General features: G+C 36.3%; 1 protein-coding gene across 1 annotated transcript; it reads left to right on the top strand.

Moving 5' to 3' along the window:
- Window positions 1-9,280: 9,280 nt before the first annotated feature.
- Window positions 9,281-49,422, top strand: CDH7 (cadherin 7, type 2). Its single transcript, XM_010291197.1, has 10 exons — window positions 9,281-9,571; window positions 16,959-17,078; window positions 19,340-19,507; window positions 20,752-20,939; window positions 29,786-30,039; window positions 33,918-34,054; window positions 35,992-36,113; window positions 37,556-37,673; window positions 41,148-41,399; window positions 48,865-49,422. The coding sequence occupies exons 1-10, from the start codon at window positions 9,559-9,561 to the stop codon at window positions 49,356-49,358; spliced, it is 1,866 nt and encodes a 621-aa protein (XP_010289499.1). The 5' UTR covers window positions 9,281-9,558; the 3' UTR covers window positions 49,359-49,422.
- The last annotated feature ends 9,261 nt before the right edge of the window (window positions 49,423-58,683 follow it).

The raw sequence follows: 58,683 nt of genomic DNA, 5'->3' as shown, positions 1-58,683 counted from the left end.
ATAATAGTATAAATATATATATTTATATAAAAAGTGTACACTTTTCCATATAAAGTGTACACAGAGAGAGAGAACACTATAGACATAACTGAGTGTTATTAAGAGAAAAAATGTCATAAAAATGTGACATGGTTGCTCTTATCACATTCAGTTTTCAGTATTTCCTATTAATTATTCAACTCACTAGCCTTTAGATGACAGTATCTCTTATTCCTAGAGGAACTTGTCATCTGAACTTTGTCTTCCACTTAGAAGCCTTGAGGGCTTACTTACATACTAACTGGAATGTTATGAAGTGTAAGTTTTAGAATTTTCGTACTTCTATTTTGAATTTTGTTTGAACAATAGCCTTCAAGGAACTAAAGATGTTTCACTGTTCCCTTTCCCGTTCCACCCCCCTTTTTCAAAAGGTTGGTAAAATTAAATATTCACTTCACTTTATGTAGCTGAGGTTATAAGATGATTATCCTCCTGGAGCACGGATCAGTCACTTTAGAGTGTAAGGGCTATATATTTTTCACTAAACTCTTCCACCAACATTTCTAAACCTTTTACTGGGGAAACAACATGGGAGAAGGAGGGGATAGTAAAGCCTAACTGCTTATTCCAGGTTTGAACATGGGAGAGAATAAGTTTGAGTAAATTAATAAAAACTCTATATTATTTTAATTTCTTAGGCACAGAAACATACATTCTGTAGCAGCAAAAAAAGTTCAGAAACTACATTAATAGGGGAAATAAGGATTTAAAAACAAAAAAGATGTGTAGTTCATTCAGAACATATTGACACTTATGCTACTCTCCCTGCCCATCAGTCATGTTTCTTATGTTTGTTCCTCTGGTTCCAACACTTCAAAATCAATGAAAATATAAATTGCACCCTCTTCCTGCCCCCTTCCAGAGAAGATTTTTTTGGGTGAATTTGGAGTAGTAGTAATACACATCCTTAGTAAAATGACACCTGGCCAGATTCAGGTTATCAGCCTTTTTAATTCATTTAAAAGAACGTAAAAAGAAGATGCTGTAAAGTAATACAGCTTTACTCTCGAATACTGTTCTTGCCTAATACTGATCCATCGCTGAAGATCAGCTCCACTTACTACTTCAGCATTCTGTTTCATTTGAGAACTGAACATTTTCAGAGTACGGTTCCCCATATGAACCCCTGAGGGACACCACTCATCACTGAACTCCATCTGGACACTGAGCCATTGACCACTACCCTCTGGATGTGACCATCCAACCAATTCCTCATCCACACAACAGTCCACCCATCAAATCCATATCCCTCCAATTTAGAGAGAAGGTTATTGTAGGGAACCGTGTCAAAGGCCTTACAAAAGTCCAGACAGATGACATCCATAGCTCTTCTGTTGTCCACTGGTGTTGTCACTCCATCATAGAAGGCCACTAGGTTGGTCAGGCAGGACTTGCCCTTTGTGATGCCATGCTGGCTGTCTTGAATCACCTCCCTGTCCTCCATATGCCTCAGCCTAGCTTCTAGGAGGATCTGCTCCATGATCTTCCCAGGCACAGAGGTGAGTCTGACAGGTCGGTAGTTCCCAGGGTCCTCCTTGCTAACTTTTTTAAAGATCACCAGCGTCTTCACCTGACTGCCATGGCTTTTCAAATATCATGGAGAGTGGCTTGGCAAGTACATCAGCCAATTCCCTCAGGACTCTGGGATGCATCTCATCAGGTCCCATAGACTTGTGCATGTTCAGGTTCCTCATGTGGTCTCAAACCTGATCTTCTCTTACAGTGGGAGGGACTTTGCTCCTCCAGTCCCCGTCTTGCAGTCCCTCCACTTGAGAGGTGTGGGAAGAGAGATTGCCCGTGAAGACTGAGGCAAAGAACTCGTTGAGTCCTCAGCCTTCTCTTCATCCGTTGTTACCAGTTTGCCAGTCTTGCTCATCAAGGGGGATACGCTTTCTTTGACCTTCTTATTTATTTTCTCTCTTATCCTATGCTTTCTTAATCATGCACCTCCATGAATACCTTGACTGTAGATGTAGCTTTGTTCACACTGGCTTTATATACACTGTTGAATATGAAGTCTTGGAGCTCAATACACTAAATCACATACAATTTGCCTGCAGGGGGGCTATTAAGCTGAAGCTACAGGATGACACAGCTGGTAATCCCAAAGGGGTATGCCCTGGTTTTACTCTGAGTGTGACATGTGCTCGTGTGATAGGTAACCTCTCACTATCTCATTGCCTTTGTGGTGATCCTGGGTAGATATATTGGCCTGTGGTCACTCATAAGACTCTAGTACAACCTGTAGCAAGACAAAAGTGGGAAAGAGATAGTCTGAATTCAGGCAGCCTAAAGGACAGTTCTGGATGTGAAGAGATCTCAGGAATATCTTGGACTTTGGTTCTCCCAGCAGCTCTTAGGTCTTTGGTTAGCTCTGAGCACTCTAGACACAATTTTGGGGGTTTAGATCACCACAGAATAGAAATAATGTTTAGCTGACTGTGTTTTGACCAAGCCTGTCACCAGCTGACTGTGTAAGATAAATGTAATGTGCTTGTACTGTGGTCTACAGCATGGGACCTTGTGCTCCCACATGACTATCTCTACACTTGCCTGACAAGGAGAAAGTCTCGAGGCAACAAAACAGTGCATGAAATTGCACATATGTCAAAGTGGTAAATTGTGCCAAAACCAGTTGTCTGTGCTGGTTTCCTACTATACTGACACATTGCTGAGACAAGGAAACTCTGGCAGCATTACAAGCATATTGCTTCTTTTCAAACTCTAATTAAATATCTTAGGGTTTTGGGTATAGCCATTTATATTGACTTGATCTCTTTTCCTCAGTATTATCTGTCATGCTGGAAGCACAGAACATAGACCAGTATATTTCTTTCTGAGCCCAGGCTTGTACTATAGTTTTACATAAATTAATAAAACCAAAAGCAAACAAAAGCCCTCCAGGAGCTCCTTTATCACTTTCTCAACATTTCTTGGAAAAAAAGACTTTTATAAGAAAATCATTACCTGCTGAATAATACTTTCACTAGTGCCTGGGTGTGAAGTCAATTATGTGAATCAAAAGCCTTTGCTGACATCAATAAAATGTTGAGGAATCTGTTTCTGTTCCATATGATTTCTGTAATGAGACTGAAAAGGAAACTAAAAAAGATGACTTAAGATGTTGATATTGAAATGTGGTTACAGTTTACGAGTGAGAGTTTCACAGTTCCCTCTAAACCCAACAATTGTAGTAATACTAATATGTTTGTGAAGCCCTTAAACATTGCAGAAATGTGCTATGTGTGTACAATGGATTTTACTTAAATGTTAACTCCATTTTCTGTGCTGAATTTTAAATATTAGTTATTCGCATTGAAATTGTTCCAAATCGGCAACATTGAACCCTTAGTTATCCTGATAGTTGACAAATGTAGTGTTTTATTTAAGAAAAGAAGAAAAAAATACAAATATCTAATAATCTAATATCTAATAATCTAGTCATCACAATTCAAAACAGTTATTAGCAGTGATAATCTGAAGGGAAATGGGATTTCAAAACCTTCTAGGTGCAACCATAATAAATACCAAATCCAAGAACAGAACTTTTAAGAACCTGGATGTTGTGATGAGCAAGAGTTTGTAGAAATAGCCAAATTAAGTCTTTGTTTCAAATCACCTATTTTCATCTTCTGTCAATTACATGTTTAATCCATATACACCCAACAAATTCCCTTTTTAAGTCTTCCCAGAAAGTGAGGGGGCATGTTGTATATGAAGACAAGAGTGCCTTCCTCCCACAATCATTTCTGAGTTTTGTGATAGTAAGTTGTGGTTATAAAATGTGGCTTGGTGTTCTTTCTTCCTTTTGTCCTTCTTTACTTCCTACTCCCTCCTTGCTTTTAGTGAGATGGCAGGAATAAAGCTGCACTTGTGTCAGTTTTATATCACCGAGAACTATGGATGCCAGCACAGTCTTGAGGAGGCGGTTTTCATTCCTTTCCTCCCTTTCTAGTTACTTTAACAGAGACAAAGGAAAGGGTGCATGCAAGGTAACTCCTCCTTGAGAAAACTTTTCAGCTGTTTTCCAAATGAGTGCACATTTCTTATGTTCTCAGGGAGCTATGGTGTATTGAAGCATCTCTGTTTCTTTCTCACCATTGCCTCTGTGATCCTGCTCGTGCTGAAAACCCGGCAGCTCCTCATGTTCTCCCTGCGCTTTTCTTCTTCACCCAGAATCTGTAAACTCTGCAGTGAAATGTTGCCATGCTGCCACAGGGAGGAACAACTGCAAAGATAGATCTTTTGGGAATCAAAAATGGAGAAGAGAGGCATATGAACATTGCACCTACTTTAAGGGAGCCTGAAGTGAAAATCAGAGAAATAGCAAACCTCTCATTCAGACTTCAAACATATTGGTGGGGGCCAGATAAATTGCTTTTAATGCAGTGCAATATCTCTGCTTACTGATAAAAATAAATGTCCTCTATTGAAAATATTGCACTAGCATACTTTAATGGCAAGTGATGCAAAATGACGTCTTCTTTGGTTATACATATCTGTACCTACAAATAGACAAAATCCAGAAACTATTGAGTATTAGGTATCCTGAAAAAAAAAACATTATTTAGGTTTCCCTAGAATAATGATGGTCCTAAATATATGTATATATATGTATAAATATATATAATATGTCCGCATAAACATAAATGCATTCATTAGGCGAGGCCCTATATTGAGCTATATTGCTTCAGGGCCAAAAAATGTAAGCGAGGACAAAACTGCATTCATTAAAGGAGTTAGGGTAATAGTGCCTTTGCTACAGAGTGAAGCTGACCTCCTCCTTCTCTCAGACATATCCAAGCAAGAATTTTCTAAAACTGAGAGGAATTGTAGGAGTTGGGCCTAAGAAGATATGAGTGCCCTCTCTTTAGGTTGAGTTCAGAGTCAGTAGAGGGCAGTCAGTAAATTATCTTCAAAAAAAAAGTGCATTTCTTATAAGCACTGGCCCTCCTTGCCTCCACAAAGGTTTGTGTGGCTTTTCTAATTAGAGTTGTTCACTCTCTGCTACCTTTCCTAGAACCTCAAAAGTTATCTTCCTGTTAAAAATGCATCATCTCTCTACAGAAGCTTGCCGCTTCCCTTTTCTGTTCTCATGTACTCTTTCTTGTACATGGTATAATGCAGGGAACACCCAACACCAAAACTCTTAAAATCTTCAGGTTAAATGTGTGTGGAATGTAACAAAGATGCAATAGGATCAGCATATAATAACTGGATCATGAATCTCATACTGGAAGTAAGGTTACTTGAAAGCCAAGGCAAACTGGAGAGTGACCATCATGGATATTGCATGGAGGTTGCAATGGAGGAAATTAATCTGAAGCATACAACTATCTTTAACTCTAGCATTTGCCTTTCAGAAAATAGAGGGAGGAATTTTATTTACAATATTTATTGCAAACTAGTTCTGAAAGAAAATCTGTCTGGGATGTTCCAGAACAGGATCAGATGAGATTCACCTAGTGAATCCCAGAATCCTCCACGTCTCTTGAAACAAGAATTTGAAACTGCCTTTGTCTTGATCCTCTCTACTGCTATAGTCATAGTTCCTATATACAGCTACAGACTGAGCTGCAGTTCTGTCTCCTACACGCATGTCTCTGTAGAAAGTGGGAGGAGTGATAGAAAAGCTGGTAGACAGCACCACCATAGATGCTTTCTGGAGCTTTCCTGTAAAGTACAACTGTCCTGAGGACAAATAGAATTCGATGTAATTGTTGCCAAATTAATCACCAGAGCAAATAAAAATCCCAGGTCTCATTCTTAAATATACTTCATAAAAAAGGGATGGGAAAAAACCCAGAAAACAAAAAAACCAAACAAAAACTAAAAGGGAATGTGTAAAGTGTGTTCTAAAGCCATCATTGTAAGGGAAGTATTACTTCTCATTCCCTAGAATGTTAAACTAAATATCTGGAAGTACTGGTGATTTGAAGTCACATTTGGTAATAGCAGGGCTATAAATATGGCACAAGACTGCTACATTAAAAAATGTTGTTCTTAGTTGCAAATGATTGATGCCTCTATATTGATGATTTTGAACATCAGTGTTTGAAAGGATTATATTGGGTGGAACTGGAATAAAGGTGACCTAAAAACTGCACCAAACATACATCTGTATTCATTCTGTCACCCTAGTTTATTTTTGCATTGTTCTCTTGTATTGTACTTCTAAGTTATCTTAGACTGAAACTAAAATACACATTAAAATGTTGAGAAAGATTCTTTAGAGTGATTTATACAGAATTGATTGTACTATAGTGCCAAAGATAAACTAAATCGTGAGCTATAGCACCTTCCTGAGGTTAAGTAGGTAGAGAATGGTGCTTTACTAACTTTAGCAAGGACTAGCATTGTTTTTTAAAGTCTTAGTAGAACAAGGTTTTAATAAATGATACAAATAAGTTTGCTCTCTCAGTGCCTCAACCCTTGGACTAACAAAGGTCATTGCTAATCACTTTACTAATCTGTGTGGTAGCAGTTTTCTACCAAGGCATTGTTCCAAAAAGCGGATTCTGTTCAGCACATCACTCCAGGGCACCGGCCACTGTAGTGTAATCCATGAGGAGATTTATGGACCTCAGAGTGGGACTCCTTAAAAAACATGTTAATCAGCAACCCACTGAGTGAGCAAATGGGAAATGCTGAAGCTACAGAATTTCCTCTGTCTCTGGGATGTGAAAGCCTTACTCAGTGCATTTTTGAGGATTTACACTGCTGGCCTCTCCCCTGAAGGTCTCTTTTCTTTCAAAACACTGCTAGAAAGTTATTCAGGATGGGGCTGGATCTAAACACAAGGTGAAAAGGAGGCTGTGCAGCCCTGCAGCATGAGACCCAGGTGTGATTGCTACACTGGTGTGCCAATGGGCTCGGCTTCACCCCCGTGAGAGAGCGTTATGTTACTCTCAGCAAGCTGAGAAATGGAATCCCTTCCCTTCTCTGCCTGAAGCAATCTACTTGCACATCTCTAACCTTCAGAAAACTGCTCTGCCTGATAAACTGCTGGGTATGCTGGTGTCATCTTCTTTTCTCTCACCCAACATATCCTTAAGTAGGCGACAAAAGGTGGAATAACTTCTACAGGGCGAATGGGAGAATCTCAGCCACCACAGAAAGACCAGTGCTCTGCTATAATATGGGATATGGAGAAAACTCAATCACTTCAGAAAGACAAAGGCATTGAATCTTTGTATCCCGTAACTTCAGTTCTTGGATGATGTGTTGCTCAGCATTTCAGTCTAGACTGTAGGATTCTGGCTCTGAAGGGAAACACACACAATGCCTCTGTAGCACAGAGGAGACTTATGCACCCTGAAGTAGGTCTTAGAAAAATAAAAGAGGAAAAAAAAAGTAAAACAAAATCAAACACAAGCCAGGCAGATTCTTACTTGCACAGGCCACTGCTCCTTTGTAGGGAAGATGGGTACTTCTTCCAGTCAAGTTTGAAACAGCAGCAAGAGCCCCAACTGCCATATTTGTGGGATGAACAGAGGTATCGTTTACTGAATAAACTCCCAGCCATTAGGGCTGAGGAATATGCAGTGCTGTGGATCTTGAAAGATCCTGGATGTGAGGTACATTTTACCTAGATCTGCTCACAGTGTCAGCATTGACAATTACTGAGTGTGCTGAGAAGCAGGACTTTAAATGTTCAGGGAACTCCATCAAAGAAATCTCAGGCTTGTTTAGGTATCTCAGGAGTTAGGTAGCAGCAGAATGAGGATAAGCCATATTTTGAAATAATGTAGATAATCTGATTTAGACGCCCCAGTTCTGTTTTTTGATCCAGTCCAAAGCTCAGACTCAATTTCTGTCTTAAAAGAGAGAGGGAGTGCACTGTAATTGCATAAGTATGAGATATTCAGACAGTGTAAGCGAAATAATGTGTAAGAAATAGACAGCTTTTTATGCAGCTGAAAAATTCAAAACTGATCACGAATGCTTCCCTGCTGAAATAGGAAAAGGTTTTGCAGCTGTGCTAAGTTACGCCTGAGATAGCAATTTTGTGCATGGAAGTGATTACTATCTCAGTGATACCCCCCAGCTGAGACAAAAAAAATGTTAGTAGAGGAAATTATGATGATGATGACAGCAGAGTTACCTCCAAGCTCAACATGACATGGAGTTAGGGCAGCTACAAAGTAGATAAGAATCCAAACTTCTTTAACATCGTCCTCAGCTATTTACCAGTAATCCATTTTTTAACAAGCACGCAAATACTCTGAATTTTGGTGATGTTCTTTTCACTGGTACCATATCAAATATATCATCCTTGTGTGTTACTGTGTGATATCCATATCAATTACATTGTGATACAAGTTTCAAATATATGTAAGAATTGTTTGAATCTGTGTTTTGTAACAGGAAGGTGAGACTCAGTAGACATAAAAGAGCTACAAAACCTGTGGAATCTTGCTCTGTAACTTAAAATAGCTTGCGCGATGAGAAAGAAAGTTTCTGTAAATCTGCTTTGCAATTCTAATGGAAGATACATTCTGAGCTACATTTGTTCGGTGCCTGCTACAAGAAGTCCCAGGGAAACTACACTTCACTTTCGAAGCTGTGTAATTCAGGTGGTGCCAGGATACTTCTTGATCTTAGACTGCATTTTTCTGAAGTTGGGTGATGGAAAACAAGATATGGAAGTGAAGTTACTGGCCCATCAGATAGTAGTGAGCAATCTATCAACCAATCCATTTGATCAACCAACCAATCTATCAACCAACCACATTAATTTGATATGTGTTACAGCTCTACACAGTAAACACTAAGGAAATCAGTATGTCATTTCTCATACGTGCAAGGGAGCAAACACACACTGACATTAAGTTTATAGTGACATTTGTTTGAAGTCTCACCCTTCAGTAGGATAATAAGCTGAAACTATCAATGTAGTTAAATTCAGGTAGGAATAAAGTCATGGTTATAATCATATGTGTGCATGGATGTGTGTGTGTGGCTCTGTAAAACTCTGGTTTGAGAAGACTGCAAGACTATCAAACGCATTTGAAAATGAAATTGTTTGCAGGAAAGTATGGAATTATCTCGCTCAAAAGAGCAAGCTGACAGATTCTAATGGTCCCTCCCATGCTGTGCATGATAAACATTCAGCTTATCTTTCCAAGAGCAATAAAATTTCATGTACTACTGCTTGACATAAGTATTATTTTTACATATCTCCATGCCACTGACTCTCTTGTAAGTTAATCTCATCTCTCATCAATTTTTCACCAGCTTCACTCTGATGTTGATAAAGGAGATGGTTCCATCAAATACATCTTGTCAGGCGAAGGGGCAAGTTCCATTTTCATTATTGATGAGAACACGGGGGATATTCATGCTACAAAGAGGCTGGATCGAGAAGAGCAGGCCTACTACACACTCCGAGCACAAGCACTAGATAGGCTGACTAATAAACCCGTGGAACCAGAATCTGAGTTCGTCATTAAGATTCAGGACATCAATGACAATGAGCCAAAGTTTCTGGATGGTCCTTACACTGCTGGAGTTCCCGAGATGTCTCCTGTGGGTAAGTGCAAAATACACTGTTGGTGTTGTGGGAAATTTGTTCCAATTGCCTTTTTAAAAATTTCATTATTTTTTACTGTATCACACTAAGCTACTTAATTATCTATGAGCCACCTGCAACAGTTAGGTATTTCAAGACTTAACTGGAAATAACATGCTAGATTAAGTATTTACCCTTTCAAAAATGTTGTGAAACTTGAATAGTTTTGTAGGGATTCAGATAAGCATTATATGGTGTATTTTTCATTCCAGTGCCCAGAGGCTTTGTTATATAATTCTCATTAACAATAATAAGTTTCACACCTGTGCTATGGTACTCAGAAGTGATAATACATCGTTTTGTTCAGATCAAGTCCATTCTTAACAAACTCTTCAAATTCCTGTTAGTGCATAGCATAATTTTTTTGTTAAGTGTTGCATATATCAGTAACAGTTCACTGTGTAGCTTTTCTAATACACAAATCCAGCTTCCTGGGAATTATATGCAAATAGCAGGGACTGGGGTACAGCTTGGGATAGTTTCAAAATTCCAGTGGAATCAGAGAAGAATGGCTTTTAGAGGCTTCAGATCCTCTGTTGGAAAAAAAGAAATGCTAATTTTTCCTGAGTTTGAATTAGGGAAGAATTTCAACATCAAATCCACTACCTCTTCATTTTAAAGAGACCAAATGCTCATCTGTTGTCAGGTGCCAATATTCCTTTGAAAACTGGCTGATTCAGACCAAATAGGAGTTTGGCCCAGAGACATTTTGGTAAATTTTACTTCAACGTGAAATTATAAATGCAAGCATAAAGCTAAAAAAAGGAGAAGTAGTTCATCTACTTCATTGGAAATATGTGTATGAGAAAGATAAGAGAGTTATGTGGTGATTGAAATTAGGATTTCTTTGCTTGATGGATTTTAAGCCATATGAAAATTTGATACTCTTATGGTAAGACTGCCCATATAGAATTTGCTATAGTTTCCTCAATACCATTTCCTGTGGTTTTGGAAGTTAAACAATGCCTCTAAATTAGAGCTAGAGAGAAAAAGAATCTTCCCTAAGTGCCCTGCAGCAATCATTAGTCCACACTGCTTTTATATTTGAAACTCAGCTTAGGAGCTAATAGGAGATAAGAAAAACATTGCTAATGAGTTTTCAATGTATTTATTTTACTAAGCAGTGAGCATAGACTCTATTTCTCATTTGATACTTGGCAGTTCTTCATTGTCACTCGAACACTATGTGGATGGCAGAAGAAGCAATAGTAGTCTTGGAAAGAAAGATGGACACCAGAGCTTTTCAGGAGTATCAGAGAGGAAATGAGGTTTTGATACATTGCTGAGAACTTGCAACTGCTGCATGTTGGAAAAACAGAGATAATCAGATAATCTAAGACTGTAAATGCTAAGTATTCAGCACTTCAAAAATGTGTTCTGTAAAAATATATAGATACATTTTTCAAATTGCTGTTTTGTTTTGGAATTGGATTAAGTGAGCTGTAGCATGCAGCAATGATTAGATTTTTACACCTTCATCCTGTGCCCTGAAGAGCAATATCTCCACATTACCGTTTTGCATGAGTTACCTCTGTCTTGTCCTGTACTGGCATATTGACGTATGGACAACTACTACTGATACATGAGGTTTACCTACACATGCAGATCCATGCCTCTACCCCTCACCCATGCTCCATTTGTTCCAAAAATATGTTTGGAATCAATCTGTGGGGAGTGCACAGTATGCAGTGGAGAACATAAGGACTATTTTTCAAAATGAGCTGCTTTTGCATATTTTGTTGAATCTTTACCACATAAATGACTGAAAGAAATTCTCTCCCATATGGACTGCAGCACCAAGTATGTAGCCAACTTAGGTAGAATATTGTGCAAAATTATTAACTGAGACTTGTGCACTCTTTGGGATTTCTGTCAACTAAGGGCAGTTTCAACTTCATGAGCTTCCTGAAACTGTACATTTTAAATGTCTTAATGGTTTGTATCACATAACTACTGAACGCTGCATTGTTACTGAACTGCCTGTGTGACACTTGTGTTACACAGTCACATCAATTCATACTTTATTGATATAACACAATTTTTATTAATCACCTAGAGTATTTATGAAATATTAAGGAGAAACAAAGTATCTCTCTCCTATTTTTTAAAAAATATTTCTATGACAAGGATTTTTAATTGGATATGAAACAAAATGAAAGAGATCATAGGATTATAAACCCAAATTAACTATAAAGTTAGGAGAACCATAACCTTTAACCTAAAGGATGGTTATGCAAGTATAATGATTCTATATTTTATTTGACAATATTCTAGTACATTATGAAAGGTTAATTGAAGTCAATCTTTTGTGTTATTTGAAATTACTCTGGGTCAGGTTCAAATTATATTTGGGTCAAGTCAAATTATATTGATTATCCCGGATGGGGTAAATATCTTGATGGCTTGTGAATCTCTTCATAGCAAAAACCTCAAAGATATGGTTTATCTGAAAATCACAGGGCTTTTTTTTAAAGTATGTCTCTTACTTAAAAAAACTAGCAGCGTTATATCGCAAACAAAAAGATTGTAAATTATAGTTAAAAGAGTATTGAAAGAGTTGTTGACCAAAAAAAATAGCTGATGTGAGATACTGATCTGTTTGGCTTATAGTCAAGGGAACTGGGGATAAAAATTCCAATACCCAACATAATTTTGGTTTCATTTAACCTTTTCTACTCTCCAAACATATCAACAGCTTTGCTTGTTACCCAGCACAACAAGTATCTTTCTTGCCACATTTATTGTTTCTGATTGAGATGGATAGAAACATTTTATTTTTATACCAAGGAAGGAAAAAAAAAGCTTGATATCAATCTTAAATCTTTGGTACAAGTGTGTAGTGGGTTTTGAGAGCCTGAATGAAGGGGGGGTCTCTCTCCAGCCACAAGCCTCCTCTCCTTCTTTTTATCTGACCTTGTTGCTGGGCTGAGACCAATCTTGGACTTTGTCCTCAAGTGAAGGCAATTTAATGAGGCTGTGGGAGGAGAGGGAGGAGGTGAAGGGGGTACAACCTGTCTCTAGGTACTGTCCCTTCTCCTTCATACTCCTGGAGGGGAAAGGTTGTGGAGGCATTGCTATATCAGCTCTGGGCGAAAGCCAGTGGCAGAAGCACAGAAATTCTAGATGGTATGGAGCAGAATCAGGCCAGGCTGTTGCATGTAAGAATTAAGCAGGTATTACGGATAACCTGATAGTAAAGTTGTATAACATTTCTAGTAGCAGCTGATACCATGTAGAAATGTGATACTGTCATGGAATTTTTTTGTATATTACACATTGTTAACCGATATCAGTCAATGCTTTTAATAACTGACTGACTTTAAAGGTCTATTTTTAATTTGTTAGTGTGGGTACAATTCAATTGATAAGAGTTTATGCAGTTTCAAACGTTAAGTATTTGTTAAGTTTGTCTACTTTTAGAAACGTGTTTTCCCTTAAATGATTTCACCAACGCTAAAAATGGAAGTCATACAAGCATTTCTCGTACAAACTCATTTAAAAATTTTGTTAAAAGACCACACAAGTTTCTAGCAAGCTTTCTAAAATGCTTTGGGTGGAGGTTTCTAAAACAATAAGCTTAGATATTTAAAAAGGATCCCTTTCAAGGATCTCCAACTCAAACTAAACTTCAGCAACATTTTATCTGACCCTATAACAGAAACGGTTGATCTCTGCAACATGTTAGAAACATTGCTGAATCTTGACTTGGTTAAATTAAAGTAAGAATAACATTCTAAATTCAAGGTCCTCTCTGCAAATATTCCTTCGTTCCTTTTGCCCTAATATCAGAATTTAAGTAGGTCAAGTTCTCAGATTACTGCGATTCTGTAATATCTACCAATATCTATTAAAGGTTAGATTAAAAATTATGATGTAAGCATTCTGAAAAAACAAAAAACCCAGAAATCTGTGCCACTCACACAAAATCCAATGTGCTATTAGCTAGCTTCCATAAAGAAATATGTGGAACATCCTTTGATTATCAGCATGGATTTTCCCTCAGTATTTGCTACAATTGTTGAAAAAGTTTATGAAGTTGCTGCATGCATAATTGTTTTTAATGAACTGATATTCAAACTTTGTTATGAAGACATAATTGTAGAGGAATACATACATGAGAGGGAAAGATACTTTTTCAGTAAATAGCTCCTATTTATTTTTTCAACCCATGTTAGATACACAAACTGTAAGAAATATTTAAACTTGTAACTGTGAAGCTGCAGGTTATAACAAGTCAGTAATGAAAGGTTGGGGTAGGGCTAGTGTCCTGTTTACACATGTAGTCTAGGGCTCTGAACCATGCTGCCATAAACAAGATTTACTGGGACACTCCTTTTGTTGGATGGAGTGAAGTTGTGGTGTTGTTTGTTGACTGCCCATGTTACCTGTAAGTCCTAATCTTGGATGCATGTATGACAGCTGGCTGTCTGTGTTATGAAGTAGGGGAAAGTGTTCAGGATTAAAAGGAAGACTTAATTTCAATGCATGAACACAAACCCTCCTTTTGTTAGATGATGTATTTGGAACTACGATGCAACTACCCATTTTTCCTCAGCCTACAGATTTATTGACTATCCATGAGTATCTATATAGCTTTATTGGTTAAAGTTTTTCTTAAGGAAAATAAGCATATGAATTTGATATCAATCCTTTGCAAGAAAAAATAGGATAGCTCTGGGTTGCAATGATTGCTGTCTGAAGGAATTCCTGTTCTTCAAGAGAAATCTGCTTCCTCTGGGAAAATCTCTGGAAATTTTCATATACTGATCTTTGCGTGCATTAAGTTTCCTTGGAACTGAGTTCCTACATGTAGGACATTTCACATAGTTAGCACACCTTATGATAGCTTGCATATTCTTTTTAAAAAATATGTTGTGCAGAAATCTGCCTCTCAGCTTGGGACTTCTGGAACCTCGAAGTTTTTGTGTGCAATTGGTAAAAAAATAGTGACAATAGCAGTTGTTCTAAAAGATCTTTCCTACATGAGGTTTGAGAGAAGTTGATTAACATAAAGGGACTAGAAAAGTATCATTGTTTTTTAGTTGCTGATTACACTCAAGTGGGATGAGTGCAGAAAGATTTTGTGTTAGAATTTCTATCTAAAAAAATAAATAACATTTAAAGGATCTATGGTTTGAATGAGCAAATCTTCATTTCAAGAGAGAGCCAATTAGTTTCAGATACTGACTTTATCCATGTCACGGAATGCAGAGGGTTTGTTTGCTACATCAATAGATTTTTACAGCAAACAAACGCTTCTAAGCTTGCAGGATTTCCACAATGTGTGTTGAGGTTGAAGAGCCTGTAATTTCTTTGATCTTGTACTGGTCTGGAGTCCTTGAGAGTGGAAAGAGCAAGGAGCAAAGATGTAAGTGTCTGTGAGGTTTATAAGCAGTTTTGCCAATATTTGCAGACGCTGTAAGTTTCATTGGCAGGGCTTAGGGGCTTCGTAAATGCGGCAAGCCCGGCTTTCACAAAGAACACAGCATGTCAAACGGTCGTCATGAGACCCTTGCACTCAAGAGCTGGAGAGACTCTGGCAAGTTTAAAATAGGTCCCTGTATGAAATGACATTACAGAGTAATCTGTAAAATCAGTTTGACATACTGAATCAAAGCTCCTAGGTACTGGTGAACAGAAAATGGATGTATTTTAAGTTCCATAACTGAAAAATGACTCGATGGATTAACTACCAATTTTCTTTTTAAACTTTCCATCTACTTAATAGTTGTGTGTGAAATTTCAGGTTGAGAATAACCTTTTACCTGTCCAAGATATTAAACAGTCCACAAGAGAGAAAAATTGCATTTAAAATAGAATTGCAATCATAATACTTTGTCATGGATACTTCAGGAAGAGAGATCAGGAAAGCGGGTTAGTAGGCCATAACTTACGTGAGTGAAGTTATCTTATGAATGATCATTTCTGGCCAGGATTCATTCAAGCAGGTCCCATCCTTTGTCATCTGTACCATTTTATGGAGGGCTGCACTTAATCTTCTCTCTCTCCAAATCTTCATCCTGGTTCCAAGGCCCATTTATGATCCTCTGCTCAACTGAGAATTGAAAAGTTGAGGAAAATGAATGGGAGACATACTAAATCAGACATGAAGAATTTTAGAGCTTTCACTCACCTACTTCCTGAAAAAATGCAATAAAACTGACCAAAATACAACTTCTGTTAAATTCACCCTGGACACTCGCTATTGCAGTCTGTTCTTAAAGAGTAACTTCTAGACTTGCTGCGCTCATTTTCAGATGTCAAAAATGTGTTCCTTCGGAAAAAGAATACTCTCTTTAACAAATGGTTTTCTCTAATCTTGTATCTAAATCCAGTTTAGGAAGCAATCTGATCCTTCGTAGAAGTCCTTTACTGGGCATCTGCCAAATCGTTAAAATATTAATTTGTAGCCTAACCTTCAATCTGCCAGTGAGAAAAAATAATCCTTTCTGGCTATCAAAGGGTGGTGACCATAACCAAGGCCCTGGCTCCCAAGTGTTGTTTTATTCTGCTCTCAGCATACATCATGGAAGCTGTTGTACAGAACAAAACAAATGGGAGCTGACACGGAGAACATAATGAATAGGAGCTGGATGCAGAATGAGGTCCTCACAAAATATACCCTTCTTACTAGCCAGTTAGACATTTTGCTTTCTTATTCCTGTCAACATAGAGACATTTCTTGCTCAAGAAATGTTTATGCAGCAGATTATTACCACAACTGATACTGAAGTATTGCAGATTATTCAAGGAAATGAGTACTTCTTAAAGGAATTTAGAGACAGCTTTCGCCAGATTTTCTCTGAGCTGAAACAGAAACTCTTCAGCCATCTCTTTGTAAAAGGGTAAATAATGTTACAGGCTAAAATTAATTTTTATATATAAGTGTACAATTATCAAAATATATAACACTTATATATGTATGTATAAGTCATATAAGTATATGACTCTCCAACTACTCATTAAAATTTTAGCATTCAGACTTCTCTTCAAAGGGAAACTATTACTGTATTTCATACTTAAGCGTAATTCAGGCATCACCATAATTTAAGAAATATCGTTCACATACCCTCCACCAACCAAAGACAGAGACAGAAAGGGGGAGCTACTGAAATGGTTTCTATTGCTGTGAGTCAAAGTCTGAGACTATTTGGGAAGATGGAACTCTGTAAGAGCCAATATTACTGGTTTATAAAGAGGACTTTATACCCTAAGCTGAATCAGTATGGAAATGATGAAAAGTTGTGAAAAAAACACCACACACTATTCCATATATATATTGGCATAGCGTGTTGAATAGCTCTAGTTCAGATTCTTGATCTTTTATAGTCCCTCAAACATTTTGCAGGTACCTCTGTGGTTCAAGTGACAGCCACTGATGCAGATGATCCTACTTACGGCAACAGTGCTCGAGTGGTTTACAGCATATTGCAAGGGCAACCTTACTTTTCTGTGGAGCCAAAAACAGGTAACTTTCCATAAACTCTCTGAAGTAATGCTGAGAAAAAAGAAAATGTGCATTAAAACTTGCTAGGAGCTTATTAAGTAGTTGCTTAGTTAATTGAATACATCTGGGTTTTGTTGACCATTTAATTTCTTATTCTTCAGAATAGCTTATGAAAACCATGCATCCGAGCTATGTGATAAGCAGACATTGCTGGAATGGGAATTTTTATCTTCTTCTCAATCTACCAGTTCCTGGGTCTGCTGCCTGCTGCTGTCTTTCTGATCAATGAAAATTTCAAGATGCTGTAAACAAGTTTTTTGCAGATGTTGGTTTTAGTAATATCTAAATGTCACATAGCCTTAAGATTTCCTTAAGTACAGATTTATGGCACAATTACCTCTCCATTTTACTTTTTAAACTGAAGTTCTGTTGTGGGAAATGTATCTTTTCTTTATTAGTTTGAAGAAGAAAGCACTGTGCTTCTTATCTGATATAACATTTTACTGCCACTTTTGAAACAAATTACTGGTGGAACTTTTTTTTACTATTTTCATGAAATTTTGTGAATATTTTAAGCCACAACAAGATGCAAACTTTAATCCTATGTTGGTTCAATAAACATTACCTGTTCTACTGTATCATTTCATGGAGAGGGAACCTGTTTGGTTCTTGCTCTGCTTAGTCTCATTTGGTGCTCGAGCCTTCACTTACACCAATGTGAAGAAGATTTATAATTTCATATAATTTCAATTGCATCATTTCAGATATGGATAAGTTGAGACAAAAGAGAAACAGACAGTTTACCATGATTATTATAAATAACCTGTGATGTGAATCAGACCTGAATCCCAGTGTTATGACCAAAAGGTCACACTCTGTTTAAGAACACCTACATTTGCAGAAATAAGTGCTCTTATTATCTTCATATTGCAACAAGTCCATCCTCAGTAGCGATCCATAGTACTTTCTTTTCTCCCCCAATGACTATGATTTATACTGGTTTTCTATCTGTCTCTACAGCCCTTGAACAATAATATGGTAGTTTCTGCTAAATCAATCTGCTAAATCTTTAAGGATTCAGACTGAAATGTTTGCATACATTTTCACTTTGATATGATATTCAAATTTCGTGTGTGCGTAATAATTAACTTCCAAATGATTGGTTAACATTGCCTGGTAATTTAACTATGATAGAAAAACAAGCAGGCCAGAAAAAGATACATAGAAACAATAACGTTATGAACTTGTATATTAATTGTATTTTAATATGTCTTGTAAAACAGGTGAAAAAGTACTAGACAGTCTTTTTGTGAAATAAATGTTTCAACCCAGAGATGATTAATGGCAAGTCTTGCATTCATAAGGGAAGAAAGAAAGAAATAAAACTCTTAACTAAGCATTCAACAAATATCAGATGAAGAGATACATGTCCCAGTGTGCCTCCCCTTTATTTAGTTTGTTTATGTTTCCTTTGCTGCTGACATTAAGTGCCGGTGGAGTAAATGGCTGCCTCTCTGGAAATCAGAGTTAGCGGCTGTACTGTGTACTGAGCATGAAATATTCATAAAGTCATCATGTTTTGAGAAGGCATATTTATTTTCTGATCTATATCAGGAGAACTGAAAGGATGAAACATGGAGCTTTCTTCTGGTTTTCGTTTCAGATCAATTAATTACAAATAGTATGCAGATCATCAAATGGACATAACAACTACTTTAGTTATCGCAGTATTTCCATTAATAAATCAAAAATCTCTTAATTATAATAATGCTTTTTATGGTAAAATAATTTCATATATATATGCAGTGTGTCATGATATCAATATTAGTAAGAGTTAATGTGGTGAACGCCTATTCAAGACATTGTGAAATGCATCTTGACCTTGGAATCTTAAAAATGAATACAGAGTATTCTGTTCTTCCTAGCTCTAAAAGAGGAGGAAATCAAACACAGAAGATGACATCTTCCAGAGAAGAGAGTGTTACCCAGGACATTATGAAGTCTATAGTTCAGGGAGCAATTATTCAGAAAACACAGTCATGGATGGCATTCCCAAAGAATCTAGTACTAAATTAAAAATTGTGGGTTTTAGTGAATACTTAAAATAAGCTCATAGCATGCCAGTTCAATTCCTAGCAAAAAACCTGTGGTATTAGTGTTGAAATTAATTCATTCCTCTCTTGCTGCAGTCATTGATCTGCCGCTATCTTTTAAAAGCAAACTCAGCTTTCATGGTAATGTATTTGCTTGTGCAACCGTTGACGTACCTTGTCTTACTGTAGGTGTTATCAAGACTGCCCTTCCGAACATGGATAGAGAAGCCAAGGACCAATACCTACTAGTTATTCAAGCAAAGGACATGGTTGGGCAGAATGGTGGATTATCAGGGACTACATCTGTAACTGTCACTCTGACTGATGTTAATGACAACCCACCCCGGTTTCCAAGACGTAAGTTACTTTGTAAAAATATGACTTGTAATAGTATTTCTAAACGTTGTCATTTTCTTTACATGCTATGCTATTTCTAAACAAAAAGTGCTCAGCTTCCATGTTAAGTACTTTGACAATCCCTGAATTCATTTCAGTTGAAATGATATACAGCAGGTACATTTATTAATGTATTTTACTTCCTATCTGTGAATAAAAAGGCAAAAAAAGGTATACCTTAAGCGATATTTAGCCTTTGACAGTTAGACTTTAGGATTCATAGTTCTTTAACTTGACTCTTAATCTTTCATATTCCTTTGGCATTTTAGCAGGATTCCTCTTGTTTCCTAAGTTAATCACAGAAGAACCGTAAAGTCATCTTCCTTCCATTTACTTTTTTTGACCAAGGTGGCTGTCATCCTAGCCAAAGAAAGGAGTACGCAGTTGTACACTCACATCTGAAGAGCTCAGTTCATTAATAGCATTCTGTCTGGGGTGCTTTTTTCCTTCAAAAAGACCAAACATGCTTGCTAAGTAGAATTAAAATAATGTGAAGAATATATTCACGTCCACTCCAATCTCACCTCCAGTGATATAAAAAAATAGATTTGTACATAATAGATTTCATGTTATTTCAAGCCACCAACTGCTTGAAATAATAATAGAATAACTGAAGTTATTTTTGAAGGAGAGGGTGTTATTGGCTACAGACTGCACTCAGATACCCTTATGACAGCATATATATAATTTTCTACTTGAATGAGAAAGCTGGAATTTTCAAGAATGCAGATGGTGCACTTACTGTTAGAGAACTGCATATATATCAGTTTCTAGTCATATTCTGATTGCAAACTGCTAATCAAGACACACAGATATAAAATAATAAGAGTTTATATTGATAATATTTGACTTGGTTTTTCCTTCTTTTGTGGAAAACAAAGTAAAATATTTTCTGCATTGGAGCTCTGTAGCAGGCATTCACCTCATGATTTGCACTTAAGTTCTGAATTATGGTCTTGCATCTTTGCCTTGTACTTCTCTTGTCATAGGAAGAAATTATGTCCATAGTACTTAAAGTAGAGACCATCACAAGGAAAACCTAGCAGAGAAAGGGCAATTCTATTTTAAACTGAAGAATATATTCCGATAGCTTGTGTAAATATGCAAATGCATGATTTAAAGGAAGATAAACTTCAAGAAGGCTAGATTTTTTTAGCCTACAGTCCCAGAAGACTCTGAATTCATTAAATGTTTACATTTCACAGGATCATATCAGTATAATGTCCCAGAGTCTTTGCCAGTGGCTTCTGTGGTGGCCAGAATAAAAGCTGCAGATGCAGATGTGGGACCTAACGCTGAAATGGAGTATAAGATTGTGGATGGTGATGGCTTGGGAGTATTCAAAATCTCTGTCGACAAAGACACCCAGGAGGGAATCATAACAATTCAGAAGGTAAGTCTGATTTTTCTCACCGATTCTGTTTTGATCTGTGCAAGATGAGTCTCTTCTAAAAACCTTTTCTGGTGTAAAAGTTTTCATTCATATATTTCATCTTGACTTCAGTGTGTGTGTGTGTGATTTTGTGCTTTTTAATGACTTACACTGAAAATTATTCTGTTTTTTTTTTTTGCAATAGCTGTATTGTTTTGATGAGGGTTTTTTTAAAGCTCCTGCACATAAAAGTTTAGATGGGAATCTAAGATTTAGCCTCACTTGTCCTTGTATTAAAGAGAAAATGTGAAAATAACTCTTAGAGTAAAAATGCAAGTTCCAAATACAAAATTGATCACAAACATAATTATTAAAAAAAAATCTAATTGTCTTTGGCTCATGTTGCTCTACCAGAAGGCACATATCAGTAACTTTAAAATTATGTATCGGTAAAAATGCTGAGAGCTGGTAAGCAACCATAGATGTCACAGCAAATGGAGGATGTTCAGCACTCTTGAAAGATCAGGCTCTGATATGTGTAATGTGAACCATATTTTTTCAAGACAAAAACATCCATCTTAGGTTTCTTGCAAACTGTGCTAGTTTCTGCTTAACACGTTTGAAATACAAGTAATAAACTGTTAATTGTCTCTTTGTTCAACAGCCAAACTCAATGTGGCTCCTTCAGTTTGCTTATTTAAGGGTTCTGAGCAAAGGTTTGGAAGAAATATATGCCTAGCCAAGAGAGAGCGAGCACTTACCAGTGCCACACTGGTAACACTGAATCAGTCGGGGTCTTCAGTGGTCTAATTTGAGGACTGATGAGTTCATTTTAATTTTCAGTATGCTTTTGTAGGCATGGTGTTTGTTCCTGGAATATCCTGATTCCAGTGTTTTACAGTGGACCAAATAACTGCCATTTATTATTTCTATAATCACTTTAGCTAGATTGCTCAATGGACTTTTCAGTACTGAACATTTGTCCTGAGAAGTGCTCTATGAAATAGCTATTGGACTATATTAAAAAGCTCACAAAATTTTGGCCTGATAAAATGCTCCAATTTGCTAATCATTTTTAAACCTAGATGCTGCTATATTCTGACACAAGAATTCGGACTTTTCTCTCTGCAGCATTAGAACTTTTCTCTCATTTTCCTACTATTATCGATTGACTTACTTTCCTCTGCCATACCCAAAGGTGAGTCAGATGCTGAGGGGCACCTCCCAAACCTCTGGATGCCCTTATCTCTTAATTTGGACTCCAGGGAACTTGATGCCTTGCCCAAGGCTGAAAGATCCTCCCTGCCAACCCTGCAGAGAACGTTGGTTAGGAGGGAGGACAGTAAGTGAAGAGCTCAAGCACAGTGGCTAACAGGCACTGCACCTTATTCTCTGGAGAGCATGTACGTAGGAGACATTAATGACAGTGTATGCAGGTCAAATGGGCTTCAATCACCTCCAATCAGATCACTGTGGAGTCGGGCAGAGGTTATCCCTGCATGATAATGTGTGCTTGTTAGCAAGGAATGAGGGAAGAAATTAAGTCTGTAGCCTGGAACACACCTAAACGTTTTACTATCCAGCAGGTGACGTTCTATACACCTCGGAGTGCAATTAGATCTCTCCTTTTCATGCCCTGAAATCAGCTGAGGCGTTGAGGAGCAGCTCAGCCTCCAGACGCATGCCCATCATTTTAAACTGGTGTGTATTTATGCGCTCAGATGACATGTCTGTGTACACATCAAGCAGTAAAGTGCCAAGGCAAAGACTTCTGAAAAGGCATGCTTCGGTTCTAAATGCAAATGCATACTTTAGCTTCACATGCTTTTGCTGCCATCGTACATACAAATCAGCCGGCCAGGCATGAAAATCACTGCCAGTATCTCGGAGCGGCTGAAGGCACTGCGCCGTTCATTTTTGTGCTGGGTGTTGTAGAGTTCCACACGCAAACTGACGATTTTACATTCTGTTTTTAGAAGGGTAACCGTTTTGAGACAATTTGAAAAGTTGACTTCCTCACTAAAAACTAAAACTTTTTTAGCATGTAAAGAACATCAAGTAAAAAAAAAAATAGGTTTTCGTAAAAAAAAAAATATTGAGAGAAGTAAGATTTAAGAATTCAGAGAGCAAAGCAGGATTTTTGTATGATCTAGGTGGATGGAATATGAAAGAATATGCCCAAGGGTCAGCAAAATTGCAAATAAACTATGTATATATATAAATTCAGGAAAATGAACTTATTTATTTATTTATTTTAAAAGAGAGATAAATCATGATACTAGGAAGAGAAAAAATGTTGCATGGCTAGGTATTTCCCAAGGTTATTTGTGTATAATGGACTTGACTAATACATGTATTGACTTGAAAAATGGCAAAATTGGTGAATGAGATTTGGGTGTGTTTAATTTTTTGTTTGTTTTTTTTCCATGCATATTTGAATACATTTTTCTTTGTACCCTGTGACACAGAGACTTCAAAACATCAAAAGCCAGCAGAAAAAAAAAATTGTTGTTTTACTCTAACAGTGATATTCATGAAAATATAGAGTGTATTCTTCCCTCCTTTATATCTCTTCTGCATTGCTAAATCCAGATATCTCTTTGGCTTGCAGTTTATCCAGGATGGGTTTTTCTGTAAACAGTTTGAGAACAGTGCTATTTTTCAAATAATAGAAGTAGCAGTTCTGCTCATAGTTTTTATAGCCATGGAAGGACTGGGGATTGTGTGTTCCTGAACATGCTAGTACCGTTGCTGCCTGGTGCCTAATGTCGGTATATATTAGCTACTATACTATACCTCAGTTCAAGGTAACATTTTGACAATAGGCTGGTACTCTTACAATAACTCGCTTGACCATATAGAATCACACAGCAGAGGAATATTTCCTCTTTTTCATCCACTTGGTCTTTATCCTTCCAAAGAGTAAAGAGTAGGATTGTACTACCTTATGCAGCATGACTAAGGAGCGTGCATGCTGTACCACGGTGCAATATTTGCTGCTATATGCTTTCCACATACTTGTGATACCTTATTTTCTTTCATCCTGGTTAGGAAGTTTGAATCAGGATTAAATGAATGAGATGTGAAATTCATGTATTCCAGCAACTTGCTTAAGTTCATTGCGGGGAGAGGGGGGGCAGGAAGCTTTTTCCAAATATTCTTTGGGACAAGGACTAACTTTTTTTCATTAATTTACAGCTTAAATAATAACAAGAGCTTAAGTCTAGGTAGAATTGATTTTTTGTGAGATCAGTGAAGCTAGAATTTCATCTTATGACAGGAGCTAGTAAAAACAGTATTGAACCATTTACTTGGTTATTGGCACTAAAAAATAAAGTCCGCCTTCTTCTGCGATACATTAACTGAATTAATTGCCTGAATTCAGGCAATATGCAAAAAAATTATCCAACATGTATCTAGAAGGGAATATAAAAATGTGTAAGTTGTTTTTATGATGGCATGCTCTGTTTCCAACTTGCAATAAGATATGAAAAATGCTAAAAGACAAACTTTATTTTCCAGAAGTTGGTATAAACAACAAATGAATGGAAACCATAAGCACAGTTCAGAGTGGTATTCTCAGCTTGCAGAAAGGGTAGGAAAGTGGTGGGAAAACTAGTGGGGCTCTAATCCTTTAACCTGTTATGTTCGTGCTATTTGTTGCCTAGAAGTTTCAAGTAACTGTGGAAACTTTCCCATTTTTTCCTTTCCCACTTTCTCCGTTACTAAATAATAATAATAAATAAATGAAAAGTTCTCGCTTGTCAAATGAAAAAAAAGAAAGTTCTTCATTTATTTTTATCCTGTACAGAACAGTCTAAAGATACTACCTACTCAAACTCCATGCTAGATTTCTGACGTTGCAAATAATGGGAAGGTTTGTCTATTCTCCACCCCAGAGGAACTCTCCCTGTAGTGAATTCCTAAGAAAAACTAAATTAAGTGTGTAAATTACTTTGAAGCACTATTTAAGAAAATATCCATCCTAGGTGATCTTTTTAGAAATCATTTTTGAAAACGAATTGGGCATTTATATTTCTTAGAAGTAAAGGAAAATTTTACCCTGGTTCACAGTATGACTCAGTTCCCCATCTGTAGAGAAGGACCAATTCCTTCCCATGGTTTCATTGGTAATTTACATTCTGTTATCATTGCTCTGTTAGTAAGGACTCAGATCATTTGCATAGCTACATTCAACAGTGGTGAAAGTGTTTGGAAGAAAAGTGTAATTTTTCTGAATAAAATGGAGTTTTAAAAAATGTGTTGGATTTGTCTCTGCAGTAGTAACCTTAGAACTGAAGGACCGTTTATGGAAGTGAATGATGATTCAGTCATTTAATACAACAAATCCTGAAGTGTCCATGCAAACCTATGTGTGTACAATTTCAAAGTGAATTCATGTTGACTGTTCACAGAATTCTGATAGTAATATACATGAATGGAATTTTGGCTTCCCTTTCTAAGCAAAATCCATACACAAGACCATACTGTTTGCAGTTTCCAGAGTACTATTCCTAAAAACAGTGCACTGAAAAAGGCATCATATAAGTACAGATTCCACTTTTTGCCCAAAGTTGCAGGCTGTAGTTAGGATTCAGTAAAAATAATAGCTTAGTAGCAAAACATCTTAAGATAAAAATCTGATAGATGGTCTGTATCCACCTACACTTTTATCAAATATTTGGTGCTTAAAGTTGTAATGGTAATTTAATAATAAAAAAGGCTGCAAGGTATATACTTATTATGTGTATCATATGTGACTTTCTGGAAGGTTATGAGATCTGATTCAAGACATTTGAAGTCTATGGAGAGATTTTAGTGGACTTAAGTGAAAAAATAAAAAAGCCTGAAGACTCTATAGAGAGGGTTGTCTTGTCTTACTGTAGCAAATGACAAGCATTAAGATTTCCCATGGTACAGTTCTTGCTCACTTTACCTTCATTTCTCCTCCCAATACACAGCCCTACCACCAATATCACCAACCAATTTGAATGTTAGAGAGAAGAATGTGAGAATAGTGTTGCAAAGTACTTTCTCATAGAAATTGACTGCTAAGAGATTATTCTAAAACGTGAGTTCGTTCTAAGAATAATACTGGCAATTATAAAAATGGGGGGTTTATGTGTAAGCCTTTGAGTAGAAAGCTATCTTTCTGTTACTGTTAACATTTCACTTTGTTTTGCAGCTAGAAAATTTTCTTTCAATTCTATATCAGAGTTTACAATGTAAGAACTTGAAGCTTCCACAGTTCCTTTGAGAGATAATGTGCATTTGTTTGATGTACTGCACTTTTCAATATAAAACCTCAGCTGGGCTTAAAAATGGGATTTTCACCTCTGAAAAGTACATTATAACAGAGTTACCATACAGTGAAAAATGAACATTACAAAAATGAGCTTCCTGTGAATGATAACTTCATATCCAGCCTCTGTAATATAGATGACTTTTTTTGTAATTTCTTTCAGAAAGAATAAAATTTGTACCCCTTAAGAGAAAAGAGAAAAAAATAAAAAGAAGGAAAGAAAGAAAGAAAGAAAGAAAGAAAGACTCCCACAAACCCCCAAATGAGCGAAAGATGAATGGATCCTGCACAGGATCTAATCAGATAACACTAATGCACAGATATTAATGAAGCTGTCAAGCTCTATTCATTGTACTGAAGAACTGAAGTATACATTGACCATTTAACTTTCAACACTGGTGTACTGATTTGTAGTCTGTTGACTTGGTATTCCATTATTGGAATCTGTGCTTTTGTTATAGCAGGAAATAATGAAGGTGTGATCTGAAGGCCAGTTAGATAATGCTCTCTGTATAACAGACATCAATGATAATTAGATAAGAGGGGAAAAAAAGGTCTTTTATAGTCACTTTTTCAGTCATTCATTAGTGTGTGTAGTATGTAATTTCTTCGCCATATTATCTATGAATTGTTGAAACATTTCTACCATTCAAGAAGTCTTGCATACTGATCATACCTTAGAGATTTTGTTTATTTTCCCAGATTATATTCTGCCTCGAAACTTGGTACTGCTGTATTCCCCAGTATAGGATATTCAGTATAGGTGTATTCACCATGTAGGATGAGAGGATGTGTATCTTAAAGGAAAAGACTGAGGACGATGACTGTAGCTTTTGTAGACATTGTCATGCTCCACAGGAGACAGACTTTGCTACAAAGAACTAAAAGAAAAAAACAATTACTGCCCCTATATAACACAATACCATTTGATGTTGTAAAACCCCTTTGCCAATCCATACTTTCCCTCTTCTAAACACCAGCTGTTCCCCAATGTACATGTACGTATGATAGATTTTTGTATTTTTTTACTTTTTTATTTTTCGTTAACAAGGACCTTTACAGCTTTTGAAAACTCTCAGCAACTTTGTGTACCAGAAGATAACTGAGGGAATCCTACGGCAGGATTCATATTGCTGAAAGCAGATGTTTACTTCTTCCAGTATTCCTTTACTAGTGACTGGTGTAAAACAGGCTTTCATAAGTAGACCTGCTGAATTTTGCTACACTCAGAGTAAGCACCATATGGTGATTTTCTCAGATGTAGATGGGTAAGTTAGAGAAGGTGAGACCTGCTCTTAGTAAGCAATCCTGGTTAGTTTTGCATCCTTCTCTATAAGGAAATACCTTTCTAATGAAAGTGGTTTTTGTATATTGCCTACTAGTCTAACACTCTTGTAATCCAGTCAAATAAAGAATGACCTCTTTCTACATTACAAGAATGAGATACGATGATATAAAAGTGTGTGTGATAAAAATTCACATGGAATACATGTTTTTAGGATTTCAGTTATTAAAGTTCTAATTTTGTCTTCTTTGATCAATATAGAAATATGGGAATGTCTTAAATTAATTTAAATAATATTTCTTCATTGTTGTGCTTAGTCTATCCAAATTAAATTTTATATAATTTGTCCAATTACTCCACTACATATTTTTGTACATTCTGACTGAAAATATACTGTTTGCTAAAGGCTTCCTTTTTTTTTTTGTTCAACAAATCTCAGCCTTTTGTCTCTGACATTGAAGTTATAAATTCTTTAGTTCATATGATCCTTTATTGGAAAAAGAGAAGTCTTAAGATATTTGTGTACTTCTCTGTCTTCTCCTTAATTTTGCTGCTCATCTGGTCATATCAGTGGCTTAATTGTTATCCCCGTACAATGTAGTTTCTGAGACATTTTTCATCATCCTAACACCACATTCACCACATTACATTTACATTATGGCTGTGAGGTTTGTTTTCTAGCACACATATTGTACTTTAAATATAAAATCAAAACTAAAATTAGAAACAATTAAACATGCTTTAGTAATAAATACTGACCAGTTGCATACAGTATTAACGACCAGTATCTAGACAACTTTTCTTTTATGGCATAGCTGTTCTTGGAGAGCTGTGGATGCTACAGCTCAGATTCAGTGCAAGAAGTAAGCACTTGCCTAACATGAGGAACACATGTATACCCATTCAAAGAAGCCTTTTGCTGGCACATAGAGTTTATAATAAAGTTCAGTGTCTTTCTGAGTATGATGTCTTGCAATTCATTCTTCATTTTAAAATCTAGACTGTTTACAGCTGTATTGTAACATCAGCATAATCACTGACTTTAAGATGCTCCTTAGGGATTTATCCCACTGTAACTTGATGGAAAATTTGGACCCTTGCATTTGTAGGTCAACAGATGTGTGTTTCACCTCTGCTGCTCCTCTAAGTGAGTACAGGAATGTTTTTCAGATGCTGTCAGATTATTTTGCAAGAACATTTCAGATCCCTATGATGTATTTAGAATCAGAACTGCAGAGAACCCTTTTTAATCTGTTTTATACACTTGGAATTATAGTTTGGAAAGATAGCTGAGTAACCAGACTGCAGTTTTAGAAATACGTGGGTCTTTTGTTGCTGTTCTTAATGATTAAGCTTGGAATTGTAAAGAAAAGGTTAGCTAGGCATTTGGTGCAAGCTGACAAACTAAGACTATAGATACAGGGTAAATGGTGCTAATATTAACATGATATTTTCTTTCAATAATTGCCTGTAAGGTAAGATGCATTTTTGCCACCAAATTAATTTTCTTTACGGGACTGTCCTCCAGATCACAGATATCCCATTAGTTGTGGAAGGTAACTTTTAATTCTAATGTAGTATTTATTGCAAAAGAAACTATACTCTCATCAAAGAAAATTAAAACAGTATGAAGTTGGAAAAAAATAATGTGCATTTTTTTGTAATAGGAAAAACAATCTCCAGGCTACATCTCAATACAAAATATTGTCATATAAACAATGTAGTTTAACCAATTAATACATTTTTTACAGAAATTTATATCGAGCTTGGAGTAATAATTGATTAGTTTTTGAATTCATCCAATTTGAAAGCCATGCAAAAAAACCCCCCCCACAATTTTCTGAATGAGTTTTTTTCACCAGTGAATATTATATTGAGTTCTTATGTCCGGATGACATGGCACACTGTATTTGACATTACCTTGACTAAAATATGAATAAGACAAAAACAAGTATTCATTCACAATGATGAAATAATGGAAGAGGGGAATTTAGTCCTCACAGAAGTCACAGGAAGTTTTGCCATTATTTAGGGAATTCTTGTTTCATTCACAGAATAGAACTACCTTTACCATTAAAATCATTGAGGAATATTCACTAGTGAGACACTACAAGCAGTATTTTGAGAAAACTAAAAAGTGAGGCATCAACTATGCTCTGCCAATCAAAAGTGCTGATTGGATCTAAATGGCAAAGTTCATTTTGTACTTACTTACAGTTGTAAGTGAAACAGTTTTGCAGCAACATCACTGGATAATAAAACTTCCAAATAACTTTACAGGAGCTGGATTTTGAAGCTAAGACAAGCTATACCCTGCGGATAGAAGCAGCCAATATGCATGTTGACCCTCGCTTCCTAAGCCTGGGACCCTTCAGTGACATGACAACGGTGAAGATCATTGTAGAAGATGTTGATGAGCCACCTGTGTTTACTTCACGTTTGTACTCCATGGTGGTGTCTGAAGCAGCAAAGGTCGGCACTATCATTGGAACTGTAGCAGCCCATGATCCAGATGCCTCAAATAGTCCTGTCAGGTAATTATAACATTTCTTAATTGTTTATTTATTTAGCCTTTGTAGTGAAATTGTTAATTTTGTTGTGGGAGGGTCTTTGGTTGCACTGAAAGCGATTAGTTAGCTTTTTTCCCTTGCAGAGGGAGACTGTGATATTCACAGTTTGCATATTTTGACTTTTATACTCCTGAACTACAGAACCTTTGTAAAAATAAAATATTTAAATCTCTGTAAAACAAAGAAAATAAGGTAAGGTAAACTAAGCTCAGGTATAATTTCAGAATTCCAAAGAAAAAAACCTCAACATATTACTCACATTTATTTCTCTCTAAGTTTAGGAAGAGTCTATTATTATCTATAACAAGTTATGTTCTCTTAAATCAACTGGGACCAAAAAAATGTATATATAATATACATATATATGTGTCTGTGCATAATGATTCATATTCTGCGTGCACTATGCAAAAGAATGTAATAGCACATAGACTCTTGCATGTTAAACCAGAGCTGAGGTTGCACAGAAAGAAAAAAAAAAAAATAGAAAAAACTTTACATGAGAGAAACGGATAGGACAAGACGTGTCCTGTTCTAGTCAGGATAGTAAAGGCAATACTATTTTGGCTTTTGTAAATTCTGCTGCAGCCAAATATCTTCCATTCAAATTGGAAGAGGTATGAACACTGGAGAGCCATGAAAACTGTCAAAGGTCTCTTCCTTTGTCTTCAGGGTGTGAAGAACCTGCAAGTCTTCCACAATCTAATATCTAGGATCATAAAGAAACCATAAGAAACCCCAAAGTATCGATCTTATGTTTGCCTGCATCTAAGATCAAAGCTCAAGGACTAACCTCCTAAGTTAAACCAGTAATGAGTTACTTGTTACTTTTCTTATGCAGAGTAGTAATATTAATTGTCAAAGGAACATGCAAAGGATCTAAATACTTCTGACTCAGGAATTTTGTGAACTTAAACATCTGCAGGAGGAGGAACGTACACACAATTAAAAGTTAGTACTAAGTTTCGTTTGTTATTATTGTTCATTTAGGGCATGCATAGAAAAGAACTTAACAGGTACAAAACTTATTTGGATGTCACCTCTTTTGGTGATGTTAAATTTTTACTTTCATGCACTGAAGATGAACTTGTGACTCCAGTGTAGCTCTGTAATTTATAAAGCAGCAATCTGAAGTTGTAAAAATAAAGCATATGTTTCAGTCCTAGAGGTGATGTGTTTTCTCTCTCTCTTTCATTATGTATTTGCAACATATTCAAAATAGCTGATTCCTATAATGTATAAACAAGTCCTAGATGGATGATTGGCAGGGATTTACTTGTGAAATTTATCTTCACTGAGCTCTTTCTTTGCTGTGGCAGTGTTTTCTGGCACTGATGTTAGCATCTGGTGTATAATATCTGGTTTAGCAGAATCATGTAGAGTAGGATTAAATCCAGTTCCATAAATGCCGTCCACGCTCAGAATGTTTTTGACTCCTGTGTAAACATAAGGATGAGTTTATTGGCTTTGATCTGGTTGATTTTTACAATTCCAACATAAAAAATAGTTATATCACCAGCTTAACTAACAGCTTGAAGATTTCTTCTCCTTCAAACTTGTTTGGAATTTGAGAGGGAGGAAAAAGAGAAATAGTGATGGCTTATCTACATGTCTGCAAACCTGCTGTATATATTGTTGGGGGTACTGACAGATCATATAATTTAAAGCTGTCCTGCATCTGCTATGATGTACATCAGAGCCAGATTCACCTAAAATTGGAATGTGTTTAGGAGGATTAATGTATAATACTTTTCATGATCTATTTAAGAAGTTTAAATTATTAATCTATAAGTAAGTATTTCAAATTCCAAACATAGGATTATATTGATATTGATTAAAGATTAGATTCAGAATTTGGAAAATGTTGAAATTACAAGATCAGATACAATTAAAACCTTGACAATGCTGCGGGGAGCAGGGGGAAGTAATAAATAGTTTGAAAATAAGAGGTTATCTTGTATGGACCTGAGAACTATTTGTGTTTGAACTAGCTTAAATAAAGACTTTAAAACTCCTGCAGCTCAAAGATTTTAAAGTATTAATGGCTGTAAGGAATTAAAGGATTAGAAGTATTTAAAATAAGTTTTTTAAAATTTGAATATGGATACAACACTTGTAAATTAGTTACAGGAAACTGCTTGCCTCCACTGCATAGAGTTGATTTTTCTTCTTGTTTCATAAGAATATCTTGTCCATTTTATATAACTGGTTTGATCTCCCTCCTTCCTTCTTCCTTCCTTTCTTTCCTTCATTCATTTTTCCTCCCTCCTTCCCTCCCGCCTTTCCTTTCTCCTTTTTATTGCTTTCTTGCATTCTTTTCCTTTTTCTGTCTTTCTCTCCTTCCTTCCTTCCTTCCTTCCTTCCTTCCTTCCTTATTTTTTTAAGAAAGGTCTCTGGCTTTTCAATTTGCATAGTGATAGTGTTAATAATTGGGAAATCTAAGGGCTGGCAGGAGGTCGAATCCCAGCTACAGGGCCTGCTAAGACTGACTACATAGCAGAGGTGACAGCCATAGTCTCGTGGGGAAGCTTGCCAGCCACAGAACAGCTGAAGAGCACTGCTCACCAAATAAACAGTGCTAGCATGAAATTAAGTAAAATTAATACAGTTAACATAAAATGGGGAAAAAATAATGAAAGGGGGAGAGCCTTAATCCATGAAAACTGCCGTTACTGTTGTTACAATTCTTTACCCCATTCTCTCTCTCCCTGTGACATAATACGGTGAAACAATTCTAATTATGTAACAAGTCTCTGCACTAAGATTTTGTAGCTAAGAGGTATAGATAAAAACATTGTAATGTAGCATAGGAGCTGGTACATTACAACACAGAACAAACAAGTAGTGCCATAAGGTCTTCATACCTGGGAAGTCCCCTTTTTTAACTATCTTCCATAATTCTTTCCTTCCATGTTGTTCAAAGAGTTTGGTTGATGTTATATCAATAATCTAAAATATCATCAGTGTGATAGTAATTGTAATGATCACACTTGGTCTGATTTGGCGATTTTAATTCATCCTGAGTATAGAGAAGTGCTCTGGAGTCCATACTTGATCTAAATGAGAGTGCAAGAATCGGACCCAATATTAAACCGAATGTCAAGAATATTCCAGCTGTAAATCTAAATCTGCCTAATCAACTATCCCTTTCTCTCAAAAGGGTTATAAGCAAAACACCCACAGGCATTTTGACCTTTTCCCTTCTGCTATTTTCTGTTTGTTAAGGAGCTCATTTCCCCTTTCTAAAACAAATGCGGAGGTAAAAGATGTATTAAGCCAAAGAGTTAAGGGCATGATCCTGTGTTTGTTTAATGAAAGTAAAGCACCAGGAGCTGTCAGTGATAACATGTAATCCCTTGACCTACCCTGCATCATCTTTCTTTTTTTCCCTGCCCCTGCTGCTCTGGGTGACTCAGGGGCTCTGCTGCTGCCGATAGAAAGCTCTGTGCTCAGACCGTCAGCCCCCATGGGAGCAGTGCCCAGCTGGTACAGCCATGTAGCAAACCTCCAACTTGCCTTCTCCTTAGCTGGGGTTCAGGAGGATGCTATTCCATGAATAAATGAAAGTTTGCCTTACAGCAGAGAGAAAGAAAGGAGCGGGTAATACCTATAACCTCACTTAAGAGGGCACTATGGGAACAGAGCCCATCACTGTCAGCACGGGGCTCTGTGTAACTCTTTTGTACACAGCTTTGCTTCTCTGAACACCCTGGAGAAACTGGACAAAACAAAGCCTAAAGTGAAGAAACAGTGGAAACCTTTTCTCTCTAATAAGAAATCAATGAAACATTTTTAGAAGATGTAATTGAACATAAACCAAAAGTTTTCTTTCATCCTTCACCTAGGTACTCAATAGATCGAAACACAGACCTGGAGAGGTATTTCAATATTGATGCCAACAGTGGAGTCATTACAACTGCCAAATCTTTGGACAGGGAAACGAATGCTGTTCATAATATCACAGTTTTGGCTATGGAGAGTCGTAAGTAACAATTTAAAGATTTTACTGGCTGTTTATGTGTAAAGGTTCAGGCTTCATTGTGATCAGCTGCATTGAAAGAAATTATGACACTTTCAAACCATGGCCGATAAAAATAACTTCCTACTCAATGTAAAAGAAACCTATGTGATAAAAATTAAGAAATGAAACAGATTATTTGCTCTTTCCTTTGTCTCACACCTTGTGTAGTTTCTCGACTTCAGAAAAACAATTACAAAGAAAGATGAAATACATTAAGTCAGCAGTCTCAGACCAAGTATCATTAGCAGAAAAGTGATACAGAGCATAGGGCAGTGCAGTTAGCCCATCTTAGTGATGCACTCAGAGTTGGCTGCTGTTGGCCAACCACAGCATTCTTAAAAGGCATGAAGGAAAGGGGATGCGAATGCTTGTGTGCTTTCACTTTCCTGACTCTAAGGTAAGGCTGTAGAGGGTATTTTGTACTTGGTATCTCTTCTGGTGTAAGATGAAAAGTGTTGAAGAATCAAACTCTTTAAGCACGTACAAGGATTTTGTTAATACAGGTTTAAACTTGTTCAGTTCTGAATACATTCTGTGAAAGAATATATATATTTGCTTTTATATTAAAAGAATTTATTTCTTCAAATTTCATCCTTGTTACTACTCTGTTTGGCTGTGGTGATAATAAAAGAGTTATCAATTCTCTGACCACCTATTTTAAAAATACTGACCTCTTGCTTTCGGTGAGGTTAACTTAATGTTTAGCCTGAAAGCTAACATTTATCATTTAGTGCCTGTATGAATTTATTTTGTATTCTCAGGAGTAGAATTTTGTCTAAGAGGCCAGCATGGAAACCAAAAACTGGGTAGTAACAAAACTGACAAGCTAGCTAATAGGCATACCTGATACAACTGAGAGTCTTGGACCACAAATAATAACTTACAGTGCTTTAATTTATGTTCATGGCCTTCTTGGTTTTCAAGAAGCTAAGATCAGCAGAGGAAAAAGTTGGTTTCAAAATTGTTTACTACCCTGGTATTTCACATGTGGAATAAAAAGCTAAAACAAAGCACTTTGATCTACATTTGGATGCATTGCTTTAAATGCTTATAATACTTACTAAAATGTGGTTGCAATACCCTATAAAAAGATAGATACATATTTGAGGGTTTGTACAGTTTTTCATTCTGCCCTGCTCTATCACTAATATCACCACCCGTGGTAAAAAAAAAAAAAAGCAATCTCTCTTTTCTAGCTTCCAAAATAGAGGTGTTATATAGCAAAATAAGTATAACACACGCTGATATCCTTTATGCTTAGTCCAAAAATATCTACTGTTTAAGATTAAATGGTGACATTGGACCCTACACAGATTCATTTTTTAACTAGAGATGTACATCTGTTAAAGAATGCAATTCATGTTTGAGGTAACAGTGTTGAAATACTTAATTGTCTGTATACTACAAATACTTTGGAATTTGCTTGGGAATACAGCTTCCTCTTTTTTTCTGTTATACATAGCTGATGGAATTCCGGTTTTAACTTCTTAATATCTTGATCTATCTGGATTGCAATAAAAAATTATTTAACCTGTAGTAACCATGTTATTGCCAATATGAATTATGCTTTTCTGACTAGCTATACCCCTTGGTGATGGTTTTACATCATCTTGCTCTTATCCTTCCATATGATGTGATTCAGCACTGTGATTAGTAAGTTAAATTTTCAGTTCATCCCTGAAAGTAAAATCTTAGTTTAATTGAAGCAGCTTCGAAACATAAACATTGTTTCCACTAAGTCCAGAAGACCAAGCCGAGAGCTTCCTTTGTCTTTCTAGTAGGGATTGCAATTGATTTGATATGTACATGCAAAAGAAGAATGCAAATGAAAAATGTACTAACCGAAAGAATAACTTGCAAGGACCTCTTGATTGTTTTGTTGTCTTCTTTTCCTATAGAGAATCCAGCACAGATTGGGAGAGGCTATGTAGCCATCACTATTCTTGACATAAATGACAATGCCCCTGAGTTTGCCATGGAGTACGAGACAACTGTCTGTGAAAATGCTCAGCCTGGTCAGGTACGTCTTGATAGGTTTTTTATGTTTATTGTTATCAGATAGGCAGACATTCCTTATCAAAGCCTTCCAGCTTTAATATAAAATATAATCAGCTTATGGCAGCAAAAATAACACTTTGATGTGCAGCACAAGCAAATATTAATCAAACCCTAACATCTCCACTGTACCTCTGAAGAGAAAGACTCAGGTGTAAAAAATTACTTGTTGAAGGTTCTGTTAAAATATCTGGTTTTCTTACTGATGTAACTGACACATTTTGCTAAACTCACCTTATTGTGAATAATATTAAGAATGTGTACTTCTTCCTAATTTTGCTGGGAAGTGGGAAGTCATAACATGGAGGTTATTCTGAGTCTAAAGGCCTAGTATTCCTGAAGTGAGCACACGCTTTCATTTGTCTTCGGAAGTGTGGGCCATAAGGCCACAATTTCACAAGGGAGATGTATTCCTACCATATTCCTCAGTGGTTTTTACATCCCCAACCATTTTCCAAGTAGTCCTAGACCTAACTAAAAGTATCTGGTGTTGTTTATCCTTCGTGTCTCTCATATTTGGTCTTTTCCTCTCTACTTTGTAAGACCTCAGAAAATACATATGTTTTCTCATTCTCTCTTCTCTTTCCCTGAATACTAGTAGATGTTTCACCTACATAGATCCCACATATTCCCTGGGACGCTTTGCATTTCTGTGCCTTCTCCCAGACTATTGTGCTTCCTGTGGCAGATGTTTATTGCACATTTCAAAATCACAGCATAATTTAAATCCTTAACAGAAAAACACTATGATTATTAGAGAAATATAGAACATGAGTGCTCTTTCGGGAGCACCTGTTTGTTTTCCTGTGATCTAGTCAGAACTGTTAGCTCTGACTATTCATTCTTTTTGTATTTTAAGCAATGATGACACTTTTTAGAGACAGATTTTGTCAGCATTTTAGAAAATATAGTTGGAAAAATAATAATAAAAAAGAAAACCCATAAAATATTAATAGACTTATGACTTGGCTTTTTCTTTTTCATGATAATAAAAAAGTACATTAATTAAAATGGTCAAAAGCATAATCTTCTCCTTGCAAAAGTTTACAATTTTGATTGCAGCTACTGACAAGTACATTAAGGGCCGTCCAGAAAGATGCACTTCTTCCACTGCTATGCGCTTTATATTCCAAGCCTTGGTGAATGGCAGGACCTAACATTCTCAGAGACCTTGCAGATCATTGCTTTTAACCAATAAAGTTGATACAGGGAAGGTAAAGAGTTGAGCCACATTTTAGTTTTAATAGTGTCTGTACAAGTTCAGGAGATTAGAAAACCAAAAAGCAATATGAGCAGGACTCAAGACAGGGTTGATACTTTCGTAGGTAATAGAAGAGTTATACAATGTACATGTATTTATGCTTCTTACCATTCCAAACAATGAAACTCCCATGTATCTCTAAACAGGTCATCCAGAAAATCAGTGCAATTGATAAAGATGACCCACCAAATGGCCATCAGTTCTACTTCAGTTTAACAGCAGAGGCAGCAAATAATCACAATTTTACACTGCAGGACAACAAAGGTAAGGACATTTTGTTTGGGTAAATATTCACCATTAACACCTTTCATTTTGAATATGACCTACATAAACTTCTATTCTGGTAAGGACATAAATTAAAGTACAATCAGCCTGCAAAATAATTTTATCTGTAGATTATTTGTCAAGGGACAATAATCTTCTCCTGTTTGAATCATTTAAAGTCTTGAGCCAAACAGAGCAGCTTCAAATCTTTTTCTTTTTTTTTTCTGAAGTCACTCTTCTCACATTTTTCCTTGTATTTATAGGCTTTTATCTAAATTAGATTTTACCTTGGGGCAATGACTGAAAAATGTCCAGGAATTCATGTTTTATTATTATAACTCAGGGCATAAAAAATGAGTGCACGGTAAATCAAGAGGGGTGTTTTGTGAGAAAAACCTATCTTTTCAGTAAGTATACCACCTACTGAAGAATGCTTTTGATAATGGAAACTGCCTACAATATTTACACAGACTTCTTATGACTATTTCCCTAAAGACTTATGCAAAGACTCCCATTGACATCACATTTCTATTAGTTAAAATATCTGAGAACATGCTTCTAATTAGTGTTCTCATTAGTTGCATTGCATAGTATGGCAGCTGGGCATGTATCAGTCAGTTTAGCTATTAGCGGAAGCAAATAGAACCTAACAGGCACTCTGTTACTCTTGCATTGTTCTTTTGTGGATCGTACTAAACCAGAGCTACAAAGTCATCCTTATTAATAAAATAAGAAAGACAGACATATGGGGGGCTAAAGGACTCTGTACAGACAGACTTTGAACAACATTCACTAAGTATAACATGTGACCTAATAAAGTTCTCTCACACAGCTATTTATTGCCTTACTCTGCATGTAGTTACTGACATGCTTAATTTTCTTCATATGAGCAGCTTGCAGTTAGAAACTAAAGACTATAATAGTAATAATGACCAAATAATAAAAATGCACTAGAATAAGACTCTAATCAGAAATCTGATATCATTGCAAGTACTGTAAAATATTTAATAAAAAGACAGGCCCTCTTCCAAAGAACTTATAATTTGAAAAAAGTAATAATAGATTTCTTCATTGCCAGTAAAATCAATGGAGTTACAAGACACAGCAATGGGGGCTTCTTTTAAAGATATTTAATTTTATGCATATCTCATATGATGCTGTATCAAGAAGTGATTGTATACTTTGTCAGATGGGTCATAATAGATGACACAGTACAGTAACTCTACAGGACTATTGATACATCTGTTTATAAATATCTAGATAAGTAGATTGATGGATAGACAGACCGACCAACCTTTTCTATACATTCTAGGAGATGTAGCTCCTTACTTCTCAGGAGCTGTGTACCTGTATTGAACACAGTGAATTTTGCACATATTTTCTGGAACACGTGGACTTTTTAATAGCCCAACTCAGAGCAGCATCAAAGCACACGTTTTAAATTGATTACATTTGTCGTCTTCTTGACTCTCAGCTGAGACTGAAAACAAGTGCATGGTTTTACGTGTGCAATTACCTGTATTTGTGCACCAAATGGATTTATTTTTTTGCATTCAAAGAAATATTTAATTCGTCTTCAGAACTTGTTCTCCTATTAATACGTTCACCTCTTCCATTAGTATGATAAGTATATCTGTAAATAATTGAAATTTTGCTCCCTTAACCAAGGAGCAATGGTATCCACCTGGCAGAAAGCCACGGCCCCTGTAAGCTCTGCACCCACCATGACTGACACAGCTTCCCAGACAGCTCCGGTGGGAACACGCTGGCACCCAGGTGCCAGGCTGCAGGCTGTGCCCTGCTCTCACTCCAGTATCGGCAGGCAGGAGTGAGCACACCTGTGGGAGGTGCGCCCCGGTAGAGGAACTCCTCCGCTTAGTGACAGAGCTCGGCGAGGAGGTGACTCGGTTGAGGAGTATCAGGCAGTGTGCGAGAGGGAGAGACGACTGGCATCACACCCTGCCTTCCCTGGGACAGGACCAACAGGCAGACAGGATGCGTGACATGGAGCCATCCCTATCCTCCAGGGACAGGGGGCAATGGCGACAAGTTCCTGCCTGGTGCAGCAGGCACATCTCCTCTGTGACCACCCCACCTTCACAGGTGCCCTTGCAGAGTAGGTATGAGGCTCTGTGAGTGGAACTGAACAAAAATGAGGACAATGGTTCATCCAGCTTGGAGATGTTGCCAAGGTTAAGTCAGCCTATGCCCTGCATCAAAACTGCTTCCATAAAGAAAAAAGATGGGTCATTGTCATAGGATACTCCCTTCTGAAGAGAACAGAAGGCCCAATATGCAGACCAGACCCACTTAGGAAAGTCTTCTGCCTCCCTGGGGCCTGGGTTAAAGATGTGAAGAGAAAGCTTCCTACCCTGGTGTGGCCCTCAGTTTATTATCCATTACTGATTTTTTGGATAGGCACGATTAAACTGGAACAAGAATTCCGAGGGCAATCAAGAGAGACTTCAGGGCCTTGGGAAGACCAGTTAAGGGATCAGGAGCACAAGTAATGTTCTCCTTCATCCTTCCAATTGCAGGGAATGATGAGGGAAGAAACAAGAGGAGCCAGCAGATCAATACCTGGCTCCAAGTCTACTGTCACTGGCAGAATTTTGGGGGTCTTGACCACGGATCAGTTTGCATGGCACCAGGCCTGCTGGCAACAGATAGGGTACAACGGTGTCAAAGGGATCTTTGCACAGGAGGGCTCTTAGCAGGGCTCATTGAAAGAAGTTTAAACTAGATTTCAAGGGGGAAAAGGATAAAAGGGAAAGGGATAAAACCAAGCCTGCTATAGATAGGCCTGGGGGTGGCATGCCAGCGTTTGAGACAAAATGGCCACAAAGTGTGCCTGGGGAGGTTTAGGTTGGATATTAAGAAAATTTTTTGCACCGAAAGGGTTATTAAGCATTGGAACAGGCTGCACAAGGTAGTGGTGGAGTCACCATCCCTAGAAGTATTTAAAAGAAGTATATGTGTGGTGCTTAGGGATATAGTTTACTGCTGGACTTGGCAGTGCTAGGTTAGTGGTTGGACTCAATGATCTTAAAAGTCTTTTCCAACCTAAATAATTCTATGATTCTAAATAAATCCTTGGAAATTAGACCTGAAACAGTTATAAGGATACTTAATCTAATCACTGAAGGGTGATTATTTTTCTTTTTTTTTATAGTAATCTCACCTTCAACTATCAATCAAAAGTGTGGAACTATGAGCTTAACTAAAACCAAATAGACCTCTGCAATTTTGAAAAAATCTTTAATGGAAAACAGAAATCTTTTTGTTTAGTTGAGTATAATTTCTCAGCTGATCCTATCTCCGCAGCTTCAAAAATATATTTCCAGGAAAGATAAACTTTTAAAAATAATATAAATGTGTTTAAAAAGTCTTTTAAGTGAAAGACTGTACTACTTATAAGCTTGTGTTTGAGAAAGGTCATGTATTTCATATTTATCTTCTTATTCCTTTATCTAGATAACACTGCAACAGTATTAACAAGAAGAAATGGGTTCCGAAGACAAGAACAATCTGTTTTCTACTTGCCAATATTCATTGTGGACAGTGGATCACCTTCACTTAGTAGCACTAATACCCTCACCATTAGAGTCTGTGATTGTGATGCAGATGGTATTGCTCAGACATGCAATGCAGAAGCATATATCTTGCCTGCAGGACTCAGCACTGGAGCTCTGATAGCAATCTTGGCTTGTGTCTTGACACTGCTAGGTATGTCTTCTTCCTGTAACCATTATTTTCTGTTCAATGTATAGTAGCAAAATATATATATATACACACACGTATATAAGCTTCAACCCACCCCTCCCCAACCCCTGATTTCTGTAAACAAGGACACCTAACATTGCAGGCACAACAGCATTTGGTAACATGAGCCACACAAAACCTTTAGTTTGGGATTTTCAAGTTCAGATACCTTTTTTTCTACATCAAGATGCCTCCAGAGGTATATACGAAATAATAGTAACAGAAAAAAGATCACTTGCTTCAAATGTAATATTTAAGAAAGAGACAATGAACTTTATGGAAGTATTTGGTTTAGGATACTCACCATATAACCAGTATCTCTGTGTGTCTCTTTTTCAGAGATAACTCCTTTTAAGCAGTTACTGATTTGCAGAGAACAAAAGACATTCAGAAAATACAACAGATGTAATTTACTAATGTGAATCATCATATTTAATTGAACATTTTCTACAGAATGATATTTTGCTACTTCTGCCACTGGTAGCACTGTTGGATTTTATGTTGTGCAGTGAAACTGCAACTAGATGAAAGACAGTTGGAAATAGTGGAGCAGTGTCAACATCCTAGTTTCGTTAGCGTTTCTCATTTCGTGCTTAGTCCTTAAACAAAATGAAAACATGGTAGTAGTAAAGGCCCAAATTAAGGAGGAAAGATGAAGGATCATCCTGCATCTGCAGGAAGCAGATTAGCAAAGCTGCAGTTTTACTTATTGTCAGAAAGATCACATGTTAACAAGGATTCCAATTCAGCATACAAGAATTTTCTTGAGTGTTGTTATTTGTGGAGGGATTTTTCTATTTTCTGGCTGTACATATCAGTCTAATGGGAAGACCATAGGCTCCTCAAGTTGGTATAATCCTAGTGGTGATTTATCTGTCGCTGTTATCTAGGTAATTTGAATAGGTCAAATCAAGAGATTTTTGTCTACACTTCTGTATATGCCATTATTTCAACTAAGAAGAGTTCTCTGCTTATTGACTGATTCACTTCACTGTGAACTGGTAGAAAGAAATGTCCCTTCTGCTACAAACATTTCCCAAAAGGACTCAAAAAAAGAAATCTTCTTGCATTATTGTTATAGAGTAAGAAAAATCACTATCTCTTCAATGAACCCAACCAACTTACTCAATAGCTATGTGTAGGAGGTGGCATGTCCAGAGTTTTCCATCTTTGTGACAAGAAAACCTAACATAAGATTGTTTAAACTTTGCTCAACACATGGTTAGGCATATGTTTAAGGAAAAATGGAAGGGAATGAATGCCAAAAGTTTCAATGAACACTTTTAAATACCATTTTTCTAGCAGCATTTCTAGGACATTTATACACCCAAATGAACTATATTTGGACATGAAGTTAAATGGTAGAGTTCAAATGAACCTACAGAATGTTAGGTCCTTCCCTCATAGCACTTGGCATTGACATCAGTGGAAAACCAGTCATTTAAAACTTTGGTCCAATGTACTTAAAAGGAAAAGTTCTGTAACAATAACAATTCACTTCATCCTAAATTAAAATGTCACCATTTCTGTTACATATAAGATGGGAATTTCTGAAGAATATATAAGAAACTACTGTTGATACAAGGCAGTGTGGCCTGGGCATAAGCGTTTCTTAAATAGGAGCCATATGTCTTAAAGAAGAGCATTCAGTGGAGACACAGCATGTTACCAGGCAATAACTTGCTTATTCTACTCAATACACGAGGGATCAAATACAACCAATAAATCAGGAAACCTGAGTTTTCATTCCGGTAATGTTTAGAGTGTACTGAACAAGTGCTTGGTAAAGAATTGAGAATAAGCTCTCTGACCATATTGTTTGAATAATGGGCTATGTGCTGGATAGAAACTTGGCAGATGACCACCTTACCATTGGTTTTAGCTGTCAAAGAATTGGACTTCCAAATTCAGCTATCTGAATGTATCATCACCACTGTTTATCCAAATACACATTTGTATGTGCTCTCTTCACTTCCAATCCAAACTATTCCTTTTGGATACAGTTCAAAGCTGCAGGCACAGTTTAGGCTGTGTTTGTATGCTAACCCTGGCTTTGAGTCACTCATTTTGGTACTGTATCCTACTGCTGTTTTATTGCCAGACAGGCGCGAGTCTTCACAAGGAAGAACTGCCTAAGCACCACTGCTGCCCAGTGAAACCCGAGTCAAACGTTGTTGCTTGTCTGGTCCCTGAGTCTTTCTTCTTCTCTCATTTGTTCCTAGAAGACATTTTCTGGCATCAGCTGAATGGTAGTACTGCTAGGAATTGCCTTTCACTTTTTTCCATTTTTCTTTTCATATCCGTTCCTGAGAAAAAGTCCTGATGATCCACTAGCACAGCATAAAAAATAGGCTTCAGCTGTTGGCAAGTGGTTCTACGACTGGGACCAAGGGATGCGCCTTTTTCTGTAAGAGTTTATCAGTGAAAAGAGGAGACAGGCTACCGGATCAAAATTTTTTTCTGACCCAAGATTAACACGCAATGCAAATCCAGTCACATTCATCAATGTCATCTCAGTGTGAGTGCCAGCTGTAAAGTGGAGGAGGGAAGAGATTTGCATAAATGTCATGAATACATGCATTCTGGCACTAGTATCTTGAATTCTCAACAAGCTCTTATCTTCTTAAAGTTAGTATGATGTACTTCGATATTTGTTGTTGCCCGATACATCCCTTTGTCTAATAAATAACCATTTGTCTTGACCAGAGTTCAGATTGTCTCAGTGGGATTTCTTAATATTACTCTTTTTACTTAAGAAACCAACCAATTTTACATTAGCACAATGTTTTCACTGATGCTAAGAAGGAAGAATGTTACTAAATCATACTAGTTCATTATAATTGCACATAATAGTGTAGTCTATTTTTTCAAACTAAAATAATGTTTGAAAATCAAAACTATTTTACCAAAATCTCTTTTCCTCCTCATATTGACTGATGGAGATTAAATTCTAAATTTCATTCCATAAGAAAGTTACAGTACTTTTTTAATTACTCAAAAAAGCTTTATAATTATTCACTCTGCAATGAAGTTATGTTTCAAAGAAAAAAAAAACTTTTAAAAAAGTGCTTGCAATTTATTCTATAAAAAGCATATGAAAAGCTCATTTTTTTTCATTTTAGACTGTACATAATTTTTAGAGAAGTAGCAATTTTTTAACTCCTCTGAAAGTTATAATGTGATTTAATTCAAGGTAATTTGTTTTTCGGTTAGCATCTTCCAGACCCAATAAATAATTGCTTTTGTAACAAGTGTTTAGCATAAAATGTGTACATAAAATCACCCCAAAAAAAGAATGTTCACCTGTAGATAACCCAACATATTTGAGGTGTTAAAGATTTTTCCTTCTACTGAAACAATGGAAAGCTAGGTTGACATAATGTTTTTTCATTTTTTTTATTTTCCATAATTCTGAATACAATCTATTAGTACCACCTATTTTCTTATAAAAACTAAAGGAAGCATCCTATTAGTGTGGTACTAGAGTTTACAAGTTAAATTATTAAAATAATACTTTGATTAAACTTCAAAATACAGATTTAAATTATTATTTTTTCAGTTGAAAGATGGGGAATTTGTTATTATTATATCTACAAGAACCCAATTAAATCAGCACACATAATTGTGTGAATCATAAACAGGAAGAAAGAGTCCTGGTCATAAGGATCTATTCTCTAAACAGGTAAAATATGTACAGAATGTGACAATGCAGTATATGTGGATTTTGGTCTTGCAGTTTTAAAAGTGATAAATCTGTAACTGTTTTAATTTGGGAGTATCCAAATTTAAAAATTTAAAATGTGGTTGAGTATGCAATGCAGAGGCTGTTTTTTATAGAGCCTATTAGGGTCACTCAGTGTGGACATTTAAAGGTCACGGTCACTTTGCAAATATCATTCCAAACTGATTAAACAACAATTATATATGAAGCTTGCTAACTGGAAATTGATTGCAGGTTTCCTGAGCCTTGGCTTCTGTAATCCCCAAATCTCATCTGACTGTGCTAGCAACTGCAAGGTATAACAAAATAGGTTATTAGTGTGCTGCTTAGATGGCTGAGGATCTCCAATCTTCAGCTTTATGAATCATGACACACCTAAAGCATAAACCAATGTGCAGATTTGCTTGCAGCTGATGCGGCTTATTGCTATAGTAAATGCCAGGCTTAGGGGTATAGCATATACACGGCATGATAATGCTTGTGATTTACCTCTGTCCCTTACTGTATATCTCTGGATGTAGCCTTCTCCCTCGGGTTGTCTCAAAGCTTTTACAGCTTCCTTACAATTATGTTGCAGTTACCTTGAGTACAAAAGGGAATATTAATACTAAAACAGAGAAATATTCTCAGGTGACCTAAACCTGACTTTTTACCAGATCATACCTAAATGGAAATTTCATAATAATTCTATAAAGCACACTGCAAGATGTCAAAGCAAAAACCTGCTTTTGTATTCAAAGGTGTTTGTTTAAAGACTGATTTAGGTGAACTGAAACTACTGATATTTTCACTACATCTATACTGACACAATGATAAGACTACGTATTATCACAGCTAATATAAATACAATTGACATTTTCTGTTGGCTATTGTACCTGTTAAAAAAAATCAACATTTCTAGCAATTCAGGTAAATCAGAATAAAAACATTAATTTAGATCTGTCTTTATTAGTTCTGGTTATTTAGTCTTTATAATTAGTTACTTCTAATATTGATTGATTTATTTGTGAAAACAAATATGAAATCAGTATTGCAACTTCATCTCTTTAGCATGAGTTTGCTGTACCAATAAGGAGCCAAACTAGTGGCCTCAATGTGCAATAAATGTGTCCCTAAAGCTTTTCCACTATATTATTTCTTCTCTAAAGAGCATAAAATTAGGTTTTCTGTATGTTCAGCCAGTCACTAATTACTGACTTGATCTCTGATTTTGTGATAATTGTTGGGAAAAAATGCCACCATGACTTAAAGAGAAATGGATAAGCTTTAAAACCATTTGCACTTGATTTAGATATCAGTGAAATATGTTTTGGGCTTGTATTCACCTCTGCAGTTCCTGCAACGTTGCTAAAGCTTTGTTCATTTAGATGTTAAACTTTATTGTTCATAGCTGTTGGAAAAGCTAGAAATTAATAATCTCATAAAGCCATCTAAATGCTAACATATTTAACCTTTAGAAAGACTCCATATTTTTATTGGCTTCAAGCAAATGTGAGATGTACAAGGAATACTATATAAAACATTCATTGTGTCTTGACTTTTATTGTACCTTTAGGCAGACCTGCCTAATAAGTTTCATATTTTTCACTTATTAGCAGGTATTTAACTTTCAAAATGAAGTCTGTTAAGAGGAACAGTGGTGTGAAAATACATTTACACTTGAGTAAAGGAAATTATTAGCTGCTTATTTATATGACAATAATAATTGTGGCCGTAAATGTTAAAAATAATTAAAAAGTTATGTCAATAGCAATTTTTACTTAAATGTATATTTGGACTGTCAGAAAGCTAATTTGTCTTTTAGTTTAAAATATCTTTTATAATAAGGAAAACCATTAAGAGTGGAGTGCAATTGTCTCTACAATGACAATTTTATGTTCTTTGTTGTATAATTTACAACTCAATTTGTATTATCCAATTATTAGAATGTTTTGAAATTTCACAAAGCCACTTTAAAGGTCAAAGTCTTATATTGTCAAACTGCTTATGTAAATATTGTTCAAAGCAATATGCCCCAAACTAGTGGCTTGTGAATTCAATATGTAAAGCATGAATCAGGGAGATGCCAGGGGCAAAAAAGTGAAAGAGTGATGCTGATGTTGCAGTAATACAGAGTCACAAGGCATCTGTTAGTAGATGGATCATTAGATGTGTGCCTGCTAGCTACTACAAAAAAGCAAAAAAATATTGCCTAATATATTTGTCAAAAAGTTTAGAAAAAAATTAAATGTTTTCCAGTTTTATTTTAGACATACATGGTTCCAAAGGAAAAAAGAAAAAAGAATTTCAGAAAGTCCACCTTTAAAGTCATCTTATGCTTTAGTGACTTCCAAATAGTACCATACTATCTATAGATGGTACAGTTTCCTGCATATACAGTCTCTGAATGACTGGTTTACTATAACCAAGTGATCCCAATATTAAATCATGCCTCATAGTTTGATACTGATTTTAGAAATTCCCGCATTAAAAGAAAGGCTTTCAAGAATGGCAGTCCTACATTATACAATTTATGGAGGCCACTACTGAGAATACCTAGGGAAGCTCAAGCTTAATTTTACCTACATCAGCTTTTGCTTTCCCAGATATTTATACAGCATTTAGTTGACATATCAAAGTACTGTAAGTAAAGATTGTAAACCTTAGACATATGAATGTATATAAACACATATTCTTAAGATTAAAAATAAACATAAAATCTGAAAAGATTAATTGAATATGGAATGACACTTACTTTTCAATATACTGATATTTTTACAGTCATAGTGATGTCTGCTATTTTCTAGGAGTATCATCAATGCAGCAAATGTTACCCAGATGCTACAATATAGTATTAATCATTTTCTAGGGGGATGATTCACACTCTGTTATGTGCCACAGATGGGTGCAATATTCATACTACTGGTTCCATATTTTGTGTGTCAGCAATTATGTTTCTCTACCAAAACTGTATTTGAACAAGAGAAGCCTTGAGTTAGTTTCTCCTTGTTCTTTTGTCTGTCACTGCAGTTTAGCATTAACTTTCAAGCTGAAAGAAACTTTGAAGATTAAAATTTAAAAAATAATTACATTTCTAGCACTGACTGATCCAATAAACTCCAGCCCTAGCAGTTCTCATTAGATGTAATTCATAAACCTGAAGTACAGTACTTTGCTCTTTATAGGAAAGGAAGGTCTTACATAGAGATACTTTTAATCCATGAACTAAGACAATCTTATTTTACACATTGCTTAACAATTAGGTGTTCTCCAATCTATGATTTTTTTTTTCAGCAGAGTTTGGCCATATACATTAATTCAGTCTCTTCCCAAACCATGGTTGTTAAATTCTATTCAGTTACTTTATGAATGTGCTTTTATCACTTGGGCAATTAAGAGTTCAGAAAAAGGTCCTTTTTTATTTCATGGCTGTGAGATTGTAATAGTCAGACTCAACCAGTCCTAAAATTTATGTTTAGCAGACAGCATAGATTATAGAATTAGAGATGAAGACGTTAATCCAGAATAGTTTGGAAATAGATTCTTTAATGTCTAAAAAGCTTATGGTTTAAAAGTTGTTTGAGAACCTGCTAGGTTACAAATCTAACTGCATAAATTGCATGTTGTGTCCTTGTGTCTTTGCCATATAAATTAGTGAGTACTTCCACAACTAGAAAAAATATGAGGAAACTTCAGCATTGCTAAAACTCCAGTCTTTCTGTCTTCCAGTTCTTGTCTTGCTGATTGTCACCATGAGGCGACGGAAAAAAGAACCCCTCATTTTTGATGAAGAGAGAGATATCAGAGAGAACATTGTCAGGTATGATGATGAGGGTGGTGGAGAAGAAGACACCGAGGCATTTGACATGGCTGCCTTGAGAAACCTCAACATTATCCGAGACACGAAGACCAGAAGGGATGTGACACCTGAGATTCAATTCTTGAGCAGACCAACTTTTAAAAGCATCCCAGATAACGTCATTTTTAGAGAATTTATCTGGGAAAGACTAAAAGAAGCTGACGTGGACCCCTGCGCGCCACCCTACGACTCCCTGCAGACATATGCATTTGAGGGGAACGGCTCAGTGGCAGAGTCACTCAGTTCTTTAGATTCGATCAGCTCAAACTCTGACCAGAACTATGATTACCTCAGTGACTGGGGCCCTCGTTTTAAAAGGCTTGCAGATATGTATGGGACTGGACCAGACTGCTTATACTCATAGCCTTGGAACCTTTCTCTGAAAATGCACTGAAGAATACTGAAACAGAAAACTCAACCTTACAGACTGAAGAAAGTTGTAAATATTTCTCCATTTTTAACCTTTTCGGTTTTTTTGCCTTGGTGGAACATATCTTCATTAGACTTGTCCTAGGGACTGCACTGACCACACAGAATATGAGCATTTGGTGGCATTTTTGATAAAATGAAATGCTCAGCCACATTCAAATAGATAGCAACCCTCAGATACCTGCAGAGGCAACTCACTTTCAAGAGTATGTTATGCACTGTGACCTCAATGAACCAATGATACTCTGTAGATGCCTTCACAGTACTGCTATATCTAGAACACAGAGTTTCTGGTATGAGATAAGAGTAAGAAGAAACAAATTTACAGATATGATATATCATTCAATACAACATTACAATATGTAATATTTATAAATGCAAGATTTTTTTAACATACTTTCTTTACGGTGTTGCATGCAGCTTGCTAGGCCAAAAGCAGAAGGACAGACATGAAAACAACCAAAAGTCCAGCAGATATTTTTTTGCTTCCCCTTGTTTGTTCTCAGAGCTGTTAAGTTAGAAGTCTCTGTGATTTTCTGGGTAGATTTACAAAAAATTACTGTTTGTACTAAGAAATTCCACAATGTTTGTCATGAACTTACTAAAGTAGTTTATAAACCACATAAAATGAGAAATATGGAGGGGTATTCTTGTGGTTGAAAAATTTTGTGATGCCCATGTAGGTATAGAAAAGATGTTGCTATCTATTTGCTATTTTTTATTACCTCTTCTGATTTGTACAGGAGAATTTATCCTTTTTTTATTATTATTTGACATAGAGTGTTATATTTATTTTGGAGCTCCAATCTCCACTAAATGCAGGTCCATTTTACTGCCTCATGGTATTAGACTTGTCAGAACATGCTGATTTTTCTCCAGTCTCAGATAAATGTAGGAAATGAAGCATGGAAATGGAGAAATTACAGTAAAGCAATCTCACCCGCCATTCATCTCTCAGAAAGGAGAGCAGCCACAAGGACATGCGGTTGTTCTTCTGAGCCATTACAAAGTCTAAGACATTTAAGTAAGATATTTGTACGTTGAATTTTTGGAAAGAAGACTACAGAGGTAACTCGGAGTGTCTTTAATGCAAGATTTAGTTTTCAAGGTTAAACATGCTATATGCTTCAAAGACTGTAAACATCTTGCTTTTCTACTTCACCTTCTCTTTTGCTGCTGACGGATCACAGTAAAAGACTCTTTTCACTTTCTTTCTTATGTTAAGCAGTGTAATGGTATTAACTCCAGAAATCATCTTTAGATCCTGCTGCACATAAGTATTTTTCCCCAAAGGTGTTAACTCACTACACATAATTTCTACGCTGGTTCAGGAGTGCCAAAACAGAAGGACAGCTACTGTTAGCTAAAACACTGTACGATTTTGAAGTAGGATTTCTTAGAATAAGACAACTTTTTTATGATTCTCACTATTTATACTTCATCATTTATGATTTATTACTAGATAATAAGGCATATATTCAAGTAAAATAGTATTTTTAAGTATTATTTCAGATTGCTTTGTTTTAGATAATCTGTAGATGAGTTTCTAAGTTAGGCTCTGCTCCTGCAAACTTTTTGCTTGTACCTAACTTGAAATGGCTTGAGTTGCCTGCAGTTACTGCGAGGCGTACAGAATTGTTTGCAGGACTATGTTTGCGAATAGAAGGTACTCCATAGAGGATGACGCTCACTCTAAAAGTACTTCTTTCTGAAAGAAGGACCCTTATACTAAAATCCTAAGGTATGGGTGACACCAGGCTGGGAGATGGGAAATTATCATCAAGGCTTTGTAATTCTTGCAGCCCAGCATTATCAATTAACTATGTGAAAGTGGCCTTCAGCTCCATCAAAGTAAACAAATTTTAATCATCTGCAACATATTTAATTTGAGTTACATTTTGGTAGACAATCATTGTTTCATAATTCAGTAGATTTGCTTCTAGTTGTATTAAATATATATATATAAGCATATATATATATGACAGATTTTGTAATGGAACTAAAAGATATCACCCATGACTTTTAGTCATACGTGTAAGATTTTCAATAAAAAATTTTAAAAAAATAAAATGAACCGTGTGTATGCAGTTTAATGAGAGCGAGATATGCTGCAGGAGTTAAGCAGGTATTAAATCATCAAGGTGCTGAGAGAACAGTATTCTATTAATCTCCTTGTTGTTTGTGGGGACATAATCCATGCACCTGGATTGAGGTGTCAAAAATGCTGATTTTAGCACCTAACATTCAAAGGAGATTTAAATGTGGTTTAGAATAAACAGCACTATTCCCTTGCTTTTCCACCTTCCATATCTGTAAAGAAACCAAAAATCTCCCGTGTTACGAAACTATATTAGGGGTTCTTATTGTGTGTGTTTTCTATGGAAAGAAATATGCTCTACTCTGATGACATAAAAACTCTTGCATATATATATTTTCTGTTGCATAGTTCTAAAATAATTGAGTTCATTTGCTGTTACATTATATATGCCTACTTATTGATTATATTGATGCAGTAAGAAAGAAAGGTGGAAATCCCTGATGTTTGATGACAGATGTTACTATGGTATATACATATATAATGCTCTCCACAAATTACCTTGACTATTGGTTTTCACAGTTTATAATCTGATTCAAATTCTTTCTTTGACTGTTATTTATATTGCATAGCCTGATGTCATAAAGTATATTCTACTGACTAAATAGTTTAAAATATAAGAAATATTTTCTCTGTCCTGGAAAGGTTATGAAATTTTTTGAGCAAATTAATTAGGCCTTTTAAAAAGATTTCCCATTTCATTTATTTATTTAACTTTCTGAAGAACTCCAGTATCTATCTAGAGGCCACAAGTCCTCTTTAAAAAGTATGTCAAACTTTGCAACCACTCCCAACGACAGTGAAACACCAACACCTCTTTCCTTCTAATATATGACAATTGAATAGGTTTATTTTAAATTGAGGTTTCCAAATGCCTTGAAAAACCTATGGTTTTAGGAGTGCTATGAAAAAAAAAATCCACATAAAGTTAACCCATTTGAGGAAGATTTAAGGCAAGACTCCTTACTCTGCTTTGACCAGAGTAAAATCTATTGAATTCAACAGAGTTAGAGAGTGGACATTTTGACATACATTTTTTTATTCAAAAGAATAAACTTAGTGTACATACTCTATTAAGTTTTATCCCCACTAAGACATTGCACAAGCCTTCCGAAGCCTACTAATTCTGATGGCTGGATTAATACAATCACTGCAGGACTCATGAAATTTGATAACACCAACTGAAACCTCTCCTCCCTAAGAATTTAGGGGAAAAAAATGGCTTCCTTTTTACTTGCTGTTTTCTTTGTTGTTTTGAAAGGGGAATTTCCCTTTAAAGTTAAGGTGTTTTCTCATTTATTTTATCCTGTTTACCCTTCAGATGCTGGCACTCATCAATAACAAAATATGTCTTGTCCTTATTTCTTTTTAGAGATTTTGGATGAAAGCATGTTATGAAATATAAAACAGCAGCATCTTATTTTTATGGACAAGTATTCTTGTATGATATAAAGAAAAGCAGTAGTTTGTGATTCTGAAAAAGAAATAAATATACTATAAATCGTACAATTACATTGAATTTTAAGATCATTGAAGAGTTGAAAGGCAAACACAACTACCTATATCAAATCTAGCATTAAATTCTTGGTTGCAGCCTCTCATGTGGCTGATTTTATTTTTCTATATGTAGATTTTTTCTCTGCTTTAGAAACTATGTAAAGCAATACTGCTTTGAGACAACATTGTATTCACCTCATTAGTGATAGTTAGATGGAGTCAAGTGTATTTTTATTGGTCTGTGACTCTAAAACTGAATTGCAAAAGATAGAAATATAATTTCTTCATTTCACTGAAACAGGAAAGACTACAAGATAACGAGAGGTCCGCAAGTTACAGTCTTAACAATGGCTTCACTAAGTTTCCCAGATATATACCTAAGTTTCCCAAATATATCCTGAGATATAATTACACCTCAGCATCATTTCTTCCACACGAAGAATTCTTCCTTTGCTCAGTATCAATCCAGCTAAAAATGTATTGTATTGCTTACTGAAAAGTTTTTAGGGATATCTGCCTGCAGTTTTGTTCTTTGAACTAGGAGAATCATGGTACACAACAGGAATAATCTATTTCCTAGATGAATGGAATGAAAAATATATCTACATACGAATGCTATATTTTGCTTTGTGACTACAGTTTATAATTTCTCACAAAAGAGGAAGAAAGTCTTTCAATGTGGTACATTAAACCTGTGAAACCTTAGACCATACAATTGCAAACAGAAATATATTGATTGGAAAAACTTGATTTACCTCAGCATTGTATGACACAAGATTGTCATGCAATCTTTAGGTACCTAATCAAACACAATGAAAGCGGAAAAGAGCATAGAAATTTCTTGCAAATCAGAAGAAAATCTAATTTGAAGCCACAGTGGTATATCATATACATGCTTCTTCTCTTACCTCATATGTGAACAGATATTTCCTAAAATTATATGTACATTTAAACATTCCACCCACACAGTATTTATTTTAAAATAACATATTTAACCAGAGAGTATCAAAAAAAATTAACCTTACTCTCAAAAACTTTGTCTGTCCCAAATAATGACTGATGTAGAAAAATACAGGTTAGACTCAGGCAAAACTTTTAAGATTGTCCCCTCAATAAAAGCAAGTTGTTTTCATATTTTTGCATAACATAGTTTAGAAGCTGTTAGAAATGTTGCAAGGACTGCCATTTCCATAACATTTTAAAGCCATAGCTTATTTTATAATAAAATGGTACGATCAAAATTCCTGTTCCTAGAAATGGCATAAAGTTAATTTTGTTGGTTAACTATGGTGATAAAACTATTGTGCATCATAACAGCAAGCTGAATGATGAATCAGGACTAGAAAAAAGTAAAGGTTTTTATTTTCTCCTTCTGCTCACCACCACCTCTGCCAAAGTCAGAATTTCTTTTCATTGTACATCAAAGCAAAATCATGTTGAGTCCAAGTCACACAAAATAGGGAATTGGATCTTGGTGTTCTCCTTACAAAGGCTAAAAGACTATTTACTAGGTGACTCTATTCAATTATTCCTGTCTGATGGTGTCTTGACTCCTAGGTCATGCAAACTGAGACCTGTGAAGTTGCTGTGTTTTTTTCTTTTTTTTGTAATTGTTAAAACTGGTATTCTTGGTAAAAAGCTTATGTTTGGATGAGTTTATTTTTTTCATTGGATTTTTTCTTTTTCTTTGGTCAAAAACATAACGGGCAGGTATACCCTGACTTTTCTCCAGCTTTGACTCCAAATCCACATTTTTCTTTTCTGTTAATAGCACAAAAGGAAGTCCTGAGATGTTGCTTCTCTTTGATGTCAAGAAGCTATGGAGAAAAAGCTAAACATAGCATGAACAGACTGCAGTGAAACTGATCTGTCACTTTAAACATGAGCTCACAAACACTATAGTTAAGCTACCATTAACACCATTCAAATCATGACATGATTCTAATCTTAAAACTTCAAAATATACTGTAATTTTCTGGCACTACTATCAGCAATTTTTACACATTTAGCAAAATCAGATTTTAATATTTTCAAGGTTTGTTACCTGTAGCTCAGTTTCATCATTATTATTTATATCATTGTCTTGATGCACAGAAAAAGAGAGAAAAGTTACAGAAGTAAACCAGTACAAAATGGCCTTATGTGCACTGACTTTTACTGCAGTGTTTTAATTATTAATCTACCTTAATACGCCCCAATACATTGATAGCTTTTCCTTTCATTGAGACCAACTGCTCATCAGTTAGGATAAGTGTGATATCCAGCCAGACATTCAAGTCACATTAGACCATTCGAGTCTGACAGGAATGGTCAGTTTGAATTTTAATTTCCTTTTATTTCCTTGATGATGCTTTATTATTATCACATTGTTGAAATTATATGGAGAAAGAAGTGTTTACTGATGCACCTAAGAAATGCCAGGTGAAATCTTGATCTTGTTGAAGTACTTGGCAGATCTCCCTATGGCTTTCAAGAGGTGTCCAGATTTATTGTTTAAGGGAGACAAATGACCACTTACAGCATCAAGACGAGAGACTGCATGACATGTTTATCTCTAAATGGGAGAGATAAGGGTTTGATGGATGGACCACTCGATGGTTAAGGAATTGGCTGGATGGTTGCACTTAAATAGTTGTGGTCAACAGCTCAATGTCCAAGTGGACACCAGTGATGAGGGGTGTTCTTAAGGGGGCGGTGTCGGGACCAGTGTTGTTTAACATCTTCGTTGGCGACATGGACACTGGGATTGAGTGCACCCTCAGCAAGTTTGCTGGTGACATCAAGCTGTGTGGTGCGGTTGACACACTGGAGGGAAGGCATGCCATCCAGAGGAACCTTGACAGGCTTCAGAGGTGGACCTGTGCAAGCCTCATGAAGTTCAACATGGCCAAGTGCAAGGTCTTGCACATGGGTCGGGGCAATCCCAAGCATGAATACAGGCTGGGCAGAGAATGGATTAAGAGCAGCCCTTGAGGAGAAGGACTTGGGGGTGTCAGTTGATGAGAAGCTCAACATGAGCTGGCAATATGCACCTGCAGCCCAGAAAACCAATTGTATCCTGGGCTGCATCAAAAGAAACATGAACAGCAGGTCAAGGGAGGAGATTGTCCCCCTGTATTTGGCTCCTGTGAGAACCCACCTGGAGTACTGTGTTCAACTCTGGGGCCCCCAACATAAGAAGGAGATGGACCTGTTGGGGTGAGTCCAGAGGAGGGCCACAAAGATGATCAGAGAGCTGGAGCACTTCTCCTATGAAGACAGACTTAAGAGATTTGGGGTTGTTCAACCTGGAGAAGAGAAGGCTCAAGGGAGACCTTATAGCTGTCTTCCAGTATCTGAAGGGGGACTACAAGAAAACTGGAGAGGGACTTTTTAGAAGGACATGCAGTGGTAGGACAAGGGGTAATGACTTTAAACTTAAGGAGGGTAAATTTTGACTAGATATAAGGAACAAATTCTTCCCCCTGATATCAATGCAGGCTGGGCAGAGAATGGATTAAGAGCAGCCCTTGAGGAGAAGGACTTGGGGGTGTCAGTTGATGAGAAGCTCAACATGAGCTGGCAATATGCACCTGCAGCCCAGAAAACCAATTGTATCCTGGGCTGCATCAAAAGAAACATGAACAGCAGGTCAAGGGAGGAGATTGTCCCCCTGTATTTGGCTCCTGTGAGAACCCACCTGGAGTACTGTGTTCAACTCTGGGGCCCCCAACATAAGAAGGAGATGGACCTGTTGGGGTGAGTCCAGAGGAGGGCCACAAAGATGATCAGAGAGCTGGAGCACTTCTCCTATGAAGACAGACTTAAGAGATTTGGGGTTGTTCAACCTGGAGAAGAGAAGGCTCAAGGGAGACCTTATAGCTGTCTTCCAGTATCTGAAGGGGGACTACAAGAAAACTGGAGAGGGACTTTTTAGAAGGACATGCAGTGGTAGGACAAGGGGTAATGACTTTAAACTTAAGGAGGGTAAATTTTGACTAGATATAAGGAACAAATTCTTCACAGTGAGGGTGGTGAGGCACTGAAATAGGTTGCCCAGAGTTGGGGATGCCCCATCCCTGGAATTGTTCAAGGCCAGGCTGGATGGGGCTTTGAGTAACCTGGTCTAGTGGAAGGTGTCCCTGCCCATGGCAGGGGGGTTGGAACTAGATGATCTTTAAGGTCCCTTCCAACCCAAACTGTTCTATGATTCTATGATCTGTGATTATTAATTTGAGCTGGATACCCTTTGTTTTTACACAATCTTTTGTGCTGACTTTGCTTTTCTAGAAGCCATGATCTGTGCCTTTTAATGGTAATGGAAGTAGCTTAATAGGATGTTTTTAATGGCATATACTTACTATCAGCATAGTACACATAACTTTGCTGTAACAAACAGTATCCTTGCTCAAAAAGATAATTTCTGTGCATATGCTAAATACAGACAGTGTTACGAAAGGTTTACACTTGATGAAGTACCAATGGTAAAATACTGACTGGAAGAAAAAAAAAATCTTTCTCCCTAAAATGAAGAACATACAGAAATTTGGAGATATAAAACCAAATTATTTTACCTTTCCTCAGACTGTGTGACCATTTGTAGCTTTACTGACTTCCATGACTGTAGATACAACCAAATGGATCATAATCTTCCTGTTTTGGAGTCTGTTATCTCTCTGTTGCTTGAGATTTTATTAACATAGAAAGGGGCTGAAGCAACAAAATGACAGAGTGATTAAGAGTACCAAGCTTTTCCTGGTGCTTTTATTGCTTCATACATGACCTAATGATGTGAAAAATAACATTTTACCAGTAGCTACTGAAATGCAATTTTCTCTGAGCTAATAATGTTTCCATCCTGCAGAATCATATCTTCCAACAGTCTACAGTACTTGGCCTGGTCTCATATTCTTATTTGAATATAAAGAAAGAACTATTAAAGAGAAAGAGTAAATATTTAAGTGATAAGCTTAATAAGAAATTTTCTATTCCTCGAAACATGAGGAATAATTTTCCTAGTTTATGTGTGGTGAACACGTGAATGGAGCTCTCATAGGACATACAACCTGTTGAAGCGGTCACTATTTCTGGCTGGATGTTTGTTCATACATTTTTTTTCCACTTCAGTTTTTAGTAGAGTTTGGCTGTGACATAGAGAAAACAGCTACAGCAATGAAAAAATATGGTATATTTACCTCCAAGGACACTATGAAGATTCAAGCAGGGTAAAAAATAATTTCTTTAAAACAGGCTAGTGAAAGGTGAACATTTTGTCTCCCTCTTTCTCATCTCCTCTTCCCTTCCATCCTCTGTCCCCTCAAGGATAATAGATGACACTAAAGCTTAAAGCTTTTGCTAATATATCATTTTGCTGTTTTGGGTGCACATTATCTTTTGTAGTAGTCATAGGTAGAAGGTGAATGGAGAACAAGCCAGTGACAAAGTCAAAGCTTGGGAATTAGGAAAAGATTTAATAGTTTCCTACTCTTTTTATATAACCTTGACAAACTAGCTTTGAGGTAAAACTGTTATTTATCTTTCAGTGCAAATTATTATATGATAACAAAATAAAATAATGTGAAAAATTGATACTTAGTAACAGCTGATAATGAGAAATAGATTAGTATATTATGTATGACATATTTTTTTATTGTGGCGTAGCACAGGTCACTATACTTTACTGGGACTC

The sequence above is a fragment of the Phaethon lepturus genome, unplaced genomic scaffold, assembly GCF_000687285.1.
Source record: "Phaethon lepturus isolate BGI_N335 unplaced genomic scaffold, ASM68728v1 scaffold5967, whole genome shotgun sequence".
NCBI lineage: Eukaryota > Metazoa > Chordata > Aves > Phaethontiformes > Phaethontidae > Phaethon > Phaethon lepturus.
Note: the sequence above shows the minus strand (reverse complement) of the source record. Positions and strands in the feature narration are given on the sequence as shown.

Excerpts from the sequence above, each read along its gene's own strand:
- CDH7 (XM_010291197.1), top strand. Across the intron at positions 19,508-20,751 it reads CCCACCCCGGTTTCCAAGAC|GATCATATCAGTATAATGTC; the intron begins GTAAGTTACTTT and ends TACATTTCACAG. Across the intron at positions 20,940-29,785 it reads GAATCATAACAATTCAGAAG|GAGCTGGATTTTGAAGCTAA; the intron begins GTAAGTCTGATT and ends ATAACTTTACAG.